The 70,239-nt window shown below is 50.8% G+C and overlaps 2 protein-coding genes and 1 long non-coding RNA gene across 7 annotated transcripts; 2 read left to right on the plus strand and 1 right to left on the minus strand.

Moving 5' to 3' along the window:
- Positions 1-7,241: 7,241 nt before the first annotated feature.
- Positions 7,242-22,242, minus strand: NDUFS6 (NADH:ubiquinone oxidoreductase subunit S6). The gene is made up of 4 exons (XM_055245817.2): positions 22,066-22,242; positions 21,238-21,291; positions 8,835-8,957; positions 7,242-7,442 (listed from the first exon to the last, which is right to left on the minus strand). The coding sequence occupies exons 1-4, from the start codon at positions 22,195-22,197 to the stop codon at positions 7,377-7,379; spliced, it is 375 nt and encodes a 124-aa protein (XP_055101792.1). The 5' UTR covers positions 22,198-22,242; the 3' UTR covers positions 7,242-7,376.
- Positions 22,241-25,231, plus strand: MRPL36 (mitochondrial ribosomal protein L36). Of its 5 annotated transcripts, none has more exons than XM_055245813.2 (2): positions 22,241-22,375; positions 24,684-25,231. In XM_055245813.2, the coding sequence occupies exon 2, from the start codon at positions 24,696-24,698 to the stop codon at positions 25,005-25,007; it is 312 nt and encodes a 103-aa protein (XP_055101788.1). In that variant the 5' UTR covers positions 22,241-22,375; positions 24,684-24,695; the 3' UTR covers positions 25,008-25,231. The 5 variants fall into 5 exon arrangements, with proteins under 5 accessions (XP_055101788.1, XP_055101787.1, XP_063475663.1 ...); XM_055245812.2 differs by having other exon boundaries at positions 22,281-23,260; XM_063619593.1 differs by having other exon boundaries at positions 22,293-22,352.
- A 9,529-nt stretch (positions 25,232-34,760) lies between these two features.
- LOC134732772 (uncharacterized) lies at positions 34,761-45,803 on the plus strand. The gene is made up of 3 exons (XR_010116275.1): positions 34,761-35,334; positions 43,284-43,433; positions 43,874-45,803. It is a non-coding gene; the product is annotated as an uncharacterized lncRNA (long non-coding RNA).
- Positions 45,804-70,239: the final 24,436 nt, after the last annotated feature.

Below are 70,239 nucleotides of genomic sequence, written 5' to 3' on the forward strand. Positions count from 1 at the left end.
AGAACAAAAAAACAAAAAGGTGGATGTAAGCCCTAACATCAATAATTGCATTCAATGTAAACAGTACAAAGACATCAATGAAAAGAATAGAAAAGGGCTGACGCGGTGGCTCATGCCTGTAATTCCAGCACTTTGGGAGGCCGAGGTGGGTGGATCACGGGATCAGGAGCTCAAGACCTGCCTGACCAACATGAAACCCTGTCTCTACTAAAAATACAAAAAATTAGCTGGGCGTGGTGGCACATGCCTGTAATCCCAGCTACTCAGGAGGCTGAGGCAGAGCTGCTTGAACCCAGGAGGTGGAGGCTGCAGTGAGCCGAGATGGCATCACTGCACTCCAGCCTGGGCAGCAAGAGTGAGACTCCGTCTCAAAAAAAAAAAAAAAAAAAAAATAGAAAAAGTAGATTAGAAAAACTATGTGCTGTGTACAAGAAACTCACTTCAAATATGAGGATATATGCAGGCTGAGGGGAAAAAGGTGGAAAATAACACATCGGGCAAGCATTAACCAAAGAAAGCAAGAGCTACTATCCAGGAATCAGACAGTGAAGGCTTCAGAGCAAAGAACATGACCAGGGATGGAAGGGGAGGCCACGGTGGTGTCGTGGGTCCCCTGGCATCAGTGCCAGCTCAGAACTAACATTTAGCAGTCATAGAAGAGTCTAATTATTCTCCTTTCCAGGTCACCATTACTCTGGAAAACAGTTAAAAGTACCTTAAACAAGTTAGTGGCTCCAGACTTCCAGTCCCCCTTCCTCAGCAGGCTCCAAGTCTGTGAACATCTGATACCTGCAAACTGGGAGTCTTGTTTGCATTCTAGTGAGAAGGGTTGAGACATGCACCCTGGTCTCCCACACTGGGGTAAGTACGGCCCACCAAAATTCATGTCTGCTCAGAACCTCAGAATGTGATGTTGTTTGGAAATCAGGTCTTTGTAGATTTAGTTAAGACGAGGTCATACTGGGTTAGGGAGGGCCCTAAATCCAATGACTGGTGTCTATTATAAAGCCATATGAAGACAGACACACACAGGAAGAAGGCCACATAAAGACAAACACAGAGAATAAAGCAATGGAGACACAAAGCAAAGAATGTCAAGGAAGGCCAAGGAATGCAAGGAAGGCCAAAGAACACCAAGGAAGGCCAAGGATGACTGAGGAAGGACGAGGGAGGCCAACAAAGGCCAAGGAATGCGAGAAAGACCAAAGAACGCTAAGGAAGGCCAAGGATGACTGAGGAAGGCCAAGGAAGGCCAACAAAGGCCAAGGACACCAAAGACGGCCAATGAAGGCCCCAAGGAGGGCCAAAGAATGGCCAAGGAAGGTCAAGGATGACTGAGGAAGGCCAAGGAAGGCCAAAGAACGCCAAGGAATACGAGGATGACTGAGGAAAGACAAGGAAGGCCAACAAAGGCCAAGGACACCAAGGACGGCCAATGAAGGCCGAGGAACGCCAAGGAGGGCCAAAGAATGGCCAAGGAAAGTCAAGGACAGCCAAAGATGGCCAAGGACAGCCCGGGAATGCCAAGGATGGTCAAAGAATGGCCAAGGACAGCCCAGGAGCATCAAGAAAAGCAAAGGACAGCCAAGGAAGGCCAAGGAATGTCAAGGACAGCCAAGGATGATGAAGGATGGCCAAGGAAATAAAAGGAAGGCAAAATAAGACCAAAGAACACCAAAGAAGGCCAAGGACGGCAAGGAACACCAAGAAAAGCAAAGAATGGCCAAGGAAAGCCAAGGAATGTTGAGGACAGCCAAGGAACGCCAAAGACGATGAAGGATGCCAGCATCCACCAGAAGCTGGAAGAGAGGCTGGAATGACCTTCCTGGAGCCTTCAGTAGGAGCAGGGCACTGTCAAAACCTTGGTCTCAGATTTTAGGTATCTGTGAGGGAGTGGATTTATTGTTTGAAGCCACCCAGTTTGCGCTAGTTTGTTAGGCAGCCCTAGGAGATCAGCACACACCTTCCAAATTTGTTTTATGCCTAGACTACCAGATGTGTAATAGCCACACCTCAGCCTTACTACAGGACTGGAGAAATGTATCTGATTTTCCATAAAACTAGGTGTTTGGTATGCACATACAAAGCAAGTAAAAAACCAAAACAATAGGCACTCCTCCCCCCATGTCTCTAGGACTAGTGGCGACCACCCCCCACCCTCAGGGCCAGGTAGATGAAGAAGCAGGGAGGGCTCAGGGAGCTTCATGTTCCACTGCAGGGTCCCCGCCAGGCCAGCCATGGGGGTCTGTCCTGAGCTGAAACACAGAGACTTCCTCAGAATGCATGGGCCACCTGTGGCTAAACTCCACCTGCAGGATTGAGAACACTTATGAGCCCCCACACTTCAAGTCAGCTCGGAGCAACAGCACCACGGGTCTATGTGGGATTGAGCAGTCAGCCAAACATTTATTTACAGCCCCAAAAGGATGGAGGGTGAGCAGCTGCGGTGAGGGCTCTCCCTCGGGGCCCCAGAGTCTCACTCCAGCTTCCTGGTCACCCCAGTCTCAGCAGGAAGGAGAAAGCAAGAGCTGGAATGTGGTTTCCATGGGAAACTTGTTTTAACTTCCTAACACTAACTCAGTTGGTAGTATTTGTAGGAGGACCATCTGGGACAAGATTCCGTAATATCTAAGTGAGCCATGCAGAGGGAATGTGTGGTGGTGAAACTGGCATGTGTAGGTAAAGGCAGGCTGAGTGGGGAAGAGAGGGGACCCTCGAGCTAGCACAGAAGCAGCCGCCTCCCCTGGCGCAGCCGACGCCCTATTTCCTGGGGGAACAAGAAGCACCATGGTTGAAACACCAGAGCTTGCCCGCTCTCTACCTCCAGGACCCAGGGTGAGAGCAGACGCTCTGCAGGAGGAGGCTGGGCTGCTGACTCAGCTGTTCCTCAGGGTGCTGCAGAAATCCAATCAGGGTAATTGGCTCTGAGAGTGGGCGGCTGCCCTGTGCATCCACCTTAGAGATTGCAGCCGGGACATATCGTTTCTGCGAACAGATCTAAGGACGGAGATTAGAATGACAAATTTTGGATGCTGTAATGTGAACATAGCTGCTCTAGGTTTTGTAAATAACAGAAGCTGAAACTGGTCTGCTTCATGAATAATATTGGATCTTTTCTTCTCTGAAATTCTCAATCCATTACATTGATAAGAATATTATTTCTCCATGTAAAATTTTGTATGGAAAACATATTTACTGTGACACATTTACTATAATAATCTCAAAGAGTACCGAAAGGGTAGTAAAAATCACCCAAATCTCATTCCCAGAATCACAGTCAGTGTTTTGGTGAACCTCTTTATACACGAATGCTCAAACAAGTTACAGCTACAGCAGCAACCAGTGGGCATTCTATAGAACTATTCTGTTACTTGCTTTCTTAATGCAACCATATGTAACGTACTTATTTCATGTCAATAAATATTGGTCCATATCATTATTTCCAATGGATTCATACTATCTCACTGAATTAAGCACAAGAAAAAGAAACCTATTTAATCAGGCCTGTATTTCTGTATCATTTGCCTACCATAAGTAGTCCTTTTATGACACCTTTGTATATAATTTTCACACTTGACCACCAACTCCTTAGGATAAATTTCCAATACTAAGATACTAAGACGCTCCCTCCACTTCTGGATGCACAACTGACCCCCAGCCCAGGCACCCAGAGCCACTCCTTACACTGTTTTGCCCACGGGGCCTGACATCAGCTCATCGTGGAAATGCAACACCTGCCTTTACGCACAACCACTGGCCTTTGTTTCCTCTTTCATAAACTATCTTTATGCCTTTTCCCATTTCCCTCAAAGGCAGCTGTCTTTTTAATATTGATTAATATAGGTTATGACCTATATTTTGCTATATGAGAAATTTTTTTAATTATTTTAGTTGTCAACAATTTCTCCAGTTTGTATGTGGCTTTTCTGTTTTGAAGAAAAAATAACTTCTAAAGTATTAGGAGGGAAACAGAATGATAAAATAATTCTGCCAAACAAAGGAGACACAGGAGCATGGAACAGCTGGGACAGATGGTGGCTTGAAACTGAAGCAGGCCAGCAATTACACTAGACAGAAATGGACTAAAATCTCAAGGTAAGAGACAAAGAATTTTAAACTAGGTAGCACATATTCAGCTATATTTTCATAGGAGATGCAACAGAAACAAAGTCTACATTAAGATGCAGGTGAAAGAACTCAACAAACACAGTAAGCAAAGGTAACCAGACCAAGCCAGCAGAGCCCAGTTAAATGCTGGCAGAACAGACTTGAAAGCAAGTTGTTAGAAAATTCCATTCAGTGAAAAGATAAAGCCATTTTAAGATGAAAGACACTATCAGCAGAGCCTCAAAGGTAGTTCTTTAAAGAGGCACAAAAGAAGGGCGCAAGAACTCTGGGAGGCGCCCTGGGAGCCCGCAGTCGGGGGGCTGGACAAGGGTCAGCCTGCACTGAAACCCGAAGAACTCACATTCTGAGCAGGCGCAATTCGTTTCTAGAAATGCATGTGGTGGGCCATGGAACAAGTCTCCACAGACTTCCCACAAATGAACTCATCTGAGGATGTTCTCAGAGCACAATACAAATCAGCATCAAAGTGGAAACCCCATACACTTTGTTTTAATAAACACACTTTTGTAAGATATTTAAAACTGAATGGTAATAAAAAAATAACCTACAAAATTAGGGGAAATGCAGCTGAAACAGAGATTAGAAAGAAATTTAGAGCATGAAATACACATGAAAAGAAGAAAAGCTGGGAACAAAATAATTAACCCACCTCAGAAAGTTATTAACAGAACAGTAAAATAAACAGCAAGAATGTAGAAATTGAAAATAACGAGCAGAAATTAAGTAGAAACCAAAAATACAACAGTGGATTGCCAAGCTGAAGGTCGCTTAGAAATACAAATGTTACTGACAACCTCTGGTGGGGCTGAGGAAAAAACAAAGGCGCATACGAACATTAGAAAAGAGGGTGTCACTGTGAACCCGAGACACTGACAAATCTTGGAAATACTTGAGCTGCATCTCCATGCCAGTAAAACTCTGAAAGTCTCGGCAAGAGAGTCCAAGTTTTAGAAAAAATACAATCTACAACACTGGCTCAAGAAGGCTGAATGTCCTGTAACTACTCAAGGAGACTCAATCTTAGATGCCCACTTACCCACAAGCCCAGGCCCAGAAGACTTTCCTGCGAGTTCCACCAGGCAAGAAACAGGAATCCCAATCCTACACCTTCTCTTCCAGAGAACAGAAAATGTGGGCAGTTTCCAACTCAAAGTGAGCACGGACCTGACACGAAGACCCAAGGAGGACAGTGTTTTAAGGGGAATTAAAAGCAAGCCTTGCCCCTACATTCAGGTCCACCTCGGAACGTGCAGGTCTGACTAACGTCACTCACCATGTCAACATGCGTAAAGAAAAGCAGCATGGTAGCCCAACAGATGAAGGACAAGCAAGTGGCACATGAGAGACGGTGGGGGTGCACCTGTAGCCCAGGGTGGAGCTCTGGGGCCTCGTCTCCACCAGTGGCTCCCCCAGGGGCTCCCCCAAGGGCTGGCCTGGCTCCTGGCTCTGAGTCCTCGCTCCTCCCTTCTCTCTCCCTTCCCCTGTGCCCACCCCTTCACCTCTCCCCATCCCTGGTTATTCTGCATCCACATTTTCAATTTCCTGGCCTGCTGCTGTTCCCTCTCTGGGCCCTCACGGGGACAGCTCACAGATGTTGCCACAGTTGTTTTGAATCCAGGTGGCATTAACGTACTGCATCACATCTGTCTTCATTTTGTTTTCACGCCACTCCAAGAGGGAGCTTCAGCCTCCTTCCACCTCCACCCAGCCAACCCAGAGACCTCCTGGATCCCTGCATCCCCTTCTTCCCTCTCCCCCTCCCAGACCTCCCAACTCAGCACCAAGGGCAACATGATCGGACCGTCCCTGCAGCCCGGAAGCATGGCCTCACACGCATGTCTGGGTAGCGTGCCACTGGAATGAACTGGTTCCCACTAGCAGCCGCTCCTGCCTCAGCCTCCCTCCCCACACCGAGGGCTGTGGTCATGTCTGCTGGGTAAGGCCTTCTCCTCAAGGTATTTTCCCCAGTGGGGTCCAGGATGATGACCTCTGAACTCTCCCACATCCAAGAATGTCCTCCTCTCAGGATGAGGAATTTAACTCTGGTTATACATGAAGATTGTGGACAATGTTTCACTCTTCCAGCCTCCAGCATCAAAGACAAAGAGCTGGATGCCTGATCGCTGATCACTTTTCCACTGTAATTTGTTTTCAACCATGAGCTTAAAAGGTTTTCTTTTCTCTAGACTCTAAAGTTCACAGCTTAATTCTTTTCTTAAACCAGAATATGCCTAGTTGTCTTTTCTCACCAATACTGCTAGGAACTTGGTGAGCCCTGTGATCTGTGAGTTTTTCTTTGGCTTGGGAAATGTGTTTCTGCTGTTTCTGCCTCACCTTCCCACTCGCCTTCCCTCTCACCTTCCTTCTCACCGTCCCACTCGCCTTCCCTCTCGCCTTCCCTCTCGCCTTCCCTCTCGCCTTCCCTCTCGCCTTCCCTCTCGCCTTCCCGCTCGCCTTCCCGCTCGCCTTCCCGCTCGCCTTCCCTCTCGCCTTCCCTCTGCTCTGGTATTTCCTCCTCTGGAATTCCCGTTACTCACAGGCCAGACTCCTGGATCATTCTAGCAAGACTCCTTTCTCTTCCCTCAAAATCTACTTTTATTTTTGTGTTACACTACATTATAATCCTTACTCTTTAAAAAACATAGACTGTCCTTAATGTGGCCAGCACGTGACTTTCAATACCTTCAAACCAGTGCTTAAATTCTTGGGTTTTAAGATCTGACATTTCTACATAGGGACTAGGACAGAGGGATAGACCAGCTCTGCCAGCCAGCAACAGGAGAGAGGCTGACCTTCCCATAGGACAAGCTGAGGCCTGGGCGCCCTCCTTCACTGTGCACCTCAAGAGCCACCTTGGCTCTCTGAAGCACAGTTGCATCTGCAAAACAAGAGGCACTTCTCCTTCTCCCTCCCTGCCCCCCGCCCATTCCTGCAGCCCACGTGGCCCCAAGGATAAGAGGAGACACACAGAAGCAGCCAGTAAGGCACGCAGCAGCCGGCAGGAGGCAGCTCAGGCTCACTGGAGCGGGCACGGCTTCCACTTGCATGTCTACCCACATCCATGTGGATGTTCACTTCCATAGCCCAGCCTATGAAAGAAACAAACTTACAAATTGTCAGCCTTGACAGCAACACCCTTTATTCAACACCAGGAATACCCTTCGCACAGAACCAGCGCGCTTCACGCGCTCAGCTTCCCCGTGGAAACGCTCCCAGGACGCTGCGGGACCCCGGGCGTGCCACACGCTCTAGTGGTGGTGCTGTCTGAACTGGAGCCCACAGTAACCGCACGTGCCAGTTTTTGTTTCTTTGTCCTGAAAAAATTCAAAAGGAATGATGTCGTATTTCCATATTCTACTTCAAATCTAGATATTAAGCACTGAAAATGTATGTGTAAAACTTGAAACAGACTGTCAGAAACACATAAAAATACACAGTTACTACTGAATTAAGAATGCAGACTGTCAATCTCGGTTCCAGCCTGACCAAAGCCCCTGGCCTCAGGCTCCCACCCTGGGTTACGCAGCCATCCCCTAGGACCCCCAGGGACATCACTGTCGGCCTGCAGCTCCATTCACTCCCCACACCTCAGCGGCCTGGAGCAGGCAGTGGGTGCTGCACAGGACCGTGAGGCATACCCAGGCTCGGCCCGCAGGGCTGGAGCCCAGGAGGGGACATGCTGGGTGCCCAGTCCCACTCTAGGCTGCTTAACCATTTATGCCTGTTACACTGTCCCCTTTTCAGGACAGGCAACAAGATAATGACAGCTTTTAATCAATGTCAGCTCTAACAAAGTTAAAGTCCCTCAACCAGGACTCTGCTTTACGGAGAACACCAAGCCCAGCAGCTGCCTGGGTCCCTGAGTGCTCCACAGTCGGCGGTCTCCCCCTCTCCCTGCACCCCAGGTCAGCAGCTGCCTGGGTCCCTGAGTGCTCTGCAGCAGCCTCCCTCCCACCCTGCACCCCAGTTCCACATCCCAGCTTCAGCCCATGGTCTCTTTCTCTGGTCCTGTGTTCTTTTTTTCTCAATGGTCCTGTATATGACACTCACCAACAGGCATAAAAGATTACATAGGGATTGTTACAAAATAAACCGTGTGCCCCCGAAGTCCTAACCCCGATGTGACTGTATTTGCAGATGGGGCCTTTAAAGAGGTGATGAAGGTGAACTGAGGTCACACAGGGGCCCTGAGCCAATCTGCCTGGTGCCCTTATAAGAAGAGGGGATGAGGAGTCTCCCACAGAGGGACGGCCCTGTGAAGACACAGGGAGGAGACCTCATCTGCAAGCTCGGAGCGAGGCCCCAGGAGGAACCAACAGAGCGGCACCACCGTCTTGGGCTGCAGCCTCCAGCGCTGTGGGAAATGTGTTTGTTGTTTTCAACCCCAGCCTGCGGTGCTGTGTGTGGCAGCCTGAGCTAAGATGATGACCAAACTGAGAAGGGCCCAGAGAGGAAAGACACCTGAGCGTTTGAGAAGAGACACGCCGCCCACCACTTCACAGTTGAAAGGGGGTTTTCGGACATGCACCTGTACGTAGGTCCCGTAGTGTGGCACTGTAGGGTGAATGTGCCAGCAGTGTGAACCCCGTAAGGGCTGCCTCGGGAGCAGGTAGAGAAGAGGGCAGAAAGAACAGGCATTGGCAGTGAAAGGGAGTATAAGGACAAGCAGGCCGCCCTAACGTGTGCGCGGGTGGTCGGCTACGCACCAAGTTTATATACACTTTTGGGTGGCCAAGAGCCCCCCCGCCGCCGTCGCACGCTATCACCCGAGTCTCCACCTCACTCACGGGCTGTTCTGCTATCAAATCAATGGCAAAGTTTTCATTCACCTGGAACAAGAAGAAAAACTTACGTAAACAAATACACAAACTTGCTAACTACATACAATTTAACCCACCACACACAAATTCATGCACCGTCAGCATGGATCTATGGTGCATGCTTCATTTAACTATTATCACTGTAGACCTTCATGACTCACAAATTAAATTCAGGGCCTACACACACATTTACTTTTCACTGGAATAAAGTTCCAAACTCGGAGAGGCGCTGCAAGAATCAGAGCAGCACAGAGGCTTTCCCTTCCGTCCCCGTGGACTCAGCAAACGCCGACACGTGCCCCATGGGCTCTGCCACGCCCTCTTCTCCCCACCACATCATTCTGTCCCACCTGAGGGCATTTGTATTGCTCGGGCCTGTCCCTCGCAGGCTCCCATGTGCGTTTCATAAGAACATTCTCTCACAGAACCTCCGTGCAGTTACCCACCTCAGTAAACATGATACTGATGGAATAGATGTATCTAAAATGCCAAAAATGCCACTAGCACTGCAATCCGTTACACCAACAATGTCCTTCCGGCTTTCCCCTTGGGCCACAGAGGTCCTGAATGCCGCTTAGGTCGTTCCTAAGTGTTTTCTCTTGTTTGCTGCTACCGTACACTGGGTCTCCTCATCCACTGTGTCTTCCACCTGGTCATTTATGACTCACAGCCATGTGCAGGAAAGACTCTGGTAACTTCACGTCCTGCTTGTGTGTTGATGCTTTCAGTTACAATCAAAACGGAATGAAAAAGCTGTCTCCATAATATCGCAATGGGGTGAAGGAGGACACAGGACTATGTGGGGATGCCAGGCAGTGGGTAAGTGGACAGAAGGCTTCCACTCATCCACGTGGGGAATACCAGGGGTCCGCCTACATATTCACTTATTTACATGAAATCCAAAGGAGAAAGCATTGAACAGTTACTACTGTGAGGTGGAAAGGAAGGAGGACGCGAGCACGATCGTTAGACTTTCTTCCAAGTTTTATAAATCTGATTCTGAGACTGTATTTTACATTTTTCAAAGTCACAAAACTAAACTTTTAAAGGAGACAAATGGACCTAAGGAATTCCCAAAAACTTTAAGAGAGAGTAACAGGAACATTTCTAACAGGACACACCTTAAGAATAAAACTGCTTCCAAAGCAAATGAAACTATTATTGAAAAATCAGGATTTTCAGTGTGGGGAAGGAAGGAGAGAGGTCAGCTCACGGGTTCAGCAGAAGTCTTGTAACCCTGAACTGAGTTTGGAAGGATCAGTGTGACTCATCCCATGTCTGATGTTCACACACACCCTTTCTTTTCTTTTTTTGAGACAGAGTCTCACTCTGTTGCCCAGGCTGGAATGCAGTGGCGCGATTTTGGCTCACTGCAACCTCCGCCTCCCAGGTTCAACCAATTCTCTGCCTCAGCCTCCCCAGTAGCTGGGATTACAGGCGCCCGCCACCACACCCAACTGATTTTTGTATTTTTAGTAGAGACGGGGTTTCACCATGTTGGTCAGGCTGGTCTCGAACTCCTGACCTTAGGTGATCCGTCTGCCTCGGCCTCTCAAAGTGCTGGGATTACAGGCGTGAGCCACTGTGCCCGGCCTACACACACCCTTTCTAGCTCCATCGCCAGGACCATGATTAACTCAGTGGCAATGAGGACCCCTGCTACCCACATGGGGCTCTCTAAACACCACTTCACACCGAAGGGAAGGGACTGGATTCTTTCAAAAATGACTGATTCTGGGTCCAGGACAGGAAATGTTATAGGATGAACTTCAGACACTGTATTGTGGCACAAGTCAGGGAAGCTTTTAAGGCAACTAAGATTGTGTCAAAAGAGGAGTCAACCCGGGAAATTTGCCGCATGGGATAATCTGGGATACAGAATATTGGAGGGACAAGGGGATTATAACTGCAAAATGCTGAAACACAAATTTTTACACTCATGATTTCATAAACATATTTTAAAAACTCATTAATTACCTTACTAGGTACTATGGTTTGAATGTGCTCCCCCAAGGTTCCTCTGTTGGAAACTGAATAGTCAATGCAACAGTGTTGAGAGACAGGGCGGGGCCTTCAGAGGTACTGAGGTCACAGGGTTCTGCCTCATGAGGGATTCTGGCTGCCCTCACAGGTGATGGGTGGACTCCTGGTAGAAGGAGTTCAGCCCCGTTCATGCACACTCTCCAGCCCTTCCGCCTTCCACCCTCACCAGACACAGCCCTCAACCTTGGATTTCCCAGCCTCCAGACTGTAAGAAATAAATCTCTGTTCCTTATAAATTATCCAGTCTCAGGTATTCTGTTATAGTAACACAAAACAAACAGAAACTACAGAATCAACCCATTAAAGACTGGTAAATAAAGGGAAAGAATCAAGTATTTCTTCTGATTTTCCTACAGAAACTTTACCTCAGCACCAAGGTTTCTTTTGATATAAGTATTCAACCTAATAAGATGGATAATATCATCATTTTACAACCTGTTATGAAATCACAGATGTAAGAGATAATGATCAAAGTCTCTTACTACAACCAGAACCAATTATATTATGTGCCTCCTGATGGAGTGACACATCCCCTATGTAGCAGTCTCACCAGGAACAAAACACTGACCCTCAATCTGACCAAGCCTTGAGATCCAACTAATTTCCAAAACATGCAGAGACGAGAGACACGTTCAACAACACTACAGTGATGCCGTCAGTAGACTCCAGCTGTGGGTGACTCTATGGAGGAAATGACCCAGGTTCTTTAACAAATAAAAGTTTCCAATGTGAAAAAGAGAGTGGGAGACCGATGGGAACCTACACATTAAAAGAGACATAAGAGACACCGACAGCTGCATGGAGGAACTTACTTGGGCTCGGAGTCACACTGTAACATTTTTAAAACCATGCATGATCAAGAATGTTTAACACCACTTAGATATTTAACTTAAAGAGATGATAATTTTTAAGGTGTGATAATTATATTATTGTCATGTTAATATATTTTGTTATTTTGGTTTTTTTTTTACTTCCCTGTAAAATCCAAATGTTAGTATCTTTTGAACAACTCAGGGGTTGGGGGAACCCCCAACGCAGTTGAAAATCTGCATATTACTTTTGACTCCCCCACAATTTACTCATAGCCTGATGCTGACCAGAATGTTTACCAATAACATAAACGGTCGATTAACATACATTTTGCATGTTACAAGTATTATATATTGGATTCTTATAATAAAGTAAGCTAGAGGAAGAAAATGCAATGAAGGAAATCATGAGGAAGAGAAAATGAACTGACTTTCCATTAAGTGGAAGCGGATCATCATGAAGGTCTTCACCCTCATCATCGTCGCACCGAGCAGGCTGAGGAGGGGAAGCGGGGGTTGGTCCTGCTGTCTCAGGGCGTGGCAGAGCCCATGGGGTACGTGGCAGAGGCGAAAGAGAAGCCACTGAAGTGGACTCACACAGTTCAAACCTATGTTGTTCAAGGGTCAACTTACACACGATAAATGTAGACTCAGTAACGTGATGCCAAAGATTCACGTCAACAGTACCAGGGGCTGGGGGGCTGGGGGAGAGGCAGAGCGGAGCTGGGCCAGACTGGCCCCTCTGACAATGATTAGCAGAGCTGGGCCAGACTGGCCCCTCTAACAATGATTTCGGTTGGTAATTGTTGAAACTGACTGCCTGGGTACATGGGAAAACGGAATCATTAGACTATTCCGTTTCACAGAATTTACGTTTTTTAAAAAGCAATTAAAACATCCTGGCTTAACAAATAATGTATTTGATGATGCTCACGACGGCAAATTTGGGAACCTGGAAAGGGGACATGCCTCGATTTCCTCTGACTCTGTAATGAGCCAGCCCCTTTCAGCTGCCCTTGGGAATAGTCAAGGAGAAAGTGCCAGGAAGACAAGGCACGAAGCACCGGGAAGCTATGGGAAGTAGAGCGCCGGCGTCTGTGCATGTAGAGGGAAGGAACTCAACTCTACACCCCCAGCGGGCCTCAAAGCCCAGGGACGTGGGTCTACCTGCGTGTCCCCTCCTGGAGGGCCAGCCCCGCCAAGCATGACACAACCCTCTGCCTCGGACGTTGCTCCTGGGGTTCCCCCGCTTAATGGCACAGCCTGAAACTTTGCGCTCCTTTTACAGCGTCCCCGCCCCAGAGTGGAAGCAGCAACAGGGCTCATCACAAAGTCACTCATTTCTGGAGGCCAGAGGCTCATTCAATGCCACACAGTCATAGAGAACACACACGCAGTGGGAGGCAGGGCACCACTCTCCCTCACAGATCCGTTTCGGAAAGGTTTATTTTTCAAGAGGTTCTGTCAGTTACAGATGACCATTGTGTAAAGCTTTTCCTTGAAGATCTATTTCCAGAAACACAGTAGGGCGTTAGTGGAAAATGAAGCCACATTAAAGCAGAGGCCTGAGCCGTGTGGCACCGCCCAGGTTGTTCCACACGCTCCTGCAACACAAGCCTCTGCTGCCGGCCCGGCGGCTCGCCTTGTCCCAGCGCCTTGCAGCGGGCTCTGGAGTGAGCGATGTTCTGCTCACCCCTGCTGCAGGCGAGGCAACTAACCATACAAATTAAGCCTTATGGTGTAAATAATATGGTGTCTGCCTAAGTGACAACGTGTCACAAAGGCCGCACTAACAAACTGCCAGGCCCCGATCACGGCAGTCAAAGAGACCGGCCACCTCCCTGCAGGGAGAGCTGCTGACGCCTCAACACCAGTGACTGACGCGGGATGCCCTCCCGTCATTTAGTGTGCGCAGCTCAAGGGCGACCCTGACCGCCCATCACCAGCAAACGTCTGGCTCCAGGAGCTCAGTGTAACCGCAGGAATACAAAGAACCAGCAGCGAACAAACCCAGCCACGACAAAGAGCCCCACTCCAGGTTCACACGGCCAAGCTCTGGCAGTGAACACACCCAGCCACAACACACAGCCCCACTCCGGGTTCAGACTCAAGGCTCCATTCTCACCCGCTTTCACCTGGGGAAAGGTGAGAAAAACTGAAGAGCGCTGCTGCACTTCACGAGGGAATCAAGGGAGAACCGTCACGGCAGCCCACACGCCATCTCTTGTTAAGCACATGGCACATCATACACAGTGAAGCGTCCAACCACTGTAAAATGAGTCCTTCGCCCATCACTAACGTAAAAAATAGGAAACACTCTTTCCATTGACCTCTTGATGATCAAATGATTGGGCATAAAAATATGTAGGTTTAAATCTTTAGGAGTGAAAGTCCTATTATGTCAAACTGAGATTACATCTATTAAAGATAAAACATAAAATATGTGATTCTGTGATATAGCATCAAAACCAATGCAAAAGGGAAATATCCACCAGCTGGACCATCGACGCTCTGTAGAATACCGACCCCATTCATGGACATTTAAAATAATGGTTTAAAATAAAGTAAAAGCTCAGTTCAATTATTTAGAATATCAGGCATTCTTAACATTAACGCCAATAATTATTTTAGCTAAACGTGTGTATATACGTCTATATAAGTATATAATTCTTAACTCACAGGCAAAACTGAAGTTTTCCTTCAAATTAATTTTTAAACTAAATAATTTCATAGAAAATGCTCTAAAAACCACAATTGAGCTGTCTGTACAACATGTTCAAACTTGCTTTGAGAATGTTGGAATCCAGTGACTAATTTTGCCAGTGCCTTAGAAGAGAAAGAACCACAAGACACAAAGACACAATAGAGAAGCAAAGAGGAAGCCGGGGAGCTGCACGAGGGAGGAAATAAAGCCCATCTCGCCGGCTCACCGACAAAGCCACCAGCATGTGAACCTGGGGCTCGCGAATTCGTAGTTCCAACTATTTTCCTCTGGTTCCTGGGATAAATAAACCTCACTTTATAATCATTATTTCTGACAGTCCAAGCCTTTCTAAAGGAAGCAAAGACCCATGGTTTTTATCCATCCAGAAGATTTCTTTTAAAATCCGATTGCCTTCACTCCACTATAAAGATGGCGTATTTGGGAGGGAAGCTCGGGGGGAGGAGCATGCAGAAGCAGAAAGCCACACAAAAGCTCTGGAGAGCAGCCATGGCGCACACCGCATCGCCCGCATCTCAAACACCCCCTAAAGGACGCCCAGGTTGCTTCAAGACAAGAGAGACTCAGGCAAACCTCCCCTCTTAAACCCTCTAAGGATGAACCTGAAAGCAAGCACAGACTCCGCCTCTGCCACCAACCAGATGACCTGCAAAGGCGGAGGGTGGAATTCCGAGGCCCCTCAATTCAATCTTCCTCTCACAGAGGACCTTCTCAGCCACCACTGTCTGGCTGGGGGCCTCACCCTGGCACCCATCCCCGACTCCCAGTCCTGTCTCCCACCTGGAGCTCCGACGGCACCACACGGGCACTTTCACAGCTTCCTCCTGGTGACGCCACCTCTTCCTCCTGCCCCCCAAGTCCTAGGAATAGTGGCTGCTTCCTGCAGCTACTGACCCCTGGGTACCTCAGCACTCCCTCTCAGCTCTCTGGCGTCCCTCCTGTGACCAGCAGCGTGTGTGTGCACGCCCGAGAGCCAGCATGGTTCGGGTGGTGCTGCGCTAGCCTCAAGAGACGGCTCAATGTGGACGAAAGACATCACAAGTCTCTTCCACTGCTGATCTGAGGAGTGCGCTTGTCCTGGGTGACAACACAAGTTACCACTACGGGTGTGTAGAGCCTCTGGAGGTGCCGCGTGGGCCCAGCCTCAGTCTCACTCGCTTCCCCACCCGAGTGTGCCCTGCCCTGCCGGCCTCTTGGGAGAAATAAGAATGAGCGACACCAGCCACAGAAGCCTCAGGGAGGAACCTCTGCTCGATTCCTGCGTGGGCCTGAAGCCACTTCCCTCTCAATTTTTTTTTAATTGTGGTAAAATACACATAACATAAAACTTGCCATCTTTACCATTTCTAAGGTCACCATGTATATTCACATTATTGTGCAACCATCACCACCACCCATCTGCAGAACCTTCCACCTTCCTAAACTAAAACCCCATTTCCATTCAACACTAACTCCAAATTCACCCCCCGCCTCCGGCAACCACCAACTACTTGCTACCTCTAAGAAGCGATTGTTCTGGTCCCCCGTATTAGAGGAATCACACAGTGTTCACACGGTACCTCTAAGAAGCGACTGTTCTGGTCCCTTGTGTTAGAGGAATCACACAGCGTTCACACAGTACCTCTAAGTGCCTCACACAGTACCTCACACAGGACCTCTCAGTACCTCACACAGTACCTCTAAGAAGCGACTGTTCTGGTCCCTCGTGTTAGAGGAATCACGCAGTCTGCTTCTGTGACTGGCTCACTTCACTGACTGCAACGTCCTCCAGGCTTATCCGTGTTGTGGGGCGTGTCAAGCGTTCTTCCTTAAGGCTGAATAAATATTCCACTGTCCATGGACAGATCACATTTTGCTTAACCGTTCAGCTGACAATGGACCCCCAAACTGCTTCCAGGTTTCTTTTTTTTTTTTTTTTTTTTTTTTTTTTTTGAGACGGAGTCTCGCTGTCGCCCAGGCTGGAGTGCAGTGGCGCAATCTCAGCTCACTGCAGGCTCCGCCCCCCGGGGTTCACGCCATTCTCCTGCCTCAGCCTCCCGAGTAGCTGGGACTATGGGCGCCCGCCACCGCGCCCGGCTAATTTTTTGTATTTTTAGTAGAGATGGGGTTTCACTGTGTTAGCCAGGATGGTCTTGATCTCCTGACCTCGTGATGCGCCCGCCTCGGCTTCCCAAAGTGCTGGGATTACAGGCATGAGCCACCGCACCTGGCCTCCAGGTTTTAGTTATAATGAATAATGCTGCTATGACACGACTGTACCCCAGACCCCGCTTTCAGTTCTTTTGGGCACACACTCAGAAGTGGAACCACTGGATTGGATGGAAGTCCTAGCTTCAACTTTTTGAGGAACCCACACGCTGTTTCCTTCACGCTGCGCCATTTACATTCCCAGCAGCAAGGCACAAAGTTTCAGTTGCTCCCCGGCGGCACCTGCACTTTCTGTTTGGAGGGTCTTGGTAGTTTTCCTCTCTGGTGAGCACTACTCAATTATTTCCATTAACAAAATCTACACACGCTCTTCTCAGAAGGATAAAACTTCACATTATCGCAACAAAACAGCACGCCAGGTAGACATTAGCACCGCGCGCAACTTCTCCTAATCTTGGTGGCACCACGCACCTTGAAGCCTGCTACTGAAGAACTGAGGGCCAGGCAGGTGAGGCCACAGGGTCACAACTGGACTCAACCCTGCCAGCCTAGGTGTCTAAGAAAACGTGCAGAATCTCACTCTGACCCAAATGCCCAGCTGTGGGCTGTGCGGGTCGGGGAGTGACTCCGCCCTGTCGAGTATCTGAAGAGAGAATCCATCCCACTGGCGGGCAGATGAAGGCACAAGCTGAAGCCCCCAGCTGTTCTGTGATCCTGACACACACAGGTGGAGAGGGGCGGCACAGAGTCGCGCTCAAGGGATCCCAGCCTCCTGATGTTCTGGGTTTGCTGCCTAATTCCTTCTTTTCAAAAACTAAAAGTAAAGACCTTGTGTATGGACGCTAACGTTTAACTTCAGTATTTTAAAAAAATCTAAAAATGAAGCCAGCCCTCATGGTGGTGGCAAAGGCAGCAGCAGAGTAAGGCGAACACACACTAGAGGCTTCCCTGGGACAAGCGCTGCTCCATGCCTTTCCTCATCTACACAGGCGCAATGCCCATGAGCCTAGGAGCTAAGTCAATGAAGCACACAGCCCTCGTAAGCCCATCGGCGCAGGAGGCTGAATCCGGATGCGGCCAGGCAGGGCAGCCTCAGCTTCTAACCAAAAAAGCAAATGATGTCGCCAAGTACCTGGCTACCAGGCTGTTGTTATTGCTATTATTATTACCACACCTCACTGCAGACCTCCCCGAATCATCCCTTCTATTAGGGGACAAGTCATATCTGCTTTTAATTTTACTTGTACGACTATAAAGCAATGAAAATATTTCCATCAACAGTAGAGAAATACTTGGTCACTTCCAAGCACATTCCAGCCCCCACCTGACTCACGTGGCCCCAGAGTGCCACCTGCTCCAGGACCATGTGAGGCCTGACTTCTGGCTGGGGGTGGCTGGCACATTCTTTAGCACATGAGGAGTCTCCTCACAGGAAGGCCTGTCACAGGCCCAGGGGCCATGGATTCCTTTGCAGGTGCCCCCGGTCAAAGCTAGGCAGGAGCCACACAGAGATACTTTCCACGTTTTTTCTGCAAAGACCAGCTCAATTATCTAGCTTCCTGCTATGCTTGTTCTACAGGTGAAGTTCAGATTCAGTTTATTTTTTTCCTTTTTTTTTCTTGGAGATAGGGTCTTGCTCTGTTTCCAGGCTGGAGTACAGTGGCATGATCTCAGCTCCCTGCAGCCTCAACCTCCCAGACTCAATGGCCCTCCCACCTCAGCCTCCCACGTAGCTCAAGCTACAGGCATGTGCAACTATGCTGGGCTCATTTTTATATTTTTTGTAGACACAGGGTTTCACCATGTTGCCTAGGCTGGTCTTGAACGCCTGGGCTCAAGTGATCAGCCCACCTTGGCCTCCCGAAGTGTTGGGATGACAGGCATAAGCCTACTGTGCCTGGCCCAGTTTATTTCTTAAAGTATTACTTGACAAAACTAGAGGACAGTACGATCAGGGGCTGCCAGGGGTTGGGAAGAGGGAGGGATGAACAGGCAGAGCACAGAGGATTTTTAGGGCAGTGAACTCGGTACAACACTGTCACGGTGAATACATGTCATTACACATTTAACCAAACCCTAGAACATACAACATTAAGAGTGAACCTGTGGACTTGAGTTAGTCATAATGTATGAGTATCAGCTCATCAACTGTGACACAGGCAGCACACTAATAAGAGATGGAAGTAAACAGCAGAAACTGAGCGGGGGGGCTGTGAAAACTCTACTTTCTTCAGTTTTTCTATAAATCTAAAAGTGTTCCAAAAAATTAAGTCTCTCAGAAGCCAAACTACTACTACTAAAAATAGTACTAAACACCAAATTTGTGTTGAAAGAAGGAAAGCTTGGGCAGGATGCCCACTCATCATATTATAAACATGCCCTGAACCTCCAAGGTGTGAGGCCAAGACGTGCCCTGGACACTTGGGATGCTGAATGGGGGAAGGCACTGGAGGCTGGGCCGGCTGGAGCACGGAGGTCGCAACCAGGACGCCCTGGGTGAGCTGCCGGTCACAGACACGACTATCACACTCTCCCGTACCCACCCTCACTGGCTTCGCCAATCCTGATTCTGTTTGGTTTCCTAAGTTGTTTCCCACTACCCTGTGCTACACCAACCAGAAACCAGAAGCTACACAAAGAATGTTCAGCAGAGAGGCATTTGCGACAGGGACCCGCATACTTGCTTCGTCACTGCAAGAGCTGAGATAGGGAGCTGGGCTAGGGGCCAGATTGCATGAATGAGCCCAAGGGCTCCAGGACCAACCCGCTCCAGAACTGCTCAATCTGGGGCTCCTATCTTGTCCCCACAACCCTGCCATAACACCCACAAAGCAAGGATGTAGAATCCAGCTACTACCTCAGTAACAACCACCCATCGATGCCCAGGAAACCTCCTTCCCCACGGTCACTGCCAAAAGAAACCAAAGGACCTGCAAACCCTCCCCACATCCATCAGTTTCTCCCCTTCTCCACGGTCACCACCAAAAGAAACCATACCGCATCCACACTAGGAGAAACCTCCCCTTCTCCACAATCACTGCCAAAAGAAACCAAAGGGCCTGCAAATCCTCTCAGCGTCCATTGGTTTCCACCTTCCAAATGTCAAGTTCATATACCTAACAAGAATGCCCAGGACAGCCTGCACACGGAAGCAATGTCCCATTCACAATGCCGTGAGCTCCTTTGTGTGAATCACTGGGATACAGTAATGGAGAATGTGGCACATGGAACAGACGCTTCTACTGGGAATACACTAACAATTCAAACAACGAACAGAAAAGGCTTTCTGAGGATGGAGAGAAAGAGTACTTACCCTTACTCGACAACTGACAGGGTGGTACCACTGGTGACTTATGATTCGACTAAAAATATTCACATGGTTCCATTTCACAAATGAGAAAACCGAACCCATGCTGTGATTCAACCTCACAATTTTTAGACTGCAAGTCCACATGGCTTCTACTCCGAGAGGCAAACTCACCAGACACAAGCCCCTCTCCACCACCATGATCCTGGTAGATATCACTAATCAATCATGGCACACTCTTTCACTGAATGTGGATCAGGCCTCAGGATCTTTCTCAACCCAACACTCAAGCGGCATTGCCAAATAATCAACCACTATAAAACAAACTTTTCTGACACCCACCCATCAAAACACACAATAGTGAACCAGCTGAATTTTGAGAATGTGAATTTATAGTCAATTCATGATCATGTGAGCTTTTCTGGAATGCCCTGTAGCTCTGGAATAGAAGTACAAAAACTACACACTGGGAATGGATAACGTAACCAAGATTGAAGGAGAAGGGAAAATACATGATTTAGGGATAGCTACGGTGTTAACAAGAAGAATCACCAGGCTAACCAAAGTGGGAAAAAGAATGAATAAGGTGGCCGTGAAGGACGCTTCACAGCATCCTTCAGGGAGCAAATTCAGGAAACATAGAGGCATGCCTGATCTACTTAAGAATTCAGGAGCTCCTAGACATGAATGACAGAGAAGAGTCAGGTAAAAAAAAAAAAAATAGGCTGATTTAGGCAGAAGGATTCTAATTTCAACATTCTTTCTCCAGTGGTCACTCACAAGCATCTGAACTGATCTTCCCTTACAATGTAGAGAGCTAATAGACCCACTAAGGGAAGAAAAACTCATGTGCCATTTTCAGCTTGTCAGTCTAAGTCCCTGTAAAAAATTCATACTAATTTATTTGGTGAAAACTATAAAAAACACACCTCCAGGTGGTTAAAAGAGTAATTTTTTAAAGTTGATATGATTTACTTAAATCTGAGTCTCAGGAGAATAAGGGACAAGAATTTAAAAAAAGATCACTTCCATTTATATGTAAACCAGAACCACGGCTACAATGTTATGTATTTCAGGGGGAAACAAGTCAGAAATAGACACAATTAATATTATAAGAAAGGCAGAACCCCATCCAGAACTGTTAGGGTGCTTGCAATATGGGAAAAATTTATTTAAATCTTATATATTAATTTTTATTTCTTGTTGATTACATAAAAGTTTTAGGAAAGCTTACCTCTCTTCACTAGATTTTTTACTCACCTCTTTCTGACGACCTACAAACCGAATTCTCCTGTAGTCTTTATCATCATAAACCTGGAAAAAAACAAAAAGGCCATGTGTGACTTTTATGGCCTAATTCTGAAAGTCACTTCATATCAATCATAAATAGTACAGGAAAGTGTTTTTCTTAACTTTTAGGCCATTGATGAAAAGTCAAACAAGTGCACAGTACTCGGTGTAATCAGGGTCATTTTTAGCGAGATACCTGGGATGAAAACGGGTGATCACCTGGATCAGAGAGCAGCACAGAGACATAGCCTAGGAAGGTGGAGCTAAGGAGGAGAGACAAATCCTGACCGAGGAGAACCGCCCCCAACCTTCTTTGGCATATGGCCTGAGAGCTTTAATATCCCCCCCCTTAAATCTACTAGGGCACATTCCAGTATACACAGTTACCTTTGTTCTTCATTTTGGCTTAGGGCTTTTTTGTGCCTTGGACTACAACCGCCTTCTCAGGTTACTAAAATTTATTATTGAATATTACACAAATTTTAAACGTTCTGACCCAAAGAATCGGCGGCCGATCTCGCCTATGGGCAGCCAGTCCACAGCAAGTGCTGCCCGCTGGGGAGACTTCCCGTTCCAGAGCCCGCAGGCCCTGGAAGGACGAGACCCACCGCTACAGGCTGCCGCCACCGTCCCGACTCGCGGGCGTCCTCCCCGGCGCGTGAGCGACAGAAGCTCAACCTTACCACGACCTGCGCTACCGGCGCAGAACTAGGGCCGCGAATGCCCGGCGAGCCCACCGCCACCAGCCGCCCGAGGTGCGGCCGGAGGAAGGGGCATCCTGTACCCAGCGGCCGTTACCTGGCCAGTGTGCGTGACCTTCTCCCCGGTCGGCGAGACCCGCACCCCGAAACACCTGGCGCCCAGGGGCAGGCTCCGCGCCGCCTCGCCGCACCGGTTCAGCAGCCGGCAGAAGGTCATCGCCGCCGCCATTTTGAGCCGCTGGCCTTTGACCCGGCGCAACGTCCCGCTTAGCGCCAACGCATGCGCGCGGCTTCTGGCGGCTCCAAATCCCCGGGTTTTATTTCGCCCTGGGGAGAGCGCGCGGGTGGGGGCAGAGCGTGCGTCGGCGCTGCTGTCTGATTCAGGTGATCACCCGTTTTCATCCCAGGTATCTCGCTAAAAATGCCCCTGATTACACCGAGTACTGTGCACCTGTTTGACTTTTCATCAATGGCCTAAAAGTCAAGCTGCCCCGTTGCGCCGGCAGGTGCAGCCTCACGCAGTTGCAGCCGCAGGCTAGAGCTAGGGCCCTGATGAGGCAGGCAATGGTGTGCGAAATCTTCAGCGCTTAGGAGTACCCAGTGGTTCTTATTTAGCGGACAGGCAGGGGAGGATGTAAACTGAAGATACATTGTTTATATTCTTATGATAACCGATAATCATGAGACGTTTAAATATCAAAATTATTGGGTGAAGGAGTCAACTGCTTAGCAGAAGAGACTGGAAGTGCATGCTCCTCGTTGAAGGCAAGCGTTCCTGTGTGTGGTTATGGGGAGCCGCGGAGGAAACGTATATTTGGGGGATTTCTGCAACAGAGCCTAGTACACCAATTGATTTTACAGCATGCAAATACAGCCTCTAAAAAGGCCCATTTTGCTTAGAGCTGACTTGGGTATAAATCCCAGCTTAACGCTCCAGCATCCAGCTTTTATTTTGCTGTGGTCAGAGCCTGAGGACCAGGTGACTCCAAGAACAAAACACTGGGGATGGATGAGTGGTGGGGGACATGATGAAGAGGGGGAAAGGCATGAGAAACAAGAATGCACGTGAAAACCTCCTGAAAACGGAAAGACGTCCCAGCAAACGTGGTGGTCAGAGGCAGATTTGTCCTGGAGCTGATAAACTCCAGCGGCCCACCCGGTGTTCACCGGGTCAGGTGGAAAAAGTGGGCGCTGCGATGAAGCGTTGGGGCCTGCAGGGAGCGCGGGGTGGACGCAGCCACGTCTGCAACTCACCTGGACACACAGAAAAAGGAAGGCGGATGGAGTTACAGGTAGATACCTGAAAAGGCAGGGATAAGCGAGCTAAGTGTAGTATCTAGGTGGCAAGTATATGGGTGTTCACCGTACAATTCTTCCCCTTTTTCTCTATGTCTGAAGTTTTTCATAATGTTGGGGAAAACAACCGTAACCAGTTGAAACTACTGCCCGTCTCTACTCGTTTCCCGGAGCCTGTTTACATTTCTCCTGTCCACTTAAAAACATGTCCTCTTTCTCAGTTTGTTTTGACATTGGTATTTGCCAGTTTTTTCTAAGGTCTGATTGGTTGTAATTTCTTTTTCGTTGCGGATATCCATTTTCGTTCCTGTTTTTTGCATTTTTTTCCTCGAGAGCGCTCCAGTCAAACAGCGCTGCGGCCCCGGTGGCCCGCAGGGAGTGCGCAGTCGGGGAGTGATACGTCGCACTCCAGCGCCTGCGCACTCGCGGCTGCGTCTCTGCGCCCCGCATTAGACGTGAGCACGCCACGTGACCCTCCCGCCGCCATCTTCCTTCCTGGCAGCAGCGTCCGCGTGCCAGTGCGCAGAGGCAGGGGCAGGCGCGGGGTGAGGGCGCCGTCTTCTCAGGTCAGAGGTCCCGGGTGTCCTGAGAGTTGGGGCTGCGAGAGGGTGGGGCCGGCCACCTTGGGACCCTCGGGCATGTCTCCCCGAGTGGGCTGCGGTCAGAGGAGCGTGGGCCGGGGCCTGGCGGTCTCGGAGGGCCAGGGTCGGGGGTGCTGGTCCGATCGTGGGCGCCCGACCTGGCCGACAGGAGGGGGTGTCCAGCGACCCCGGGGCGGGAGACCCGGCGACCCCCGAACGCGACCCCACAACCCTCGCGCAGGGTCGGCTCCGGTGTCGCGGTGTCCTCCGGGCCCTGCAGACCCAGGTCTTCCCAGCCGGGGTCGCTGAGCCCTAAGGGCCGGGGCGCGTGGGGGAAGCAGAGGCGGGCGACTGGGCTGCCAGAGTTCCGTGCCCTTCCCGAGCGGGGGCCGGTGGGTCCCCGTCTCGGGGGTTTGTCCCGAAACTGGCCGGAGGGAGGGCCCTTGGGTCTGGGGATAGTTGGAGGGAGGAGCTTATCAGTTGAACCGCCCTTGACCCGGTGTGACTGTTTGGAAAGGGATGCGGCCTAAGTTTAAGCTCCCTCCCAGCCAAGTGAGCCGCTCCTCAACATCGCGGGGCTTTGCACACTCACCTACACTTGCAGCAGGCGGGAAAGGGAAGGAAGCCACCGTCCACTGCCCCTTATTCTCCTGGCACATTTGGCTGATTAAGGCAGTGTTAAAGTTCAGGTCGAGGCCGCAGCTGGTATGGGAACACCCCCTGACCCCGAGGTCCCTGCCTTCCCAAGCCTCAGTGAAACAGAGAAAAGGAAGCCGTAAAGAGCAGGTGGAAACGCAGGAGAAGCTAGAACACCTTTTTTTTTTTCTCTCTCCCATAGATTCACCACAACATGGCAAATCTTTTTATAAGGAAAATGGTGAACCCTCTGCTGTATCTCAGTCGTCACACAGTGAAGCCTCGAGCCCTCTCCACATTTCTGTTTGGATCCCTTCGAGGTGCAGCTCCCGTGGCTGTGGAACCCAGGGCAGAAGTACGCTCACTTCTCTCACCCGGCCTCCTGCCCCACCTGCTGCCCGCGCTGGGGTTCAAAAACAAGCGTGTCCTTAAGAAGCGCTGCAAGGACTGTTACCTGGTGAAGAGGCGGGGTCGGTGGTACGTCTATTGTAAAACCCATCCGAGGCACAAGCAGAGACAGATGTAGACCCTTTCCCTCCAGAGTCACGCACATACTCGTCATCGCGTCACTTGGGAGAATGGTTGTATCTTACGGAAGGAATTATCACATCAAGGAGTCAGGGGAAAGTGACTGGAAGCAAACGCCCTAAAAGTTACCCATCACGTTTCAGTGTAAATGAGTAACTATAGAAGACGTTGCATTATCTTATTTCCAAAACGTTCCAATTAAAAAACATTTTCCTATTAAAACAGACCTTCTGAATAGCTTAGTTCATTCATCCTCTCTGAACTCTGGCTGCAGGTAGGGATTGGATGGTGCTGGGTGAGGCTGGGCAGGACTTCTCTATGTCTCCATGAGACTGCTTAGAGCCTCTTGGAAGAAATGGTCAGTGTTTTGGTCACCTGTTGCTGTACAAGCCAAGGCTTGGTGGCTCAAATCAGCCATTTTACATTGCTCACGATTTTGTGAGGCATTTGGGATGGGCTCAGCTGAGCAGTTTGTCTGATCTGTGTGGCATTAACTGCAGGACCCACTTCCAAGATGGCACCGGCTCTCCTGTCTGGGGTCTCAGTGCTCCTCAGGCTGCACGTAGCACCTCCTCAGGCAGGGCCCACGGCGTGGCTTGTGCTGCCCCAGAGTAAGCTTCCCGAGAGTGTCCCGAGAGACCCAAGCGGACGCTACGAGGCTTCTATGACCCAGCCTCAGAAATCCCAGCGTGTCATTTCTGCCGCACTCCTTCAGTTCAAGTCCCTAGGGTGAGCCCAGATTCAGGGGGAGGCGAGGAGCTCCCCTTGCTAGAGGATGGCCACACCTACAACTGGTAAGGACTTGGAGGGATGGAGTGGACTGGTCCTGCCCTGGTCACTGGGATTCAGAGTTGAGTGAGCCCCGTGCCTTGGGGGAGCGCTGTCGTCAACATGAATTTGGGGGTGGGGAGCACAGTCCAACCCAGAGCAGATGCTGAGATGTGGGGACAGCCTTCTCATGGCTCCTTTCCTCCTGGCCAGGGACACCTCCCCTTCTCCCAGAAAGGAGTTTCGTGAGACAGGAGACCATGCAAGAAGCCTAGCCCTCGGGGAGCGCCCTCCCACCCAGATCAGCAGCAGGGGCGCAGCAAGGTCACCCAGAAAGGACTGGTGGGGCGGCAGAGGGGGCACCATGGCCACATCAGGGCCAAAGCTCCTCCCCAGCACCCACATCACTTCTTCAGGGGGAGCAGACGCTGGTGTGGGTTGCTGTGAACTCTGTGCTGTGCCCATTCACCCTCATGAAGGGCCTCTGCAAGCAGCTTGACGTGGGCAGTGCAGCCCACAGGTGTCTGGCCAGTTGAAGAAGGTGGAGGGCATTATTACCTGAAAGAAAAGGGAACCAGCTCTGCGAAGAGCCTGCTTCTTTGTGTAGTGAAAGGGAAGCCTCTCTTGAGCTGTTCTTAAGTGAGGAGTTGATGCACTAGAGTGTGTGTCACGGGGGCCAGACCCCACTAGGAGACCTGTTACGCACTGGGACTGAGAATAGTTCAGCAACAGAGGACTTTCCTCAAGCGTGTGTGTGTGCGTGCATGTGTGTATGTGGCACGTGTGTGTGCATGCATGAGTGTGTCCACATATATACACGTGTCTGCATACACCACCTGAACAGTCAGTGCGGGAGGGTGTGTTGAGTCAGTGGAGCCGCTGTAGTGACCCTCAGTGGACTGCGACCTTCAGCCAGTGTGTGCTCTCCATGTCTCTGATCTCCCACGGGGTGGGTGATGTGGTTTTGAGAACCACAGGGTCCTGACAGCCCCCAGCATGGCTTGCTGATGCTTCCCGAGCCTGGGCCCTGAGGTGAGAAGAGGTGCTGCTGCCCTCACCCTTCCTGCACAGGAGCATGTGAAGCAGGCTGGTGAGTGCTATGTGTGAGGCGTGCCAGGCCCTCCGAGGCAGAGGTCCAGGATGCTCCCCTGCAGGGGATGACGGCCAAGCTGAAACTTTTGGTTGCAGGGGAGGCAACCCGAGGAGGGGCCTGAGGCTGGTCATGGGCAGGGGACATCCAAGCCATCCTGCGTGGATGAAAACTGGATGTGTTTCTGCAGTACGCGGGGTTCTGGGGGGAGACGTGACCACCGGCTGCATGCCTGCAGTTGGGTGTGATGTGCTTACGTGCCATGCAGATGTGGGCACACAATCGTGGCCTCTTGGCGATTGCACAGACACATCCCCAGCAAGGCAGCGTGGCACAGGAGCCAACAGGAAGGAATAAAGAAGGCATGGATTTCACGGCACCCTTGATCCAACGGGGAAAGGTGAGATTCTGCTAATTTTGCTTGAGTAGAAATCTAAGGCTGATAATTACCTATCCAGCCTTCAGTCCAGAATAAGTTATTAATAAAAGAATTCTGCAGAACCAGGCCAGGGATCCTAGGCATCAGCGCTGTGGACGTCTGGGGCTGGGTTGTGCTCTGGGCCCACCCTGGGCACTGCCAGGCGTTCATCCCTGGGCTCCACCACAAGATGTCGGGAGCACCCCACACACGAGCGGGGCCAACCAAAAGTGCCCCAGACACTGCCAAGCACTCCGCGGGGGGGCAACACATTTTCCCAACAGTGAACCAGGGTTGCTGCCGCCTGTCCTAACTGGGCACACCTCATGACGATGGCTGGGATGCAGATGAACCATTGGAAGGTGATCTCGGAAGTCAGGATGGGGATTGGGGATGTGAGTCAAGGAGGGAGAGGAGCTTCCAGAGCACAGAACCAGAGGGGCACCGGGCGCCACCCTGTGTGTCCCGTGAGCTCTGGCGGAATGTACCTTGGTGTCCTGCAGGGGTTGAGGACCGGGGGGGCGTTTATCCACAGATGCTCATCACTCGTGGTTGAGGGTCACCGTGTGGGGATTAAATCCCAGGCACTTCCAAGCCACCCAAAGGTGGGCTGAGCAGGTCCTCATGGGCACAGAGAAGGGCAACTGCAGAGAGGAGGGGTGGGCATGTGGGCCGGCAGGGTTATCCTGTCAGGAGCTGTCCCTGCACTCTCGAGACCTACAGGTGGGCTGGGGCCCTGCCAGATGCCAGCCCTGTCTTGCCAATGTCCTCCCTGTCTCCTGAAGGTGTGGTGCCAATGAACTGAAAGATGGATTGAAAATACTGTGAGAAGTTAGAAGTGCTATTCAGGTGTATGTTACTAGGTTATTCTCTGAGGGACTTTTAAAGTAAGATCAACTGGGGACAGCAGTGCAAGTGAAGGAAAAGTAAATGATGCCCAGATGGAGAGAAGAACATAGGAGCTGTCTATGCATTTCTGGAAGGAGGCAAGGTGCCACTGAGCAGGAGCCGGGACGCTCTGTGGGACACTGCCATGTTTGTATCCACCTAGGAGGCTACTCACGGACCAGGTCTAACTGACAGACCACCCACCTGGCAGCGTCGCTGTCACTCACCCAGGAGAGTGGGAGGCGAGACCGGCACTCCCAGGGTCCAGGTCTCCTTCCTCTGCCGGACTGGTGGGGGCTGGGGCTTCCCTGCCTCCCTGCGAGTGGGCATGGCTGTGAGACCTGCTGTGGCCTATGAGGCTGGCTGAGGGTCACCAACAAGGTCTCCAAGCAGAGGTGATGTGCTTTGCAGCAGACGCATTCACCACACGGTGCATTCGTTCCTCCCCCAGCGATGATGGAAGTGATCGGGAGGTGGAAGAGCCGACGGAAGAGCCGGTGGAAGAGAGTTGCTCCTGTCCATTGCTCAGTGTCCAGCCTCCGGCAAGAAGCTTCCATGGAAGCCTCGTGTCTAAAAGGGGGCAGGCGCGACCCAGCCCTCCCACAGGGCTCTGGGAACCCAGAGAGCTGGGTGCTGTGGTCTCAATGTTTGTCGCGGAAAATTCCTGTGTTGAAACCTAATCCCCCATGGGAGTGCTTTGGAATGGGGCCTTCGGGAGGCGACTCAGTCCTGCTCCAGGGCCTCGTGATGGGGTTTGGGCCTGAGAAGGGAGTCCAGAGAGCCAGCTCGCCCCATCCACCGTGCGAGGAGGAGCCCCGACTGTGAGCCAGGAAGCCCCACCAGACACGGAAGCTGCCGGCGCCTTGATGCTGGACTTCAGCCTCCAGAGCTGTGAGGAACAAGTTTCTTGTCTGTAAGCCAGGCCACTGGTGGAATTTTGTTATTGCAGCCTGAACAGATGAGCATTCTGCGTGGAGGCAGAGCCTGCTTTCCAGCCGTGTTTATATCCGTAGCATCTCCCACCAGCCCAGCCTGCAGTGGGCACTCAGCAAGCGAAGGCAGACCAGCACCTCCGTGCCTGCTCATGAGAGGAGGCCCGTCTCCTCCTTGCTCACCCCTTTTAAGGTCAAGCCCACATTTTGCTCTGTGGACTTTGCTGAACGCCCTGCCCAAGAGAACCCTGAGCACCTCTGGCACCTCTCACACTGGAGTGTGAGACAAGTTTGACACTGGATTTTTCTAGAAATACACGTTCAGCGAAGGGCAGATGCGAAATCAGTGGTCACACAGGCCCCTGGTAACCACGCAGTCTTGCAACAAATGGTAACCACGCAGCCCTAGAAAATGGCATGGCTCGCCACAAACCATCTCAAAACTCACGCCAAGACATATTTCTGAATATTAAATATGTAAAAAAAGTTGTACAACCGTGTGCAAAGTACGTTTCCATTTAAGTAAAAAACACAAATCTAAACACGTTTTTCAAAGCCGTGTTTAGGTAACTTTGTAAGAAAAGTTCTGGAGCAACACTGCAAAACTGATTTTTTTTTTTTTTTTTTTTTTTTTTTTTGAGATGGAGTCTTGCTCTGTAGCCCAGGCTGGAGTGCAGTGGCACGATCTCGGCTCACTGCAAACTCTGCCTCCCGGGTTCAGGCCATTCTCCTGCCTCAGCCTCCCAAGTAGCTGGGACTTGTTTTTACTTCTCAAGGAGAGGGGAGAATAGACGGGTGGGAGTAAAATGTGAGGTTCCCTTTTTGTGGGTTTTAATTTTGTTGAGGAGTTGTGTTTATATCTTACTTTTATATTGATACCTAGAAAAACATAAAAATTGGTGAACAATATGCTTTGCCAAAATAATCTGAGCAACGAAACAACTATCATCAAGGAAAAGTGAAGCCCTCCCCACCCGCTCCACGCCCTGCCCTTTGCCAGTCAGGCTAAGCGCCTTCTCTGGGGCTTCCTTCCAATTGCAGCCACTCACCATTTCTTCCGCTTACTCAGATTGACCATGTGTCTCCCACACACAGCGATGATTCTCAGCCCCATCGAGCTCGTTTCCAGGCCCTGGAGAAGAGCAGCTGAGGGCCCCACCAGGAAGCTCTGGGCAGAGGCCTGTGCCTAGGAAGAGCCCAGTCTCAGGGCCCTGCCCTCCACCTGAGGCTGCAGCTGCCTTCCTATCCCACCTGCCTGGTGTTACAGAGTTCATTGGAATTCCTGAGGTGGATTCCAGCGCTTCCTGCCAGGAGGCAGCTCCCCTGGGAAACCTCCTGCGTGCCCCCCCCGCCCACCCGAGGTGACTGCACGGTTGCTTCTCCCACAGCTGTCTGCTGTGTTCATTCTCTTTTTCTTCCTTTTGGGACTGCAGGCTCACCAGCTCACTCACCACATAACTTGGTAAATACTTGAACTAGTATCACCTGTTGTTGAGCATGTCTTTAATCTGAAAAGGGTGGAGTGGAATCCACGTTCTGCCTCATTACCACGTTGGCGTGTCTGAGCTTCAGTGTGGCCAGCTGCATCAAATGATGGTCTCCTCCACAAGTCCGTGGCTGGGCCACTGCCAGTTTTTGTTGATAAAGTTTTATTGGCAAACGCCCCCTCGCTCATTTATGCATCCCGTGGTCTGTGTGTGCGTTTCCTGCTGCCACAGCAGAGTTGAGTCATTGCCTCAGAGCACAGAAAGGTTTTGCTCTCGGGCTCTTTGCAGAAAACATTTACCAACCCTGTTCCATTCTAGGACATTCACCACAGCAAGTGCGCCCTCTGCCATCAGAGCTATGCTGTGTGCAGCTGTGTGTGCGCAAGGGTAATTCCACTCTGAAAGCCGTGTGTGCAGAGATTTGGGGAGCCCTGAGACTCTCATTTCTGCTCTAAAGACCTTTGAACAACCGTTACTCATTTTTTAAAGTCAAAAAGTATAACTAGGCCAGGCACAGTGGCTCATGCCTGTAATCCCAGCACTTTGGGAGGCCGAGGCAGGGGGTTCACTTGAGGTTAGGCATTGGAGATCAGCCTGGCCAACGTGGTGAAACCTTGTCTCTACTAAAAATACAAAAAGAAAAGAAAAATCAGCCGGGCATGGTGGCGGGCGCCTGTAATCCCAGCTACTCAGAAGGCTGAGGTGGGAGAATTGCTTGAACCCAGGAAGTGGAAGTTGCAGTGAGCCAAGATCACACCACTCACTGCACTCCAGCCTGTGGGACAGAGCAAAACTCAGTCTCAAAAAAACAAAAACAAATGCCGGGCGCGGTGGCTCACGCTTGTAATCCCAGCACTTTGGGAGGCCGAGGCAGGTGGATCACGAGGTCAGGAGATCGAGACCACGGTGAAACCCCGTCTCTACTAAAAATACAAAAAATTAGCCGGGCATGGTGGCGGGCGCCTGTAGTCCCAGTTACTCGGAGAGGCTGAGGCAGGAGAATGGCGTGAACCCGGGAGGCGGAGCTTGCAGTGAGCTGAGATCGCGCCACTGCACTCCAGCCTGGGCGACAGAGCAAGACTCCGTCTCAAAAAAAAAAAAAAAAAAAACAAAAGGATAAATAAAAAGATTTAGAGAAGACGCCATGTTCTCTCCTTCCTCCCTATCGGGAGCAACACTCGTATGTTCACATCACATCACACCTTGCACACATGCACATGCTCTGCACATGTCTCTGGGACTGCCTGGACGCAGTCCCAGGCAGGATGACACTCGCCTTCATTGCTCAAATTATTTTTGACTTGTGTTGTTGCAAAATTTAAATCTTGAAAGAATGTGCTCTCCCTAAATTTAAGATGTAAAGCCCTAAGAACTCAGGGAACCAGTTTTCATATAAAAGTACTTCGGAAAAAAACTGTGACAGATATTATTTATTTATTATTGTTTTTCTAATTATACCAAATATAGCAATTCTCTTTGGCTTTTGTTGAGTAAGTGGCTGGGTGAGAAACAAATTGTATAATATTTTATTATTGTGCATCACATGCCTGTCAGCTTTAGAAAGACACCTCTCCTGTTCATCCCAGATGAAGACAAATTTAAGATTGAAAAGTGGAGAAAGGCCAGGCACAGGGGCTCATCCCTGTAATCCCAGCACTTTGGGAGGCTGAGGCAGGAGGCTCGCTTGAGCTCAGACATTCAAGACCAGCCCGAGCAACATGGTGAAACCCTGTCTCTACAAAAGTACCAAAATTAGCTGGGCATGGCGGTGCACCTCTGTGGTCTTAGCTACTTGGGAGGCCGAGTTGGGAAGATCATCTGAGCCTGGGAGGTTGAGGCTGCAGTGAGCCATGATCGTGCCATTGCACTCCAGCCTGGGGGACAGAGTGAAACTATCTCCAAAAACAAACAAAAAAAAGTGGGGGGAAATTTATTTTGTTAATTACACTTCAAGTATACTTCTTTAGAGGCTAAGATGATTTAAAAAGGAATGAAGTGGTATGTTAGTTGCTTGTGACTGCCATAAAAAATTACTACAAACTGTAACATAAGAAATGTACTCTCTCACAGTTCTGGAGGCCAGATGTCCAGCATCCAGGTGTGGGCCAGGCAGTGCTTCCTCCAAAGACTCTGTGGGGGATTCCTACTGCCTCTTCCAGCTTCTGTGGCCCCAGGCCATTCTGGGCTCTGGCCACAGGGCTGCAACCTCTGCCTCTGTCTTCGGAAGGCCTTCTCCTCTGTTCCGGAATCTGTGCCTTCTCCTTTTCTTAGAAGGACACCCGTCATTGCTTTAGGGCCCACCCTTATCCAGGATAATTTCATCTGGAAATTCTTAATTACATCTACAAAGACTCTTATTTCCAAATAGGATCACATTTCGAGCTTTCAGGTAGACAGGAATTTTGCGGGAGATGCTAGTCAACCCGCCGCAGTGGTATAGAATGTTTTTGAAAATAATTTTAATTTAAATTAGTATTACTAGATAATGTGTTCACATGGTTCAAAATGCCAAAGACACCCGAGTAGATAGTGAAGTTCTCTCCCGAATGGAAGACCCAGTTTCTCTGTCTAGAAGCCAGCAGGATTATTCGCTCCTGCAGGACCTCTGGGCTCTATCCTGTGAGTACCTAAACAAATGCCTATAATTCTTGTTTCTTTCCTGTCTTGTGCACTGTCTTGCAACCTGAGGCTGCATCTGGACAGCAGCTCCTGCCGGTGACCCAGGGGCATCCCCATTCTTCCCCCAGGTGGCTGTGTCCTTCATTTTCTCAAGATGGTTTAGGATATTGTGGGCATTATTTATGACTGAGGGTGTTTTTCTGCATTTATGCACAATTTTATCTTTTCTCACTCCTCTTTTTGACTTTTAAAGCATTTTCCCCCTGTTTTATAATTAGTGGTCATGATTCCCAATTAGAGGTTAATTGTTTTTTTCTCCCAGTTCCCACTTGTCATTTCCTATTTAAAATGCATGGAAGAAATGAGGAATGCATACAACAAAGAAAACTGTTTTGCATTGCATGAGAAACTGACTTTGGCTGTGTCAGTGTTCAGAAGCATGCTGTCAGGAAGCCAACCCCGGCAGCCTTAGGACCCACCCAAGCAGCTCCCCAGGGTGGAGATGAGAATTGCTTCCCCTGGCTGGCCACCACTAAAGATTCATTGTCTTTTCCTCAGAAAGCGATGCATGTTTTTCCTTACAGAGTGATGCTGTTAAGAGTCAACATAGGATGAATAGCTACCCAGAAATCCTGGCGGCCTGTCTGCTGTCTCTCAGGAAGTCTGGAGGCACGCTTTCTCTTAAGGTTTCTGTCGAAAGCATAATGGTTCATTTCAGTGGTTAAGAATGCAGTCACCTATTCCAAAATTGTCATCGATTTCTTATGTATAATTTTTATCAGTTTAATTAACTAGCATGCTGTTTGAGATAGGATAAAGGCATTTCCTGTGGTCAGTGAATCAAACTCTAATTCTTTACTCATCCAGCCAAATGTTTATTAAGCTTTTATCTTGAATCACGCACTGTGCCAAATGCATGGTACGTATATAGATTCATGTATTAGGAGAGTCCTGCCTGATCATCCAAAGATGAACAGCTGGTTATAAATTGTGTCCACTTCAAATGAGAAGGGATGAAAATAGCAGTGTTAGTGGTGGAGGTTGTCCAGGTTCTTGGTGTCTTGAACAAAGAATTGGACAAAATGCACAAAGCAAGGAAAGAATGAAGCAACAAAAGCAGAGATTTATTGAAAATGAAAGTACACCCCACATGATGGAAACAGGCCTGAGCAAGCGATAGAGAGCCCCGTTACAGAATTTTCTGGGGTTTCAATACCCTCTAGTGGTTTCCCATTGATTACTTGGTGTATGCCCTATGTAAATGAAGTTGTGGCCCGTGATCAGTCTGATTGGTTGTGGGAGGGGACCAATCAGAGGCTGAAGCAAAGTTACAAAGTTATACCCTATGCAAATATCTGATTGGTTGTGGAAAGTGACCAATCAGAGGCTGAAGTGAAGTTACAGCATGATACTCCTATGCAAATGAAGACTTAGCCCTAGACCAGCCTGACTGGTTGCAGGAGGGGACTAATCAGAGGTACTTTCAATTTTTCATCTGCCACTCAGAAAAAAGGGGGAGGGGTTGCAAAGAGAGTGGCCTCTGGTCCTTTGGTTACTTGGGCATGGAAAGTTGGGGTTTTCCTTTTGATTTAGTTCTAGGAAGCCAGCATGAATCAGCCTTAGGTTCCCCACCTCCAGACCCTATTCTCCTGCCTCAGCCATGGTTTAAACCAAACATGCAGCGTATTGTCTGCCTACCTCAAGGAAGGCCGTCCAAAGGCTCTCTGGGCGGCTGCAGCATCTCCGTGTTTGGACTTCCCAGTTTCTTTCTTCCCTTCTCCCTCACCAGCCAACCTTGGTGCTTACTTTCCATCCTCATGACAAACTCCTAGCACGACAGGGTAGCCAGTACTCTAGCGATTACTCCCAACCTTCCAGGCAGTCAGACGCAGAAGAGCTGGAGGACAAAGGAAACACCCGCTGCCCCTGCTCCTCTCATCCTTCTAGGCAGCTCTCCCGGCATCACCTGGACGTTGCTTTCATCGGATGCTGCTGTGAGGAAAGGAGGGGGTCGCCCTTAGCTGTTCACAGCTGGATCTGTTGGTTCTGGTGCTCTGTGGCCAGAACCTTTGAACCTTCTCATAGGACTTGCAGTAAAACTTGCTTACGAAGAACTGCACATGGTAAGATTCCAATAATTATTGTTAGATTTTCTAATGCTTTTCATTGGAAGGCTTTTATTAACAAATGGCTTTCAGCTCTCAATACCATCAGAATTTAATTTGGATTTTTTACTTTTACTATTTTCAAATGCAAATTTTGCTGTTTGCTTTAGTATTTATCGTAGCTGCTGAGTTCACAGGTATCACCCAGGCTACCCTGAAGTTGCACCTCCCACCACAAAATGTAATCTCTGTCTCTACTCACAGAGAAGGCAGCCCTTGTGGTCAGGTGCTAACGGCTCACAGTCTGGAGGTGTTGGAGGTGTTGCTATGAATATTGTTTGATGTTTCCCAAGTCTCAGCCACAGGAACCCCACAGGAGCCACACGTGCCTGGGTGCTCTCCAGGACCTGGGTAATAGTCACACCAGCATTTACACAGGGCCCACTCATGAGGCATTGCTCAGGGTGCATTCATCAATTCAGCCCTCAAAGTGACTCCAGGAGGCAGGTGTCACCAGTACTCCCACTTTACAGATGAAAGCAGTGAAGTGATTTTCCCCAGGTCACCCCATCTCTAAGTGGAGGGGCCACCATCAGCCAGTGATTGGATCTGCGCCCCCATCTCAAATCCACTGCATTGCACCACACCATCTCCCCACCAAGTGTACCACCCCAGGGCGGGTGGAGGGGGGACACCCCCGTTAAGCTGATGGGAACCCCTGGAGGATGCGATGCAGAGAAAGAGACAGAGATAGGCAGAGACATATAAGTACAGAGAATGAGATAGAGACAGAGAAACAAAGACAGAGATAGATAGAAATGGAGACAGAAAAAGAGCAGGAGCAGAGGGAGGAGGGAAGACAGGATGAGATTGCCACAGCTCCTGGGCCACAGGGTGTCAGGGAGACCTGAAGGCAGGTGCTGGGCGCGTGGGTAAAGGCCATTGGTCCACCAGAAGACACCCCTCCTGGTCTGGGCCCTGCAGCAATTGGGGGTCTCGGAAAAATCCTGGAGCCCGCCCCCAGGAGGGAAGGAAGACTGGTTTCCAGCCCCTCCTCTCCTCTCCAGCGCCCCAGTCCTGGCCAGAACGTGGGCGGGGTGGGCTCAAGGGAGGGGGACCCACAGAGCGCTGCCCTCCCGGGGACCCAGCGGAGGCAGGGCAGGATTCACACTCCAGCTCAGCAGCTTCGGGGCAGCAGGGGCAAGGGAGGAGACGTTCCTGGGAAGGGAGGACCGGCCCAGGGCAGGTCTGCTCTGTGTGGGGAGGTGGCAGGGACAGAGGGGGCCCGATGTGGGTGGCGAGGCAGCCCTCCAGGACAGGGATATGGAAGATGGGAGGTGGCTGGGGGTAGGCTGGAGGCCATCTCTGGTGGAAGAGTGCATGGCAAAGGAAACTGCTGCACAGCGAGTTTCCTTGTGTTTACCTCGGCCTCACCTGGGAAAGCCATGGGCTGCGTGGGGAATGCGGGCAGAGCAGGCCTGGCCGGGAGGCACCACCCAGCTCACACTCACCTGCCCAGGAGCGCTGCTTCGCCCAGCCCCAGCCTGCCCAGCAGCCTGGGCGCCTATAAATCTTTGCTGCAGCCTTGCTGGAAGCTCACCTAAGGACAAGCAAAGGACCGGGGCTGCCAGGTCTGCCAAGAGCAGCTTCCCGCAGGGCAGGCTCCCCACAAAGTCACCTCCTGCAGGCTCCAGCCTCATGGATGGCCTCCTTCCAGGGCCTCCCTAGGAAATCCGGGCCCAGCTTAGGCCCCTGACAGCCTCGTGTGACCCCAGACAAAGCCCCATCTGGAGAGACCCTGGAGCACATGCCACTTACAGCCTTGGGACTCACAGGCCTCAGGAGCACGGATCAAATCAGGCCAAGCCCAGGTCCCGTTCCCCAGTGGGGGCGTGGTTGGGTTTTCTTTATTCCCAATGTTGAGCAGAGCCATCAAACCCAGAAACCTGCTGGGTGGACACTGGTGTGGCCTGAAAACAGAAGGGCCATGCAGCCCCGGCTCCACCTGAAACCGGCTCCCCCTGTGCTGAAAGAAGAATCGGACAAAGGCAAGAGCTGCAGGTGGATGGGGGGTGCCCCTGCCTGTGACACAGCCACAGAAATCTCCGGAACACACCCACAGCATCTCACATGAGGGATGCCGCCTTCCCTCGGCCCCGTCAGGATGTATTAAGGCAAGTGGGCCAGTCTTTTGTAGAATGGACGGCCGCCAATGGCACAGAGGAAGAGCCGCTAGACATGATGGTTTGGTTTGAGATTTAGGGGAGTTGCTCCTGTGCTGTTTGTTTGGGCTCAATTAATAGTAAATAATGCAAAGTTGTTTCAAATTCCCAGGCTCGCCTTCTACTTTTCCTTCTTCTGCTCTGGAATGCTCTCGATGCTGGCCTGTGTGCAGCTTGCCTCTTTCTGTGCTGGTCCCGGGAGGTCTCCCTCCCAGGCATGTTTGTGGGTCTAGGTGGTGGCTGGAGCAGGGCAGGGACTCAAGCTGGGGGGTCAGATGGGGCAGGGCCTGGAGGCTGGGCATGGGTGGGCGTGGTCCCAAAGGTGACGGGAAGCCCTATGGGTGCTTCCGGGGGTCATCCGGCCCCATGTGTGGAACGGATGGCAGAAACCAGGACTGCGGCAGGAAGTCAGGCAGAGCTGCTGTGGTGGCCCAACCAGAGGGCGCTATGGCTGGCAGGGGACGACGGGGAAACCCCTGGACCCAAGGCAAGACCCAAGTGTAGGCCCCAATGTAGACCCCAGTGTAGACCCCAGGGTAGACTCCAGGGTAGACGCGGGTGTAGACCGGACACACTTGTGCATTGGATGTGGTGATGAAACAGGAGAATTTGCGCCTGGCCTCTTCATTTTTGACTGGGCGCCTGAGTGGATGGTGTTTCCCTCTGCTCAGTGGGGAACTGGGAAGAGGTGAGTTTGGAAGGAGAAATGGTGCCTTCAGGCTGGGTCCCATCGTAGTGTTCAGAGTAACAATGTCGGTCGGGGCAGGCAGGAAAGAGATGGCACATGGGAATTGGGTGATTACAGGTGAGCTTTAGCTAGCTTTTTTTTTTTTTAGGTGGAGTCCCACTCTATTGCCAGGCTGGAGTGCAGTGGTGCGATCTCAGCTCACTGCAACCTCTGCCTCCCGGTTCAAGCGATTCTCCTGCCTCAGCCTCCCAAGTAGCTGGGATTACAGGCACGTGCCACCACACCCAGCTAATTTTTGTATTTTTAGTAAAGACGGGTTTTATCATGTTGGCCAGGCTAGTCTCGAACTACTGACCTCAAGTGACCCGCCCACCTCGCGCTCCCAAAGTTCTGGGATTACAGGTGTGAGCCACCGCACCTGGCCACCAGCTTTCATAAATATAAGAACAGGGTTTAAAAAGAGTCGCAGGAAGGGCAGGGGAAGGGCAGCTCCCGGAGCCGAGGGCAGCTGTGTAGAGGGGCCCCCGAGTTGCCCAGGCTTGCTGCATGCAGGGAGAGCTGAAGCAAAGCCTCCGTCTTGCTCTGATCTGCTAGCACCTGCCGCCAGTTAAACCCACAGTGAGCAGGAAACTGAGTGGGAGGAAGGCTAAAGCACCCTCAAACAGCCCATGTGCGTGAGCCCCCGAGACAGAGGACCAGAGGCTGGACCTGAGTCTGGAGGTGAAGATCTGGGTGTCCAGGCCTCAGGAACAGTGGGCAGTTTTGCAATGCGCCCAGAATTCTTGGACCCTTCTCCCTTGAGGAGGTGAGGTCTCTGCCCCTATGCCTCCTGCCTGGATGGGCTTCTGCGACCGTCACCATCAATACAATGAAAAGTGAGCTTGGGAAACAAAGGAAGCCTCTGTGGGCTTGTCCTGGGCCCTCACCCCGGGAGCATTCAGTGGCCAGACCCAGAGGCTGCTGCATGGAGAGGCTGTTGAGACAGAGGTGCGCCAGAGGAGCCCAGGTATAGGAGCCTCAGTCTGAGGACCAGGTGAGATGAAGGAGACGACCCCAGCCACAGCCACCATCTGACTGCTGCTGAACGAGAGCAGCCCTGCTGAGCCCAGTCAACCCAGACCTGGGAACAACACGCAAGGTCATTACTATTTTAAGCTCCTGCCTTGGGGTGGCTTGACCGCAGCATTAGACAACTGAACAAAGCATATTGAAAGCCAAGGGCCGGATGCTGTCCCCCAGGAGAATGTGTAGGTAGAGAAGGGGTCCTGGCTCCAGCCCTGTGGATTCCCCCATAGACAAAGATGGTGCCACAGCAGGGGAAAAGCAGGGTGCCCAGGCACTGGAGGAAGATTGGGAGCACGGAGGGCTTTGGGTGCCAAGACAGGAAACAGTTGCAGGGTGGAGGGCATCTCTGGCTCAGCAAATGCCACCCGGGGACTGAGCAGGGTGGGCTCAGATGCAGCAGCTTCCTGGAGTGACCAGGAGTGGACAAGGAAGGGCCATGGAGGGGCCTCCACAGGGTGGGCTGCTGAGGGTCGCGTGGAAGACTTTATGGGGAGTCTGATTGTCCCTCCCTCTCCATGCTGGACCAGAAAGCCGAAGCACGCCCAGGTCCGCTGGCCTGCACTTGTCCTCAGACTGAGGCTTCCGATCAGGGCACTCCCAAGGTTTGTCTCTGAGGGTTATTAGGAACTGCATGTGGTTTAAGGCAGAACGCTCCTCTTTCCCTTTGGAATGCAATGATGACACAGGGAATTTGGAGACCAGGTGTGGTGGCTCACACCTGTCATCCCAGCACTTTGGGAGGCTGAGGAGGGTGGATTACCTGAGGTCAGGAGTTTGAGACCAGCCTGGCCAACACCATGAAACCCTGTCTCTACTAAAAATACAAAAAAAAAAAAAAAATTAGCCAGGTGTGTTGGCGCGTGCCTGTAATCCCAGCTACTCAGGAGGCTGAGGCAAGAGAATCACTTGAACCCAGAAGGCAGAGGTTGCAGTGAGCAAGATCGCACCACTGCACTCCAACTTGGGCGACAAAGTGAGAGTCCATGTCAAACAAAACAAAAGGGAATTTGGAGATTTGGAGATACGTATGCAGAGCCCTACAAGTGGGCAGTGCGGTCAATCTGGAAAGTTAGAGGTGAGAAGCGTAGCCTTCCAGGAAAGCACCTGTGGGCTGGGCAGCTTCCCTTCCTTAAACGTCTCCCTGCTGTCTGTTAGTCATGTGCGTCTGAGAGAAGATTTCACCAGGCTTCCCAATCTTCACTCTCTTTTTTAATAAACCAGCATAAAGTAGAATTTATTTACATAATGCAATGATCCATGAAGGTTACCATAATGCCGAGGGACCATATTAGCCGCTTGAGTGGAATTCATTAGAAATTAACTACCACTTAAATTAATTTTCCCACAGTCACAAGGCTGTAATGGTGGGAGAAGGGGCCGTCCATCAGCGGGTGCTGACAGGGGACCTGTCACCGCTGTTATTTATAGGTGCACGTGTCAACCCCTAGAGCAGGCGCCGGGCCAAACTCAGAGCCTCCAGACTCACAAAGCCACTTCAAAAGGCCTGAAAATTCCCCCACTGATAAGTAATCCAGCCTTACCAGCCTCACCCTTCCTAGCAGCCAGGGGAGGGGCAACTTGGGCAATGCTGGTCATGGTATCTGACAGACCAGAGGGACCCGTCTTTGTTTTAAACCCACACTGTGACATGCAAGTCCTTACACGCTGGTGAGAGTCATGTGGCCTTTCCAAGGGCAGGGGACCCCTTCCGGAGCTCTGTGTCCAGAGCCCAGTTTCAGACAAACTGTGCGTGGCTGTTTCTTAGGGATCTCTGGGGACAGGGCCCACTCCAGGGCAAGAGCTTGCAAGGGAACAACTGAATCTCGTGTGGAAGGGCAGAGCATGTGTGTGCACAGATGTGTGGTGTGTGTGGCAGTTTGCATGCTGTGCGTGTGTGTACATGTGAGCACACATGTGAATGTGCATGTGTGAGTGCATAGGGTGCATGCATGGGTGGTATGTGTGCTCACACATGTGTGCTGTGTGTGGTATGTGCATGCACACATGGCATGTTAGTGCATGTGCAGGTGTGTGTTCACATGTGCGTTTATGTGTTTGCATGTGTGGTGTGTTTATGAGTGTGTGTGTGCACACATATGTACACTGGAGGATCCCTCCTGTTTAGGAAAATGAAAGCACTGAAAAAGGCATTAAGCATTTCTGGGGCTTCCACTTCAACAGTCCAGACCATATTTTCTTCTGAACCAGTGGGCAGTGATCAATGTGAGTTTCCTGAGACAAGATGGGCGCTCCCACGTTCCCAAGGGTGATGGTGCAATGGCAGAATTACTCTAAGGCTGAAAGCCTCTGAAGTGATCACCCAAGTTCCGTAAGGGGCCTTATTAACTCCTACCAAGGAGACTGACATTATTTAGGAGTTGTCTAGGGGAGGACCAGCTGAGGCAGGGGGGGTTCTTCTGAGGGGTACGTCGGGTGACATTTTTATCTCCTGCTGAGACACAGCACCAAGGATGCACGAATGGGCAGCTGCATGGAGACCACCCCCCCAGGCTCCTGAGTGATGCCTGCAGTTGCCACCCATGCTTCACACATGAGGAGGGGACAGCTGGATCAGGAACCGCCACACACAGCCCAGGAGATTGGGGGACTTGGCCTCAGGGGTCTCACACCAGCTCAGCTAAATGGCCCCAGTGAGAAGTCACCTTGGCTGGGAACCAGGTGGGCAACCAAGCCCTGGAGCTTCCCTCCTGGTCTGGGCAGCTGCAGCCCTGCTCCCCTCAGAGGTGCCTTCTCAGGTGTGAGTCCAGAAAGTTTTGGGGACTGAAAAGTCACCCAAGCATTTGCAGTCTTTGCTGTTTGAGATCGTGGGGAAGTGGTGGCTTGGCAGTGCCGTCTGCAGCCTGGCCCAGGAGAGAGTGAGCACGGCTCAGAGCCGTCCTGGGGCTTGGTGGAGTTGCGGAGGGGAGCCAGCGAGGCTGAGGCTGAGGCTGAGGCTGGGGGTGAGGCTGAGGCTGAGGCTGAGGCTGGGGCTGAGGCTGAGGCTGAGGCTGGGGGTGAGGCTGAGGGTGAGGCTGGGGGTGAGGCTGAGGCTGAGGCTGGGGGTGAGGCTGAGGCTGAGGCTAGGGGTGAGGCTGAGGCTGAGGCTGGGGGTGAGGCTGAGGCTGAGGCTAGGGGTGAGGCTGAGGCTGAGGCTGAGGCTGGGGGTGAGGCTGAGGCTGAGGCTGGGGGTGAGGCTGAGGGTGAGGCTGGGGGTGAGGCTGAGGCTGAGGCTGGGGGTGAGGCTGAGGCTGAGGCTGGGGGTGAGGCTGAGGCTGAGGCTGAGGCTGGGGGTGAGGCTGAGGCTGAGGCTGGGGGTGAGGCTGAGGCTGAGGCTGGGGGTGAGGCTGAGGGTGAGGCTGGGGGTGAGGCTGAGGCTGAGGCTGGGGGTGAGGCTGAGGCTGAGGCTGGGGGTGAGGCTGAGGCTGAGGCTGGGGGTGAGGCTGAGGCTGAGGCTGGGGGTGAGGCTGAGGGTGAGGCTGGGGGTGAGGCTGAGGCTGAGGCTAGGGGTGAGGCTGAGGCTGAGGCTGGGGGTGAGGCTGAGGCTGAGGGTGAGGCTGGGGGTGAGGCTGAGGCTGAGGGTGAGGCTGGGGGTGAGGCTGAGGCTGAGGGTGAGGCTGGGGGTGAGGCTGAGGCTGAGGCTGGGGCCGAGGCTGAGGCTGGGGGTGAGGCTGAGGCTGAGGGTGAGGCTGGGGGCGAGGCTGAGGCTGGGGGGAGGCTGGGGCTGAGGGTGAGGCTGAGGGTGAGGCTGAGGCTGAGGCTGAGGGTAAGGCTGGGGGTGAGGCTGAGGCTGGGGATGAGGCTGAGGCTGAGGCTGGGGGTGAGGCAGAGGCAGCTGCACCGCCGTCCAGCGTCTGGGGTCTGTCCCAAGGCTGCTCTGCCAGGTCCTCGTGAAACCAGGTCCCAGGGTGTGGGCCAGGGTGAGATGGGTGTGGGAGAGCAGATACAGAAGAACCTTCCAGAAACAGTGTCTCTGCCCTCCCCACTTCTGACAGAGGGAAGAGCTGAGCTGAGAACGAGGATGCAGGATCCATTCAGTCACCTGCTTGATGTTCCCAGAGAAAGATCCTGAAGTGCAGCAAGGCACCGTCGGAAGACCCAGGAAGACATCTTGGGGAAAGTGAATAAAAGAGATTCTTGCCAATGTGAGTTTCAAAATGCACGGTGCTAAATCAACTTTAGCCTAAAGCTGACTCCTCACATATTTTAAGTTCGGCCTAAAGGTTTTTCTGCACATCGTCAACTGTAACAAGTGGAGGTGTAAACAAGCCAGAGCCTACACTTGTGCCTGTCACTGAGTTTTGGCCGATCACATGTAGCCAGCCGTTTGAACCATGTTCAAATAAGGCAAACACCAACCTGTAACAATCCGGCTGTGTCTGGGCCTCACTTCCATCTTCTGTGTGTTACTTTCCTTTTTCTGTCCATAAATCTTCTTCTGCCCGAGGCTGCGCTGGAGTCCCGGCGCCTACTATGGCTGGGAAGGTTGCCCGATTCGCAAATCATTCATTGCTCAGTTAAAGTCCTTTACATTTAATTTGGCTGAAGTTTTTCTTTTATCAACGGAAACTGCTTTGTCCCCCAGGGCTGTGGATGTCGAAGTCCTCAGGGAAGTGGCGAGGCCGGAGTCCAGCAAAGGACATCCAGGAGCCACCCCTGGCAGGATGCTGAGCCCCGAGCCAGGGGCTGCCAGCCGAGTCCCTCCACGGGCATCTCTGATGCCAACAGCAGATCTGTTTGGGGTTCAGTGTGATCCTCTTGGAACTGAGAACAGAGTGTCCCTCCTCCCACCCTCCCTGGGCAGTGGTGGCAGCCATGCTCTGGAGGGGAGGGGTCGCAGTGCCACCTTCTTGCTGGACCAAATCGGCCATCACACAGCATGAATGTGTGACAGAGACAGACAGAGACAGGGATGGAGAGACAAGACAGAGTGGGAGAGACACCACCCCACAGGAGCCAGGGTGGCCGGATGCCTCTGGGAGTAAAGGCACAAAGCCTAGGAAAGAAGAAGGGAAGCTGGGGCCGGCATCGGGCTAGAATGTTCTGTGGGCAGCTCACTCCCTGGGCCATGTTTCCAGCTCCCTTCCAGCTGCTGCTGAGAATTTCGGAAGGATGGTAAAGGGCCTGTGCTCGGGAGGCCATACTGGCAGGAGGCGGGAAGGAACGGGACCGTGGTCAGGGGCCCCTCAGCCTCCATCGCCCTCAGATGGGGCAGGTGCACGGGCTGGGGTTCCCCTGTGGGGGTCCAGGAAGGCCTATGTGTGCCCTGCTGGCCCTGCTGCGGCCCCTGGAAGGACAGGCTGGGTGGGGGAGGGAGGCTGGCAGGCAGTGGGGACCAGGGCCAGTAGCTGCACACTTTGACCTCTTGCTGAATCCTCACAGGGCAGGGACCCCAAGAGCCCCTGTTCTGAGAGCCCTGCCCCAGCATCAGCCACGTGGGCTGGGTTTTCATGGGGGACGGTGGGCTTAGAAATTCTGAGGCTTGGCCCCAGGGTCAGCGATGAAACACTCCTAATCCCATGGAAAAGAAGGAATCTCGAAGTGGAAATCCCAGGTGGGGCTGCCTCCCGCCAAAGCAAGACTTCCACACCCCGCAGAAGGGGTGCACACGGGCCTGCCTCCCAGCAGGAGAGGCTGGGGTGGGAGTGACTGAAGGCCAAGCTGGAGAAGAGACTCCGAGGTGGGGCCACACACACCCCGAAGCAACAAGTGCCCTCCGGAACCTCGGCTCTGTGGCCGCTACACTTTTATGCAATGTGTGCGTCTGGGCTCACTTGGGGGAGCAGTCGTAATTCCCACCACACTCGCAGGAGGATCTGGGACAGCCCCAGGGCCTTGGCCCTGATGGTGCCGTCTGCCTCTCAGGACTTGACTGCCCAAGTGCTCCTTGACGGGGACTTCCTGGGGAATGGACTCTGATAAAATGACCCTCGGCTTTCCAAGGAGCTTCCTTCTGCGTGTAAGCATCGTTGGGAGGCCTGTGAAGGGCGGCTTCCTGATGGAGAGGGACCCAAAAGAGCTCCAGCCCATGGCACATCCGCAAGCGTTTGCCACGGGGGCGGTGACCCTGGTCTGGCCCCTCATTGCTGCCACCTCCGCCTCCTTGCCTTCTCACGACTCCTGGCGCCCAGGCCCTCCATCCTGCCGGCTGGCAGCGTTCTGATTTCTGCGCGCTTATGATTAACCTGTACAATATGTTCCTCTTAATGCAGAGATGTTTTCCTCTCCTCCAATTCTACAAACTGGAAAACAGCATATAGCCCGAGGCCACCCGGAATAATGCTGGTGTCAAGCGTTAAAAAACATATTTGTTTTGTGTCCTCTAAGGACGAATGATAGACATGTAAAAATGTTTCCCTGCTTTCCTTTCAGGGAATACTTAGTTTAGAATTAACTTCTGTCAGAGAAAACACAATTTCCCGCACCCACTCTGTATGACTTCCCACCGTTTCTATTTTGCAGGGGGAAATACCACACTGTGTTTGACACGTATGATTACAAGTTTACAGAATCCACTTACGTTTCTGCTGTTATTATTGTTTCTCTTTAGGAAAAGCTACTCATTAGAACCAAACAGAAGCCTTCTTTCGGGAGAAAAAAATAAATGCAGGAAATTGGCTGTCCCCAGCTGAGCTGGCCTGATTTGTCCTCGTGTCTGGGAAAATGTGCTCCTCGGGGGTTAGGGCAAGGGAGCACCCACACCCCCAACCAAGCTGAGACCGTGGAAACTGGCCCCCCGAGTGGGGTGAGGGGAGCTGGCATGTCGCTTTCCTCCTGGGAAGGGGCCCGTAACACACATGCACACACATACACCCTGCCCTCTCAGAGACAAAGGGCTTGCTTGGGACAGCCAGTGACAGCAGGCAAGCATGGCCCAGACCAACCCTCATCTTTATGCCAGGCTGTGGCTCGCTATGCCTTTGCCAGTGTTCCCAGGGAGGGAGAGGCGCTTGGTGTTTTGCATCCTGGTGCCATAGCCGATGCCCCTGGGTCTCTGCCTTTCTTTGCAGTTGCACCAGGGCAGCAGGTATGGACGGCAGGTGTGTGTCTCCCGGCTCTGACTTCTGGGTGATCAGAGGCCCAGGGGGCTTCGATGCAGGAGGGTCATCTGCTTTGCTGCCCACCAGGTAGGCAATGAACACAGAGCCCTGGATGTCAGCTGACTCACCAGCACTACCCGGCCAGGCTGGAGACAGGACCTCCTGACACCAGAGCCTGCCCAGCTGTGCAAGGCCCACACACACCTGGCACACTGCTGTCCTTCCTCTTCATCCGGCCTTGCTGGCTCAGGCAGTTGTAACAAAGCACCACGGGCCGGTGCTTCAACACCAGAAACTGTTCCCTCGCAGTCTGGGGGCTGGGAGTTCAAAACCAAGGGGCCATTGGGCGGTTTCTCCCGAGGCTTCTTCATGGCCCGCAGACGGTGGCTTCTCCTGTGTCCTCCCACAGCTGCTCCTCTGCGCACACACATCCCTGGTGTCGCTTTCTCTTCTTACAAGGACACGTCCTATTGGGTCAGGGCCCTCCTCACAACCTCATTTAATCTTAATTCCCTCCCTCAATGTCGTAGCTCTAGATACGGTCCCGTGGGGGCTGGGGCCTCACCTATGAATTTGGAGGACACGCTCAGTACACAGTGTCGCCCTCTGCTGGCAGCATCCACCATAGCGGACGCCGCACGGGAGGCGCAGTCCTCTCCCCGGAGAGGGCGCAGCTCTTCTCATCTGAGCTCCTGGTCTCACCAGGCTGCTGTCCTTAGTCTCCCTGCTCAGCAAGGCCGGCGTCCGCTGTGGGCTGTGTCCACTGCCCCTCAGGACAGCCCTGGAGGAGGCAGCTCCATGTGCTCAGAGGCTTCTCGCAGCTCCCACTGCCTGCTGTGTCCTGCCCTAAATGCATCCGGAAGGGGTCAGAAAGAAAGGAAGCTCTGAGAGGGGACAGGGAGTGACAGGACAGACGGGATCCCGTGTGTCTGTGTCACCAAAGCAATTGGCACAAATCCTGGGAAGAGAGTGGGGCCTCAGCCCTCCAGAGGCAAAGACCTGGGAGAGTTGCCACCCTCCCCACGGAGGCATGGGTGGGTGGGGGTGGGAGAAGAACTGGAAGGCCGTGCGGTGTTTGAAGATGCCAGATGCCGGATGCCCAGGGGAGCAGCAACAGAGGGAGCTCCTCCTGCGAGGCTGAGCCCAGGAGGTAACTGAGGACAGGGCAGGAGGAAGACCTCAGTGAGGACTTTGTGAAACTTAGGAAGAAAGGAACTGTGACCCAAAACACATGGAGAAGAGGAAGGGCAAAGAGTCAAGAAGCCAATACAAGGCAGCAGCCTCCAAGGCTGACCTGAGAGGAGTGACTGACCAACCTTGGGCCTGGACCTCCGAGGTTTAGGGCCAATTTCTTATTGACCTGATGCCCTCCCGGCCCCAGGCCTTCATTATGATTATGAATCCTTTCTTCTGTTACCCAAGTTCATTGTAAGAACATCTTCTAGAAAGAGCTCATCAAATAGCTCAGAAGAGAGCTAGGCCCTGCATCACTCTTTGCTAAGCATTTATACCTTGAGATAATTTTAGGTCATATTTTTACTGTTTGGACTACATTGGATTAGTTAATATTTTGATTTACCAATGTAATGCCTAGTCATTTCAGAAAACTTACAAATAAAAAAGGATTGAACGATAAAATATAATTAAATAAAATCCCACCATTTGTAGAAAAACCAATGTGGATGTTTCTGGAAACTGAGAAATGATTTCCATACAGGGAAGTGCTCATGCCTTCGGAGTGCTCTTCAGTCACTTCGATGGGCCCCAGGTGTGACGCAGGCTCCCGTCACCTTTTCCCATCACTGCCCACAAGTTCCCATGAATCCGATCTCGTCAACAACAAACAAACAAGAACAACAAAGTTTAGTCTTATCTGTTCAAGACTTTCATATAAATGAAATAATTCAGTATAAACTAGTTGGCATTCAGCTTCTTTCCCTTGGAACTTTTACTTCTTTATTTTGAAGTAACATGACTTCCATTTTCCCATTCATGTCTTATTGCAGTGGCTAGTACCTCTTGAACCATACTGAGAAGAAGCGGTAAGAGCTCTTTATCAGGTTGAAAAATTTACCAACTTTTTTCATTTGCTAAGAGTTTTTCACAATTATAAAACAGTGTTATATTTTCCTCAAATAATTGATTTGTATCTATTGAAATGACAACATAATTTTTCTTCCTTAGTTTGTTAATATGGTGAACTACATTGATTTATTTTCTTATGTTAAACAGATTTTGCATTTCTAGAATTTTCTAGAATCATGATTAAGTGGTCCAACTTAATCATGATATCTTATTCTTGTTACTTATTGCTGAATTTGATATGCTTATGTTTTGATAGTGATTTTTGCATCAATGCTTATGAAGGATATTGGTCTGTCAATTTCCTATCTTATAATACCTTTGTCTGGTTTTTGAATTCTGGTTATAGCAACCTCATAAAATATTTTAGGAAATGATAGTTCCTCCTCTAGTTTATGAGTTTATATAGAATAGATGTTACTTCTTTCTTACATACTAGATGGAATTTACTAGTGAAGTTGTTTGGGCCTGGAATTTTCTTTGTAAGAAGTTTAATTATGAATTAATATCTTTAACAAATATAGGGCGATTTAAATTTTCTATTTTTGCTTGGGTTTATTTTGGTAATGTGTGTCTTTTGAGGAATTTGTCCATTTTATCTAAGCTGTCGAATGCATCAACGTGAAGTTGTTCATGTCATCACTCATTACCCTTTCCGTGTCTGCAGGACCTGTTGTGATGCCCCTTCCTGGTTCCTGACGTTGATGATTTGCCTTTCCTTTTTTTTTTTTTTTAAATAATCAGTCTTGTTAAGGGATTTTCAATTTTATTAATCTTTTGTTTTTTCCCTTGAGAAAGAGTCTCACTCTGTTTCTTAGGCTGGAGTGCAGTGGCATAATCTTGGCTCACTGCAACCTCTGCCTCCTGGGTTCAAGTGATTCTCCCACCTCAGCCTCCCAAGTAGCTTCGTTCTGCAGGCATTCAAACCACCATGCCCAGCTAGTTTTTGTATTTTTTTGTAGAGACGAGATTTCACCATGTTGCCAAGGTTGGTCTTGAACTCCTGAGCTCAAGCAACCTGCCCACCTCGGCCTCCCAAAGTGCTGGGATTACAGGTGTGAGCCATTGCACCCGGCCTTAATCTTTACAAATAACAAATTTTGGGTTTGTAAATTTTCTCTGTTGTTTTATATTTCATTAAATTTCCTTCTGTTTTTATTATTTCTTTATTTCCTACCTACCTTGACCTTAATTTTTTTCTTTTTTAACTAGCTCCCTAAGGCGGAAGCAAAGATAATCAATTTAAACTGTTCCTTCATGTCTAATATAGGCATTAATCAATTTCTCCTTAAGGACTGCTTTAGCTCCATCCCACAATTTTTGTATTCGATTTCAATGTTCCAAGTTGATTTTCTTGAGTGTATGATGGGCATCTTTCAATAGGTAGAATTAAATTCAGAAAACTTACAAAACACAGACAGGGTTGAACAATAAAATATAATTAAATAAAATCCCACCATTCGTAGAAAAACAAATGTGGATGTTTCTGGAAACTGAGGAATGATTTCCATACCGGGAAGTGCTCATGCCTTTGGAGTGCTGTTCAGTCACTTCAATGGGCCCCAGGTGTGACACAGGCTCCCGTCACCTTTTCCCATCACTGCCCACAAGTTCCCATGAATTTGATCTCATCAACAAAGTATATAAAATGTGTATATATATATATATACTGGGTCTGGCTTTGTCATTCAGGCTGCAGTACAGTGGTGCAATCTTGGCTCACCACAACCTCGGCCTCCTGGGCTCAAGCCATCCTCCCATCTCAGCCCTCCCAAATAGCTGGGACCACAGATGTGCACCACCACACCTGGATAATTTTTATGGTTTTTTTAGAGACAGGGTTTCACCATGTTGCCCAGGCTGGTCTCAGACTCCTGAGCTCAAGGGATCCTCCCACCTCAGCCTTCCAAAGTGCTGAGATTATAGGTATGGAATTACAGTGTTTTTTTCGTTTGTTTGTTTTTGTTTCCTTGAGATGAGGTCTCACTCTGTCTCCCAGGCTGGAGTGCAGTGGCACAATCTCAGCTCACTGCAACCTCCTCCTCCCTGGTTTAAGCTATTCTACTGCCTCAGCCTCCCGAGTAGCTGGGATTACAGGTGCATGCCACCATATCCAACTAATTTTTATATTTTTAGTAGAGACAATGTTTCACCATGTTGGCCAGGCTAGTCTCAGACTCCTGACCTTAGGTGATCCACCCGCTTCAGCCTCCCAAAGTGCTGGGATTACAGGCATGAGCCATTATGCCTGGCCAGAATTATAGTTTTAAATATCAGTTCTGTTCCATTGTGTTAATTTAGTTTTCATTACTCCAATTGCATCTGTGTTGTATATTCTTTGACAGGCTTTTATATTTATTATTTTCTCATATTTTTAATTTCCCTTATTTTCATTTTAATTTCTTATTTGTATCTTCTTATTTCTGTTCTCTAAGTCTCTTACTGTGCTTTTGGTTATGTATGTTTTCCCTTCGGCACCCCATAATTTATCCTTACTTTCTGTTATGATTTCTATCTTTTTCTTCAGTTTCTTACTTGAATGTTGCTAGCTGTAATTTTATAACTTCCAGTATTTATCTATTTGTATTCTGAGTTTTTGAGCCTCTGATTTGTGATGACTTTTTAAATCTGCAATTACTTGTTTATGTTGGAAGGTTGTGGTACACTTTTCATTAGCTTTGAGGATTTTTTAAGGTAGGTTTTTCTCCTGCTGAAATTTCCATTCTTATTCTCAATTTTGGCTCTCTTATAGTCAATTTTTATGGCTGGTTGCTGATTTCTTATTTTGTTCAGGATTATTTGTGTCAGATTTTCCTGGACCAGCAGTAGCTGATGCGTTGTGGAGGGAGTCTGGATGTTTTACTCAATTTTTTAGTTTAAGAGCACCCTCTTATTGGCTATAGTAAAGTCCAGTTTGTTTGATAAATGGCAAATTGGGGGCCTGTTTCTTTCTGATTCTTCAATAACACCTGGGTCAGTAGCGCCCTTATCGAAGCGGCATCTCCCCCTTCCAAGAATCTTTTCCTCTCCCCAGACAGTTGTACACAGGATTGCATCCGTGGGTCCTGTGCACATTCCAAGCATCGTCCTTTCAGCTCCCAGCACAGCTTTCTGATCCACCTTAGACCTCCTCTTTGTGTCCCTCTCTTGGGGAGCAGACGTCTCCTCTGGTGAATGTCATGGGTTTCCTCCTACACACGGGCACTGCAAACCCTCCTGTCTTCCAAGCACACTCCAACACACTCTGCTCTGCTGTAGGCCCCTCGCCAGCTCTGATGGGTTCAAATGTTTGTTTCATCTTTCATGTGTCAGTTGAAGTTTGTGTTATTTGTTCTCTGTGTTCTGTTTGGTTGGGGGTGGTTTTGTTTGCTTTCTTTGTGCTTTTACAGAGGATATGTGGACAGATTTGGATCTAAGGGACAGTCATTATCCAATAGGTCCCAGAAGCTACCCCTTCCCCTTCTTCATTTCCTTTTTCAGTTTCCCTCACTCATATTGAACACTGCACCTTGGAGTGTCTGCAGCTGAACTCCCAGCACCCCACCTGTGTGTCACATGGGACACAGACTGAGAATAATGAATGCCCAGGTATAAGGGCTGATTTGATGAGGGCTGCAGGTGTCCAGGCCTCCCGGGTGTGGCAATGGCTTGGCAGGCTCAGAAAAGTACTGTGGAGTGACTGCACTTGGCGTCCCTGGACATGTGCTGAGGATAAACCACACCAGTGAACCTTTTGGCAAGATGCATGAGCCACGTACACAAAACGGGTCCACGTCCCCCAGAACCCGGCAGCCACGTGGGCTCAGCCCATGGCAACACATTCATTTCCAACTTTGCGCATAATTCTGGCTGAGGCAGGATTCACCATGCCCAGCTTATAGCCACATCTGGCCAATCTGGTTCAACATCCGTGTAATGGAGTTGTGACTTGTTCTTCAGTTGCCGTGGACCCCCAGGCTGAAGGTCATATAACCTGAGCATGCCCAGACAACCCACATGTGCAACATGGGGGAACCTAAGTGCTGGGGCTGGGGAACGGGGACCGAATGAGGATCCTGGATCCAATTAGTGGGGCCCCAGCATCAGCCCCATGGCAGCACACCTCATTACTGCATGCTTGGAAGACCCTGTCCAACCCCAGCTCGGGGAGGCAGATCTGGGCACTTCCTCCTGTCTCCTGGCCAGTCAACTCGCAAAAAATCTTTCTTGCTGCAAAACCCAGTGCTTCAGTGTTCAGCTTTCCACTGTGCACCAGCAAACGGACCTGGTTTGATTCGGTGACAAGCCTGAGAGCATGCATCCTGCAGCTCCTCCTACTACAACCTCAGTGCTGTGTGGTGGCTCTCAGGACTCACCTGCACTCCCGCCTCACCCCCGCGAGCCCTCCCTGAAAGCTGAGCCCTCACATGGCTGAGATCTGAGCCAGGTGCTTGCCTGGATGTGCCCCATGAGGTTCTTCTGATCCTGGGCCAGTCCCTTGTGACTGAGACCCTGTCCTGCTGCTGACAGAGCTCCCAGCCCTGCCAAGGGGACCTCCTGTGGGCCCCCCCCTTTCCTACGCAGCTGGATGAATCTTGATCAATCACATCTTGTGACGACTGCAGTGTCACCTTACATTTAAGTGTTGCACATTGTTGTTCTGCACTGTAAAAAACAGGCATAGAATTCAGTTGCTGACTTTGATGAGCTAGTCCACACCAACTGGAATGTTCACAAAAACGTGAGTGTACTCACCATTGCTCCATTATCTCACCTCATCCCCACAAAACACTGTGAGATGAAAATTATGATCCCTGTTTTATAGGTCAAGACACCCTCTTATTTGCTATAGTAAAGTTCAATGTATTTAATAAATGGCAACTTTGGGGCTCTGTTTCCTTCTGACTCTTTGATAACACCCTGGGTCAGTAGTGCGTTATCATCAGCTACTTTCCCCTTTTCTTTCACCATCAGCCATCTAAAGTACATCTCCCCATTCCAAGGAGCTCTCCTCTCCCTCAGACAGTTACACATGAGAACAAACTATGGAACAAGCCATAAGGAAACTGAAGCTTGAGGAGGTGAAGTCCAAGGTCAAAATCATAGTGAGTGGCAGAGAAAATGCCAGTGTCATGGAGCCGATGCTTTGAGACTGGTGATTTGTTTCACAAATGAATTATTTCTTTTCCACAAAAGGTGGGTTTGATTAAACACTGAGGTGTCCTCCATTCATTCGATATTTAAATTTACATGTAGAAGATTTTCCCCACAGCTTTTCAGAAACCTGCACTACTGATAGTGAAGGGAACTTGTGTTCACAAAACAGGCATCCCCAGAAGCCTGGAGAAAGGAGAGGCTGCTGGATGTGCCTCAGGACACAGCCAGGGTGTCATGCCCTGACTTTCACATTTCTCTAGGAAGCCGTGCAGGTTTTCCGCCACCTGTGCGTGCTGTCACAGCGGCTGCTACTGCCACACAGGCACCACCCGGCGAGGTGGGGGTTACGTGAATTCGGGTCTCCAGCCCTTCTCAGAGCTCCTTAGAAAAACCAGACGACATGCCTCAAAACGAGGAAAAATAAAACAAGCAAGCAAGCTCTCAGCCCTTGGGTCCACACATAACCACCAAACACTTTTCTGTAAAATAAAACTTGAATACAGTAAAAGTGTCTGGAAAACACTCCATGGCGAGCCTTCGAAAGATCCAAAGTGCACGGTGCTTGCTGGCCGGGGCTGTGCTCACCCCAGAAGGGCAGAGCTTGGGTGAGCCCTTTGCACGCACATTTTATACCTCCAGGGGTCGTGGTGGCCTCGGGGGACCGGGCAGGGTCCTCTTCTTTTTAAAACTGAAGTGAAATTCACACAACACAAAATTAACCCTTTTAGAGTGAGCAACTCGGTGGCATTTATCACACTCGCTGTGGGCAGCCGCCACCTCTGGCTTCAGGACATCTTCATCTCCCCAAAAGGAAACCCCATACCCACGAGCAGTCATTCCCATTCCCCTCTCCCAGCCCCAGGCAGCCCCCTGTCGCTGCGGAATTACCGGTTCTGGATATTACACGTAAAAGGAATTGTGCGCTCTGTGGCCTTGTGTGTCTGGCCAACCCCACTGAGCACTGTGTCTCTAGGTTCACCCGTGCGGTTCCCTGCGTCAGTGCGGCGTCCCTTGCTGTGGCGGAAACATATTCCCCTCTATGAAGGCCCCATTATCCATTTAGCCGTCAGGGGGACATCTGGGCTGCTTCTGCCTCTGGGCTGCTTCTGCCTCTGGGCTGCTGCACATGCGGTTTCTATGCGCATGTGTGTACACGTACTTCTTGGAGCCCCCGTTTTCGATTCTTTTGTGTATAGGCCTAGAGGTGGGATTGCTGGGCCCTATAGAGATTCTGTGTTAATTTTTTGAGGAGTTGCCCTGTGGTTTTCCACAGCAGCGGCACCACGTTGCATTCCCACCCACGGTGCACGAGGGCCCCAGTTCTGCGCAGCCCCTGGGTCCGTGTGGCCCTGCATGGCCACGGGCTCCAGCGAACACTGCGGGAGGTGGAGCCAGAGACATTGGCCTCAGGGAGGCCCTCCTGTGGGGTTCCGCCCGGGGTCAGGAGGCCTCTGCTCCTGCCCTCCGTGTGAGCTGCTTCGTGGCCAAGGGAGAGCCCAGCCAGCTGCTCCTCGGACTCAGGACCTGGCCCCAGGCCACTCAGTCTCTCCTAAGACTCAGTTGCTGAGCCCAGAACAGAGCATACTTGTGACTTTACCCGCAGGGGCGCTCCTGGAAGTCTGACCAGGGTCGTCTCTAGGGAGCGCCAGGCTGCATGCTCACCTGCCAGGACGGTGGTGCGGTCCAGCGGTGCAGTCCGGCGGTGCAGTCCAGCGGTGCGGTCCAGCGGTGCGGTCCAGCGGTGCGGTCCTGCCGTGCGGTCCAGCGGTGCGGTCCAGAGGTGCGGGCCAGCGGTGCGGTCCTGCCGTGCGGGCCAGCGGTGCGGTCCTGCGGTTCGGTCCCTTGGTGTGGTCCTGCGGTGCGGTCCTGCCGTGCTGTCCAGAGGTGCGGTCCTGCCGTGCTGTCCAGAGGTGCGGTCCAGCGGTGCGGTCCTGCGGTTCGGTCCCTTGGTGTGGTCCTGTGGTGCGGTCCTGCGGTGCGGTCCTGCAGTGCTGTCCAGTGGTGCGGTCCAGCGGTGTGGTGGGACCTGCCGAGTGATCGAGTGGGACGTCACTGGCGTCTTGCCAGGCACCAATTTCTTGTGACCACCGGGGCTGGTCCTCATCGGTGGGTTCTTCAGAAATGGTGGACGGCACGTGGTGCGATCTCTAGGAAGTCAGCTCCCCTCCCCTCATCAAGTCCTGGCTAGCAGCAAAGGGATGGCAGGAGCCCCTCAGCCCCACCTACACACCCCACAGCCTCCGTGACAACGAGGGTGTCTGTGAGCTCATCCCCCAGCCGGCATCTGTGGGCTCCACTCCGCCTGGACGCCACGCTGGCTGCAGGTGGGCGGGTATTGTCTGCTCCTGAATTCCTTTCCCTGGACAGAAGTGACCCTGTGTGACCTTCAGCTGCAGAGCAGCCCCCTCGACACATCTGAGTTGACCCTGGATGCCCCGTGGGCAGGGCCCAGATTCAGCCTTGATGCCCAAAGCAACAACGCCAGTGCAGTGCCCCCACAGCCGGGCACCCCCCTTGTCTTCCCTGGTTCCTGATCCCATCTGGCTGGTCTGTGCCACCCACCTGGCTTCTGACCCACATACCTTTTCTTCCTTGGGTTAGATGAGGCTCTCTAGACCCCATGGCAGGGGTCCTGCTCCACCTGGGTGGACCTCCAGAACCCAGACTATGGCCTTCCTAAAACTGCCTACACCTGTCCATCACCCACAGTTCAGGGACCAGCGCCCCATGAGCCCCTGGACAAAAGCAGCTGTGGGCAGCTGCGCCTGGGGGTCCCTGGCTGGGCCCTGCGTGCTCCCTCAGCCCAGGGCTCCCTCAGCCCAGGGCCCCAGACTGGTGGAGGAGGGGACCTGCAGGTTGAGGATGGGGCATCGGCCTGGCCTCCCTTGCGTGTTGAGGAGGGACATTGCGCCAACCTCCCCTGTGGGTGGAGGAGGGGGCATTGGGCCGGCCTCCACTGCAGCAGCCCACCCACCCTCAGTGGGGCTCCTTCTGGCTCACTCTTCATCTCTGTAAAATCCATGTAAACCATTAAAAATACAGAGATGCTTTCAAGTATTCCCCAAGGAACTCTCCCCTGGTCCTTCTCAGGCCTGGGGGGGCCGCCCCACACACAGGGCCCTCCCGGGGATCAGCCTCCCTCCACGACACCTGTCTGCAGTAGCTCATAGCTTATCCTTTCACCTCTGCATGGAACCAGAGAGTTCACCTCACCTAGAAGGAGCCCTGCGCACCCCGCCAGAGAAACCCCCACTTGGCTGTGAGCTCTCCCTCCAGATGTGGCTCTTATTTTTATAAGATTTAATTTCTATTGGTTTTGCTGCTTTTTAACGAGGAATTTTTTTTATCTCTTTTTCTCACTCCCAACCAAAATAATATCTTAGCCAAACTGAAATGTCTGTTTCTCTACTTCAGAAGAAAAAGTAAATAAAGCTACCCTTTTATAACATCTTATTTTTCAGAATTTTAATTAACACAGAAAATTCTGTGTGTAAAGCATGGAGTTTATTTTGAAAATGACCATATTTTCTGCTTGTTTAGAGTACCGGCATTTTCTGTGTATGAGCAATACTATGCTAAATTAGCCTTGTGGATTCTATTTATAAGAATATTTTATTCCATTTATATGAATAAATTATTTACGTATCTAGAAATATAACAGATTCAAATAAGAATTAGTTTCCAGTTCAATCAACAAAATGTTTCTTTTTTTCTTAAAATGGTTTTATTGTTTTTTCACACATAGTCACACGTGAAGGAAAGTGATGATGACTATAACAGCGAAAAGATCTTAAAACTGTATTAATCCCCTTCTTGGTGAGATCATGTGCAGTGAAGCAGAAACTGAATTTTAGGGACTGGGAAATACTGGAAAATCTTGCTATTTTCCTAGTTATCTGAGCACTTTGCAAGCAAATCTAATACCAAACGCTCGGGGAAAACTTCCAAGCCTGCAAGCTGGGTTCCTGCTTTCATGTCTGATTTCCTGAGACCACCCTGTCCATGGTGACGTGGTGTGGTGATGACTGAGGCATGGGACTGTCACCCCACCATGACGTTGGGTATGCTGTTGGGCACGGGGTGAGGACACTCTGGATGCCCTGGTTCTCTTTGGTTCCACCACATCTGGATTGCAGACCTAGGGGAGGAAACCAAAGGACACCACAACCCCTTCTTTCATCTCCACCTTGGAGGCGGGACAGGTGTGATGAGACACCTGAGTTTTCCACACCTGGGATGGGCCACCTGCCCTCTAGGTGGGAGCAGGAATGGATCCAGGGCTGATGTAATCAGAGCTCTCCAGAGAAAGCTGGAAATTCAGTAAGAGCTGATGTTGCACTCTATTTTTTGTTTGTTTGTTTGTTTGCTTGTTTGAGACAGAGTCTCGCCCTGTCACCCAGGCTGGAGTGCAGTGTTGCAATCTCAGCTCACTGTGATCTCTGCCTCCCAGGTTCAAGCGATTCTCCTGCCTCAGCCTCTCAAGCAGCTGAGTCTACAGGTGTACACCACCATGCCTGGCTAATGTTTAGTAGAGACGAGGTTTCACCATGTAGGCCAGGCTGGTATTGAACTCCTGACCTCAAGTGATCCGCCCACCTCAGCCTCCCAAAGTGCCGGAATTACAGGCATGAGTCACCGCACCCAGCCCAGATGACACTGCAATCTTGAGTCTGGAATCTGCTGGGTTAACTAGTAACACAGGCAGGAAGTCTGTGGTACAGGTTTGAGGAGAAACCTGTCTTTGCTCCTAAGACCTTCAACTGATTGGATGGGGCCCACCATACAATGGTGGGAGGGGAGGTGGTAATCTCTTTACTCAAAGTCTACTAGCTTAAATATTAATCACATCTAAAAAATACTTCCCAGAAACATCTAGGCTGGCATTTGACTCAACAGCTGAGCACCAGGGCCCCACCAAGTTGATACATAAAATTCACCATCAGAAGGGCTCTGACAAAAGGGAGATGTGGCCCACAGCTGGAGCTCCAGCAACCATTTTGCAACTATGAGGAACAAAGGATGACAGGAAGACCAAGAGGCAGACAGCGTGGTCTTTAACTCACAGAGCACCAGACCCAGCCCTGGCAATGGCCCAACTCCCACCCTGTGGGAGGTTCGAGGGGGGACAGACCCCTAGGGGTTCAAATCCTTCAACTGGGTTGGTCTCTGGGAGTCTGTCATACCACTGAAGTCAGCAAAAACATCTTTAAAAACATAACCTCCCTAACTGTTGAGAGACGGTGGGAGAAACAGGCTAGGACAAGACCTGTGAGATGTGTAGCCAGCAGCGGGCTGTGCTGAACAGAGGTCGGCCATCCCCCACCTGGCCAGAGGGCTGTGTAGCTCCCATCTGGGCTTCTGCAACAGCCCCCGCCCCTCCTCCTCCACGTGGGATCAGTGGTGCCAAAGAGAACATTTCCACCTGACACCTGGTTCCGTGAAGCAAGTTTCACTTGGGGGGAGCTGAGAGGTGCCCGTGCTGTAGCCCCACCCCATGTGGTTCTGTAGCTTTGCATACCTTCCTCCCTGGTGGAGACAGATGCAGAGTAAGGCGGCCACCAAGGAGGAATGCGGAGAGCTTGAGGTCCAGCTCATGCCTGATGCGTTCTTTCATAAATCAGTCAGGCACCACATTGCTGCCACTTATTGGCACTGGTCAGATGCTAAGACCATGTGCATTGAGCCCCTGCCTCAGGAACCCAGCACCTGTGGGGGAAGAAAGACAGGTGGGTGTATCACCCCAAATACCTGCAGAGAATCCAGACATGCCAGGAGAAGGAGGAGGGGCTCCTGGGGATGCTTCTTAGGAGGGTTAAAGAGCATCTGTGCCAAACAGCCAGCACAGGGCAGGGACCACAGCCCAGCAAGTGGCCAACAATCCTAGCTGTGCTTGTTATTCTGGGACAAAGTTGGAATTTGTAATGAGTGAGGTTTTGGCAATGATGTTGAAGAAGCAGAACCCAAGGGGAGGACGGTCGGGCTTGTGGTGGTGGAGGCGGGGACGTGAGGAGTCGGGGACGACCCCAGGACTCCAACTCAGGCGACCGGGTGAAGAGAGCGAGGAGGTGCCGGAGCCGTGGGGTTATTTGCTCCCCGCTTGTTTTTATAGTAAAGAGCGGTACAGGAATGCAAATAAAAATCATGAAAGTCAAATATAAAACAAGTGGGGCTGCGTCTCGAGAGAAAAGCGACCAACTCTCCTGCTGCGGCTCCTCCTCCGAGGCAGCCCGTGTCTCGCGGAGGCCCAGGAAGGAGTCCTTTCCCGGGACTCATCACTTTTCTTTGCAACCTACTTTTTTTAACTATGAAGCTTGCTCATGGGCCTTCTGTGATTTTACAATCAAAGGGGCTACCCGGCTAAAACGACAGCACGTGCTGACTCCCGGGGGCCTCGCGTTTGTGGTCAGGGCTCCACTTCACTTTATAGCCCCTCATCTCCAGCCCCGTCCTCAGCCTGGGGCTCCTGCCTTGGTGTCCTCAGCCTTGGCAGTGCCAAGGGACAAGCTTTGTCCTCCTGGGGCCCCATGGAGGAGGACATTGCAAGAGAAAACAACAGGGCTGTGGACATGGAGGCTCTCTGCCCCGATTCCTCCTCTCACAGACGCAGCTTCGCCCACTCTACTGTCAAGGAAGAAGAGGCGACGAGCTGCTGCCTCCCCATTTTCTTCTACCAAGACCCGGTGCGCTCAGGGTTTTCTCGCCATCCAGCAGCGTTCAACTTTTTTGCTACTAGGTTTCATTTCAAACCAACAAATGCTGTTTCTGCAGCAGAAAGGGAGTATTGTTTGTTCTAAAGGAACAACACACAGCTGTAACAGAAACACAAATAATTGGCTGTATGACACTCCTCATAAAAAAGACATGTTGATTGTGTTGTAATGGCAAATTTATAGCATATTTTTCTACTAAGTGAGAACAAATGCAATTTGGAGTGTAGTATCCGTTCAGTAAACCAAGACTGCCCTCTATGGACACGCGGGGCCTTGCGGCTGACCCATTCTCTAGCTCCCCCTCCTCCAGCTGGACAGGAGGCCGCATGTGAACCCGAAGACATAAACGTCGCTTCCTGAATGACACAGCCTCCAGCAGAGAAGGGCATGTTCTGCTAGTGTCTCTCGGGCCCCCCAGCAGCGCTCGGGGGTGTGGTCTCCGTCCATTTCCACCGGAGCAGGACGCAGAGAGTCAGGCCCTCATTCCACGGCCCTCAGTGGCTTGTAACTCTCAGACTTCAGTGGAGATTCTCAGGCCAACAGGGCTCCAGGTTGAGACTCAAACAGCAGCAGGATTTGCGGAATGCCAGGAGACTGCAGGGAGAAAGAGCCTTTCCTCCACACGCATGACACACAAGGCCACCACATGCTGTGCAGAGCTGGTCTCGGCCACCCTCTGTGTCTAGAGAGGTATCCACAGTCAGAGAGAAAGGACGAGGAAACGGGAGGACAGGCAGCTTTTCTGAGGGGTCTATCTGGGAGTGCAGAACAAGATATGCAGGTCAATGTCATACAACAAAATGCACCTGAGAAACAGCTGCTGCCTGCGTGGCTGCAAACTCAACTTTAAACCCAGGGATAGGAAAAGAAGGCTATGAGCTGCCAGGTCTGGAGACACCAGTGCCACTGCTGCTCTCTCTCCGAATCTGGGGGGAAGTTTTGCTTCAGGAGGAAACCCCAAACCCAGCAGGTGCTTCCTGAGGGTCCCTGTGGGGTCCTCAGTGTGGGGTCCTCAGTGTGGGGTCCTCAGTGTGGCTTCCAGGGAGAGGAGGGAGGCAGCCACACCTAGGGCTGAAAATCTCTGGCTTCAAGTCGATATCTGAGACTTAAACTGTCCTCATCTTTTGGGCACTGGCTGGCTTTGCCGACCTTGCCAGGCCAGGGTGTGACCCTGCTTTGTGAGCACTCTCATTTCCTTTCCCTGGACCCAGCCAAATCCTGGATCAGAGCCCATCTCCCTGATGGGGAAGCTGATCAGTTGGAAATCCGTACCACTCCATGCTACGTGCTGACTGTCAGGAGTGGGGGGCAGTCACGAAAGCTTGGGCAGAGCTGATAGTCGGCTGCACACACCGTCTGCCATGTGGAGATGGTCAGAGTGGTGAATGGGTAAGGAAACTGGGCATTGCTTTTACACATCCTGACTGGGAGAAGGTTGCTCGGAAAATACACGTGAGGCCAGTCCTCTCCTCCCCTTAGTTCACAGCCCTCTGCGGGGACAGACCTCTACACAGGAGCCACTGTCACCAGCAGGGTCAGCTCTGCCTGCGTCCAGCCTCCGACAGGGACCCCTGGGCTGCAGCAACACCCCTGCCTCTGCCTCTGCCTCCTCCACTCAGCGCAGTGGCTCCAGCTCCCCTCGCCTGCTGTGCCGAACCCTGGCCGTGAATAGAGAAGGCTCCACCAGTGTTGCTGAGTCCGTATGATGGCGGGTCAGGCAGCCATTTAACAGACAAAACAACTGTGCATGCTGCTGTGCGAGGCGTGTTGAGAGGGTAAACACATGAGACTGTTCTGTAGAACAGTCAGATCCCGTTCATACTTAAAAATAGAGTTTCACATGCACAAGCACATACACACAGAGGTGCACACAGGGGCTGAGTGCGGAGGCTCACGCCTGTCATCCTAGCACAGTGGGAGGCCGAGATAGGTGGATCAGCTGAGGTCAGGAGTTTGAGACCAGCCTGGCCAACATGGTGAAACCCTGTCTCTACTAAAAATACAAAAGTTAGCCGAAATCACTTGAACCTAGGAGGCGGAGGTTGCAGTGGGCCAAGACTGTGCCACTGCACTCCAGTCTGGGCAACAGAGCGAGACTCTATCTCAAAAAAAAAAAAAAAAGGTGCACACAGAACAGCTACTGGAGGCCAATTCTGGGGAAGCTGGTGATTTGCCCAAGGGTGTGAGGATTGGCTCTCGCTTTTACTTGGTAAACTTCTAGATCATTTAAATGTTATGCTGAGAAAAAAATAAAAGTGTTAATTTTTAAAAATATCTAATACACCTCATTCCTTAATCTGATGGGTTCTGACACTAAAAGCCATTGCCTCTGGAACCTAAGATGACTGTGAGAACACAAGTGACCACCGCTGTGGCCAGGCACCCCTCCAGGAGAGCAGGCAACGGGGGATACTCTGAGCTGCGCCTGCATGGCCGGCGAGACAAATGGAGGCAGGTGCAGTGGGCAGGTGGGAGTCGGGCAGTGGTCACCATGTGGAGAGGTGTTTCTGACTCTGAGGGTCGCAGGGTGCACAGGAGGCTTTGGGGGTTGAGAGTGACTGCCTCCGAGGGCTGGTGCAGAAGGAGCCAGCGGGGGAGTTTGAGGGGGGAGCTTCAGATGTGGAAGGTGGAACTTGTTGAAATGCACATGCTGATTTGGTGGGTTCCAGGTGAAGAGAAGTGGCCGCCCAGAGACCACGCCATGAGCAGCGAGCAACCTGACATTGCCTGGGGCTTGAGCAGATGACCTGGGAGGAGACCACTGGGCCCTCGATTATCAAGTCTGTAGATGGAGCAACCAGGTGACTGGGGCTGCCACATGAACTTGGTGTGATCCTGCCCTTGCCAAGCCTGTCAGACCAGCCTCAAGCGCAAAGGGCTGTGGACACCCCCAAAGAGTCTGTGACGTGCAGAACCACAGAGTCCACGCTGCCTGGGAGAGCCCCGACGGCATCTGGGAACTCAGGATCTGCCCCAGAGGCACTGCTGGAGCCCGAGCCGAGACAGCACCACAAACCCCTCTCCCCGCCCCAGGGCCTGGCTCGGCGCTCCTCACCCAGACCCCAGTCAGAGGAGTGTGGCTGAACCTACAGGGCAAGAGCAGGCTTTCCGGTCTCCACACAGTGAGTCTGTGTAACTCTAACCTAGACCACAGAAGTCACGAAGATTTCTCCTTCAGTCCTCACTTGCAAACAATCGGAGAGCAAGGGGACCGATGAACAAAATCCTCCCCCGTGAGGCTGCCAGGGTCCCTGTCGGGAGGCCGCAGCCCTTCTCCCTAAGGACTCAGGGGCCACCAGCGTGGCGAGCCCTGCTGAGGGGCGCGTTTGCAGCTTGTTGAGAATACTTACTTCTAATGCTCCCTTTTATTTCAGTACGTTTCTATTACATTTACTTGTATTAATTAATTATACTGGTTTTTCAAGTCTCGTTAGTTGGGTAGTTCACATTGGTCAGGTTTTAAATCAGCCGACTATTATGGGCTGCGCAGTCCACATGGAGTTGGCCTTCACAGTCTGCATTTTAGTATTTCCTGAATTTAAAATTGGATTGGATTTCTTGTTATAAATTAAACCAAATGTGATTGCCACCCCCTCCCCAACCCATTGACTTCGCCAGCTTTTCATTATGGAACTGAACATGGTAGAACATTTCATTTGGATGGGATTTCATTTTGCTCTGCTGCCAAACTCTAAGCAAGAATGGACTTTTTAAAACAAGATTTTTCAAACTATTTTGTAAAGACTTAACACTGTGTTCACATTTTGGATGGAAAATGTATTTGGAAAGAAAGGAGACCCTTAAAGAGTTCAAATAATGTGGAATTTACTAGTCACGTGCAACAATCACTTTTCATATTTAAACTCAACATTAATTTTTAACAGTTCTCAGTAAGACACTGCATTTGTCAAAATAAACACCCTCTCATTGGAATGGGCTGACAGCACCAGGAGAATGTGTCGAGAATGTGGGCTTTACCACGGGCTTGGAATAATTAAATGATATTGTATAACCCTTTTTATAGAAAATACAAAGTTACTTTTCTTTGCAAAAGTTTCCACTCCTGGGGTCCTGGAGTCTCCTCCCTGAGACTCTCAGCACCCGCGGCGTGAGTTGCAGGTGACCTGTAGCTTCCGCAGGATGCAGATGCCCTGGGCAGGGGAGCAGGCCTGTTCCTAAACGGTCAGAGACCAAGTACTTTCCACCTCGCAGACCACACAGGCTCTGTCTCCACTGCCCAGCTCTGCTCTTGTTCAAATGCAGCCTCACACGATGAGTGAACGATGAGTGTGGCCATCTCTCAAGGTGATTCCATTTACAAAAGCAGGTGGTCACTCCCCAGCCCCACAGTAGAGGGGCCCACCCCTTCCCCCCCATTGAGGCTTTGTCACAAGGCATTTGTCACAAGGCCTTTGTCACAGGGCCTTTGTCACAGGGCCTGATGGGACTTGCTTGGGAGACCACCCTTGGTACCCTGGGAGTTAGCAAACACCTGCCTCAAGCCCCACCCAATCCCATCCATCAGGCTCCCTGGCATCCTGAGCATTCAGTGTGCACAGATTTCAGACCAGCAGGACATTTCCCAAAACCTCCACAGGGGACCTTAGTAAGCATCTAAGGGCACCAATAATCCCAGCTACTTGGGAGGCTGAGGCAGGAGAATTGCTTGAACCAGGGAGGTGGAGGTTGCAGTGAGCCGAGATCACACCACTGCACTCCAGCCTGGGTGACAGAATGAGACCTTGTCTCAAAAAAAAAAACACACATACACACACACACACACATATATATATATATATATATAGAGAGAGAGAGAGAGAGAGAGAGGATATATTTATTAAGAATATTTATTAATATTAATATATTTGTAGAAATATATTTTAGATGGGACCTGACTTCTCTGTAGCTCCTTGGCCGTCATGACGATCCCGCCCCAGCAGCGTGCGCAGTTCTACTTTGTTCTTTTAAACGGCTGCCTGGCCCTCCATCGTACAAACCCAGCAGACCTGATGTAACTTTCCCTATTCACGGCCATGTGTGTGCTAGTTTTTCTCTCACATAAACAAAGCTTCAAAGAGCATCCTTGTATATGTCTCTCTCTTTTTTTTTTTTTTTGTCCATTTGCAAGTATATTTCTAAGAAAGTTACCTAGAAATAAAACAGGAAAAGATGAGACTGATTTAATTTTAATGGATACTGAAATCGCCCCTGGACAGGCTCACTGTTCTTCCTGGTATCCAGCGACACGATGAGGAGGGTCTGATATATGTTTGCTTTTCTTCCTTTCTAGGTAAGCTGTCTGTTCTCTCTGGAAGATGGCAATGCTTTCTCTTGTCTTTGGTGTTTCAGTCTCAGGTAGAATAGAGATTCAGAGCTTACTGGTCTGGGACCACCTGACTGTGTTGTTTAACCTCTTTACCCCTGTTGAGTCAAAGCCAGTGCTTTGTATCGTATCAGCTCTGAGATCTTTTATTAATTCTCTGTTATTCTTCCTAGAATTTTCTGTTTTCTTTCCTGGAAATCCTAGAGAAATGCTGGATACCCTGGATTGTGTGTAAGTGTCATCTCCTCTGAATTTTCTTTATTGTGGTAAAACACACACAGTGAACATCAGTGTCTGTTTACTTTCCTCTCTGCACTCTGAGAGGTTTCTTTGATCATAACTTCCAGTTCATTAATCTGGGCTTCAGCCATGTTCATGCTGCTGACTTGACTTGTTCTTGCATTTTTTGCTGGAGAAGATGTTCAGATTTTTAATTTCTGATAGTCTTTTAATCTTTGTTTTCGGTGGGGCCTGTTTGTTTAATTTTATGAATGCATTAGACTCTCAGATATCACTTCTGATATGAATTAAAATTTTGCGATAATGGGCTGGGCATGGTGGCTCACACCTGTAATCCCAGCACTTCAGGAGGCCGAGGTGGGTGGATCACGAGGTCAGGAGATCGAGATGAGCATGGCCAACATGGTGAAACCCTGTCTCTACTAAAAATACAAAAAAAAAAAAAAAAATTAGCTAGGCGTGGTGGGACGTGCCCATAGTCCCAGCTACTCGGGAGGCTGAGGCAGAAGAATTGCTTGAACCCAGGAGGCAGAGGTTGCAGTGAGCCGAGATCGCACCACTGCACTCCAGCCTGGGTGACAGAGCGAGACTCCGTCTCAGAAAAAAAAAAAAAAAATTGCAAGAATGTTTCCCAGAACCATCTGCTGTGCTTGCTCCCCCCGTTCCTTCTCATGGGTGCCCGGGGGTGGGGCTGATCCAAGTATCTGGAGGCCCTGACGCTTATGCTGGGGAACGCAGGACTAAGTCGATGGGCCGCCCTGGCTGCTGCGGCATCTGCATTTATGTGGATCTACCTTGCTAACCTCTTGTGATGCTGGACCAGAGGAGGCTGCTGGCATGGGCCAGTTAGCCGGGAGAGGCTGGACCCAGGGCACCTGGGCAGGGGCCAGGCAGGGGTCCCATAGCTTCGGGCTCAGCCATGGTGACAGCTGAAACTTGCAGTGGAGCTTCCATCTCCTCCCCTCCTGGGGACTGCCAGCTTTGCTGCCCATCCCTACATTTAATCGCCTCTGAGTCTCTAGTAAGTGTTTAAGGAGCTCCACGCGTCTCTTTCTCCCTGAGCCCCTCTGCTCACCCCGTGGTCTTCTGGAGACAGGTGGTGAGCTCTGGACAGCATTTCCCCACTTCTGCTTGGTGGAAACACCCCTCTCATCACTCGCGATGGGAACTGGGCTTCAAATGGCTCTGTTCTTCCAGCGCACCTCCAGTCTCCTGATTGGCTTCAACCTTCCCGCAGGCTTCTTTCTCCCTTATTTTGGGCTGCAGTCTTCTCTCTTCAGCTCAGTCTGATTCTGTCTTCATTTCTCAGGAATGTGTCACAACTCCTGGACACTGATTTCCAATGTTCCTAAGGATTTATTATTATTTTTATTATTACTATTATTACGAGACGGAGTCTTAGTCTGTCGCCCAGGCTGGAGTGCAATGGCGTCATCTCGGCTCACTGCAACCTCTGCCTCCAGAGTTCAAGCAATTCTCCTGCCTCAGCCTCCCAAGTAGCTGGGATTACAGGTGCACACCACCACGCAAGGCTAATTTTTTGTATTTTAATAGAGACAGGGTTTCACCATGTTGCCCAGGCTGGTGGCGATCTCCTGAGCTCAGGCAATCTGCCTGCCTCGGCCTCCCAAAGTGCTGGGATTACAGGAATGAGCCACTGCGCCTGGCCAGGATTTATTATTTTTAACTTATATTTTCTCAATTTGGAGAAATGTTGAGTGGAAAGGAACCGTATGCACTTACTCGGTCTTCCAGTTTGATTTGGATCAAGCAGGAAAAGGAGCTAATTAAGTTGGGCGTTCAAAGCTCTGAGGAAGTGACTTGGGATCTAAGACCTAAGGCACGAAATGCAAATTAAACATTGTAGAGGAAGGCGATGGGCTGGCTGAGCACTGAGGCGTCTTCCGGCTGAACGAAAACAAACATAGGCCTCTACTTTAGAAAGAAAAAAGATGTAACAGCACGAAAGCTTAAGTATGCTACAAATAGAACAACGAAGTATTAGAAAGAAGTTTTGAAATACTATTTTTGTAACCTGGAAGTTGGGAGATCTTCCCTTAATCAGAACAGAAAACCCAAAACCTTAAAGAAAAGTTAAATTATTTTACAATGTCAAATTAGGTATTTTTACATGGCAAGTACAAATTATAGCAATATAACAAGTGATAGACTGAGAAAAATGTTTGCAGTTCATATGATAAAGGGTTAGTATCCTTCATAGACCAAATTCTCTTACTTAATGTTGAGAAAAAGTCAGGCAATGCAATGGGGAAAATAGCAAAGAACAGGAACTAGCCATGTGCCAAAGATGATCTACGAACAACTAATAAGAATTTAAAATGAGGCACAGGGCAGGGTTAGGGAAATGTGAAGTCTGGCAACGGCAGAGCCTGCTTCTTCGCTTTGGAACAGCAAACGTCAGAACTCCGCACCTCTGGAGCTGCTGAGGGTGCGGGGGAATTAGTTCATGTTTCTGGCAGAAGTGCATACTGAAATGATCTTTTGAGAATCTTATCTGGCCGTGTCCGCTAAATTAAAAGTGAATGTGATTTATCCAGTGATTGCTCAGGGGGGCGGGGGCCGGGGGCCAGGGGAAAAGTATCACGCAGGCATTTTAGCATTTGTGCATTACCATAGGGGTTTAGGGGTGTTTATTGAAGCCTTTTTATGAGGACAAAACCTTGCAGCCCTGCCGGCTGCCTGCCTTTAGCAGACGTTGAGGGGAACACGGCGCCTGTCCTCAGACAGCCTCGGGAGGAAGGGGCTTTCCTTTATGTGAAGCCATGGCCAACTCCAGGGTCCCTGGTCCCCATACTGCTGATGTGCAAACAGGCACTTTCCCAAGGCAGCTGTCCCCCAAAAGAGCTGGCTCAGCAGCAGCTGGAGATGTGAAGCAGAGAAGATCGTGTTCTAAGAGTCCAGTGTGGGACGGGTCCTGGTTTTGCTTAAAAATAATGAGACAGAAAAGAGGCCCACGCATATGTGTAATGTGAGGTGTGTGTGTGTTTGCACGCGCACAGAGAAAGGCACAGAGACAGATTAATGATTAACCAAGTTTCTCACGTTGCACCTCACAGGTGTGTTTGACAGCAGGGAGGGAGATCGCTAACTTTTTCATCACATTATTTGACTTGCTACAATGAGCATACACTACTTTGGTGATTAAAACATCAGAAAGCAAAACAAAGCAAAAATCAAGTAGAGTGAAAAAAAAATCATAAGGCTTTAGATTGCTAAATTAGAACGTTAGTCTCAAAGCCAAAAGTAGAGTGTGGACTATTTTTGGGGAGAGGGGACAAAGTCCTCCCTTTCTGGGGTATCTTAGCCAACTCAGGCTGGAATAACAAAATGCCATAGGCTGGGGGGCTCCAAGAACAGACATGGGTTCCTCACAGGTCTGGAGGCTGGAGGTCTGAGGTCAGGATGCCGGCAGCGGTGGGGTGCAGGGAGGGCTCCCTCCTGGTTCACGGACGGCCCCTCCTCCCTGTGTCCTCACATAGCAGAGAGAGAGGAGGCTCTGGTGTTTCTTCTCATAGGAGCCCTAATCTCATCACGAGAGCTGCACCCTCGTGGCCTCGTCCCCTCCCGAAGGCCCCACTTCCTAACATACTGCAATGGAGGATAGATCCCCATACGAATTTCTTGGGGCACGAACACTCCATCCTCAGCAGGGGCAATGGTGGTTTGAGTTGGAGCCAAACCCTTGATCAGAGTAGGGCAAGGGAGAGCAGGTCCCTGGAGAGATGAGTCCACAGCACAGGCCAGCTAAGGAAACAGCCAGGCTCGCAGGCTTTGCCAAGGTCAAAGGTGCCAGACCCTGTGTGGGCATTGAGTAAAACCAGCCACCCAGGCCAGGCGCGGTGGCTCATGCCTGTCATCCTAGCACTTTGGGAGTCTGAAGCGGCTGATCTCCTGAGGTCAGGAGTTCGAGACCAGCCTGACCAACATGGCGAAATCTCGTCTCAACTAAAAATACAAAAATTAGCTGGGTGTGGTGGTGGGCACCTATAATCCCAGCTACTCAGGAGGCTAAGACAGGAGAATTGCCTGAACCCAAGGGGCAGAGGTTGCAGTGAACTGAGATCGCACCATTGCACTACAGCCTGGGTGACAAAGTGAGAGTCCGTCTAAAAAAAAAAAAGAAAAAGAAAAACACAAGCGGCCCTGGAAGTGGCCATGCTCTCCAGCTCAGGTCCTCCCAGCCTTTCCCTGCCGAAGCCCAGCTTAGGTCCTCCCCGCGTCTCCCTGCCGAGGGGTTGGATGGTGAATCACTGTTGAGTCAGGTTCCTCTGTCTCCTGTACTTTGTATAAACTGGTGCTTTTCAGAATAAAGACACCGTCCTCGTACATTATGTTTTATTAAGAAACATGGACGGGCGCGGTGGTTCACGCTTGTAGTCCCAGCACTTTGGGAGGCCGA

The sequence above is a fragment of the Symphalangus syndactylus genome, chromosome 16 (genome assembly GCF_028878055.3).
Source record: "Symphalangus syndactylus isolate Jambi chromosome 16, NHGRI_mSymSyn1-v2.1_pri, whole genome shotgun sequence".
In the NCBI taxonomy this organism is placed as follows: Eukaryota; Metazoa; Chordata; class Mammalia; order Primates; family Hylobatidae; genus Symphalangus; species Symphalangus syndactylus.

Coding starts and splice junctions, on each gene's coding strand:
- MRPL36 (XM_055245812.2), top strand. CDS start 22,994: ATGATGAAGAGGGGGAAAGGCATGAGAAACAAGAATGCACGTGAAAAC. Junction 23,261..24,683: donor GAAGGCGGATGGAGTTACAG/GTAGATACCTGA, acceptor TCTCTCCCATAG/ATTCACCACAACATGGCAAA.
- NDUFS6 (XM_055245817.2), bottom strand. CDS start 22,197: ATGGCGGCGGCGATGACCTTCTGCCGGCTGCTGAACCGGTGCGGCGAG. Junction 8,958..21,237: donor TTGTAGGTCGTCAGAAAGAG/GTGAGTAAAAAA, acceptor TTCTTGTTCCAG/GTGAATGAAAACTTTGCCAT. Junction 7,443..8,834: donor CAAAAGTGTATATAAACTTG/GTGCGTAGCCGA, acceptor GAATTTTTTCAG/GACAAAGAAACAAAAACTGG.